The following is a 72,089-nucleotide window of genomic DNA, read 5'->3' as shown; positions in this document are numbered from 1 at the left end:
TAACCTAATGGAGGGATGTCCAGAGTGAATTGTTCGACAAGAGATTAAGATTTGTGATCGCAAGAAGGATTGTAAGACCAGTGGAAGTGGACTGTCCCCCTTTACATTAGGATCCATGCCCAGCAGAGGGAGATCCAGGGGGTGGAAAGTCATCACCCCAACGTTCATTCGGAAAGGAACTTTTTTGTTTGTTTGGCTTACTGAATACATCAGGCCCTCGAAGGCAAGAGACTTTTATTGAAAATAGACTTAAGCATCAAAGAACCTGATAGTTGGTACTGAATTCCCGACTTGTGGTGGGAAGGCTCGAGTTTGTGCTGTGCTCAGGTGATCACCTTGTCCTGTGCTCAAAACGTGGGGAAGGGAGGCCCCTGGCAATCACATCCTGACTTATTATTTGTGAATACTTTTTCCTTTATTGAAAACCCTATCCCACACTCTTTCTGTAATTAGTTGTAAGGATTTTGCAATAGTTTTTATTTGTATATGCCTTTTTACTTTGACAAGACGCCCTAAGGACTGCCTTATTTTTCATTTAATGGTCAAAGCTTGCTCCCATCTTAGATTTAGGTTTAGATTAGGCGTTTTTTCACCATAGAAACTCGGTCTGGGACCTTAGAATATGGAATACCTTCAAGGGGGTCAGGGATCCGAAAGAATTGAATTATCCGAAATGGGTCTGGGTTCCCGAGGGAATTACTATTGAGAAACCATTGCAGAAGGGTCTTGGACCCACAAGAAAGAATTCCCTGTGTCATTACAAACTGGGTAGGACATTTGAAAAATGGTGTAACGCATTTGCTCAATGCCCGAGGAAGAGTTATACCCATTGGCATTGTGAAAGGTATAAGCCCACGAGTCTGGGGCTCACATGCGCATATGAGGATTACTTGCCCTTCATATTCACAGTACATGGCAGGTTGGTGCACATATATTGTGAACAGTACGAACACTGCAATCTCAAGAAGGCAAGTCTGGGACTCGTACCCACATGAAGATTACCAACGAAGCCATGTTCATGGTCGCATCACCTGGCAGGATCGTAAACCAGGCATACAGTGAATAGTATGAATACTGTGAGAAGAGCTGAGAGAAGAGAGGCGTCTTCTTGGCTTGTGCTAAACTTGACCAAGGGAAGGGAGTAATTCCCATTGGTGTTGAACATTGTGAGAAGAGCTGAGAGGAGAGAGGCGTCCTCTTGGCTTGTCTTGAAGCTTGACACTGGAAGGGAGTCATTTCCCCTCGTGTTGCACACTGTGAGAGAGGAGGGGGGCACCCTCTTTGCCTATGTTAAAGCTTGACGAGGGGAAGGGAGTCATTCCGCCTGGTATTCAACCTTGTGAAAGGAGCTAAGAAGTGGAAGGGATCCTCTTGACCTATGTGGTTCTTTGGCTAGGAGAAGGGAGTCAGCCCAGGTTTTGAACATTGTTGAAAAGAGCCCATAGCCAGGAGAAAACCATCAATTCACCTGGTGTTTCTGACCACAGGGAGAAACCGGAACGAATTCAAGAGATGGGAGTCACTCTCTTGACAAGTACGTTTCTATTGGTGTAAGTTTGTTTTCTTCACAACCACAAAGTTGAGGAACATTACTTGCAGATCCTTTGGAACTGCATAATGGTACACTTGGGTACTTTGCTTTCCCTAATCCAGGACTTTACCTTGGAAACGGAACTGAAACCTTGGGAAGGGTCATTCTTATGGGCAAAGTCCCCCTCTACGGTTGAGGCTAAGGTCCAATCTCTCAACCAGGAAGACTAGTTGTTTATTTAGTTTAATTTAGAATGTAAGGGAAGGAAATAGGTTTTGACACAGGACAGTGAACTTTTTTTATTTTTGACTTGACATCCTGACAGAATCCTTAGTTTAGTTGAGGCAGGGAAACCCCTCTTAGTGTTAGGGATAGATAGGTTTACTTTTCATTTGTTGAGTCAATAAAAGTTTGTAGCCAACAAAACTACACCTGTGTGTCGATGCTATACTTCTAGCAGTGCTGGCCTGATAGCACAGCGAGTAGAGCGCTCGCTTTGACATTCTGCAGAGCCTGCAGATGCGGGGTGGGTAATAAGCAGTGCTTAGGTGCCTGAGGGTTAGTAGCACTATATAAAGGCAACATTATTATTATTATTCTACGCCCTTATAGTACACAAGTACCAGCATTGGAAGCAGTAGAGAGTACATATTAGATTACTTGAGGTAATAACTGCAAGCATTAGAAGGTGGGGTGTGGGTGTAGTAGCATGAAGCAGGAGGTATTGTTTGGAGCTGTTGTGGTCTAGAATATAGTACTTTGGGATTTGGTGCTTTAGTTGGAAGCAGAGAAAGTTGTTGAATTAATTGGAAGTTTTTATTTTCTTGACTGAAATAGTTGAGTGTGAGACTTGAGAAAATGAATAAGGAAGTTAATTCAGAATGTTGGCTCAATAGCAGGAGAGAGCGTATTTTCCTACCCTTTGTTTTGAGACTCTGGATTTCCAAATGTGTGATTGAGTGGCTGTGTGTGGTTCATTGGCCATATAAGGTGCTGCAATTCCTACCCAAGTGGTCTGGCTTGCCAATGAATGCAGATTTATCAATAAAGCAGTGGGTTTTGAACATGATGCGGGCATAGAGGTAACATGGTCAGTTTTTCTGTGATCAGCGATTAGGTGCGCAAGACAGTCAAGGACAGGTTGCATGCATTTTATAGTAGCATCTGGTAGGCCATTGATCAGGGCATTCCTTCCATGAATGTAAGAGTGAATACAGGCATGTTTAGTTGAGCACGAGAGAGAAACCTTTTTATCTTCTCAAGGAGGCTACGCTGATATCAAGGTGTTTGTCCTTTCATCATGAGGCTGAAATATGTCTGGGGTTGCTTGCGATCCCATTTAGAAGGGATGTGACCTGGCTTCTCGGGCTGGACTGCCCCTTTTGGAGGAGACCAAACCTGTTTTGCATATGGCTTTCCCTTTCTGTAATTGCTTGGTAGGCTAAAAACGATGGTCTGGAGCAGGTGTCTATAACATGTAACTCTCCAAATGCTTTGGACTACACATCACATGATACCTTGCCACTGACTATGCTGGCTTGTGCTGATGGGAATCAATATTTTTAGTGCAAACTGTAGGGATGCCAGAAATTGACGAATTACAAGCTTCTGTGGCATCCCTACAGTTTGCACTAAAAATATTATTGCAGATGTCTGGGCGCATATTGGCAAATACAAACACATTGATTAGTGTCAATGAGCGAAGACGGAATTTGGCTGAGGAGGCGGAAGGTAATTTATCTGAAGCCATCTTAATAGCAAATGAGATGCATGAACAACAACTCCCTGATTCTAACATCGCTACAACAGTACATCCAAATAAACCACCTGCTCGCAAGCAGCGCAGGATGGCTAAGCAAGTATCTGGTGGGGCTAGATCTAGTAGTCATGGGCCTTCCCCATCAGCGATGGGGAAGCCCACCCATCGCTTTAAAAAAGCAAAAAAAAGAGCTGCTCGAGCAAAGAAACAAAGGGCTTTAGGAAATGGCCGTTTAACGAGTTGGCTGATTGCAGAGAACGTAGAAGTCCCTGATGGGGCAGAGGAACTTGAAAATTCAACGATTAAGTCCATACCTGAAGATGACATTATCTGAGAGAAGGCGTCTAAGATAGCGAGTGAACATGGTAGTACCCATAACTTAGTTCTCACTGCATCATATACTATAAAAGAGAATGATGCAGTTTGGGGAAATCGTACTTGCATTATCAAAAATGTATATCAAACTGATAAAATCGCTTTGCTCTCTCGTTCTGAATTTTTGAAGAGACTGTTTTCTGTTCCTCAATTGAGAGTTTTGCAATCCGAAGATTTTCAATTTCTTGAGCCCTTGTCAGGATCACATCCTAAGGTGTCAGCTCTGCATTGTAAATTCATATCTACTGCTCAATTATTAAGGACATACAAAAAAGAGTTGAAACGGTAGATATTGAGATAGATGCTTAATTGAAATATAATGAGCCCTGCTGTTTAGAGTCGGAAATTGCAACAGATAGTCTTGTAGACGCTTGTCCTAATTTGCAAACTGGAAAGAAGATGGATAAGACTGAGGTACCATTTGTATTGAAATGGCTGACGGAGGCTTTATCCAAGGTTGAAGCCAGCCATTGAAAATTATCGTTGGCATCATGGAATTGCAGGGGCTTTGCCCATCTCTTAAATAAAGCGGGACCAATTGCTCAATTATCTCGCTATAACTGTATCTGTTTACAAGAAACTTTAGCAATGAACTCCCTATTTTTGGACGGTTATAAGGGACATCAGGTATTTGCCAAACGAGGTGAAAGGGGACGGCCCTTTGGGGGGCTATGGATTGGGGTATCCAATAGGTTTTGGCCGATGAGGATTGATGGGAGTCAAGACGATCAAATGGTGGCTGTTGAGTAAGTATATAAAGATAAGAAGCCTATTGAGAAATTCTTGGTTGTGTGCTTATATAATCCACCGGGGGCTGCGTTCAGAGAGTCCCTACAGGAAGCGCTACATGAGCTATTGGCCAGTTGGTTAACTATTGAAGGGAATGCTGATGTCTGTTTAGTTGGAGATTTTAACACCCACATGTTAGGGGGAGAATGGAGAACGGCTAATCCATAGCTGCACTCAAAATGTGTAATGGAGCATCATAAAGTAGAGGTTGAAGGTTTAGACTGGGTGCACTTTTTTCGTAATTGGGAATTTGAGATGGTAAATGGACGTACCAAAAGTGATCATCCTGGCAGACAAACATGGAAAAATGGATCTGCGAGCAGTACCCTGGATTATATTTTTGTATCACCTAGTATGATGCTTCTGGTGGATGATATGATAGTAATGTCAAACAATTGGAGCGACCATGCTATTCTGGCATGTTTGTTTAATATCTCTGAAGCCCATACTCAATTGTGTACTATAGGGGACTTAAAAGTCAATCATGCAGAGACGTGTATTCGATGGTCTGATAAGAATGTGTTACGTGCTGATGAAGCCCTATATAAAAACTGTTACCCCAATCTGCAAGAATTTAAGAAGATGTCCATTGATGGAGTTGAGAATTGGATTCACCTGTTCTCTGACAAATATGCTTCCACTTTGGTTAGAGCTATGTTCAGTGAACAGGAGAAATTTCCCATATATGATAGATTCATCCGAGATGCTAAAAGAACATTGAGGGCGGAATTAAGAAGAGCTAAGAAAACTAGCACAACCTGGGATAAATATAATACTATTTCTAAGAAATTAAAGAATAGATACAGGGCAGTTATTAAGGCAAAAACAAGCTCTGACAGAAATAAATCCTGGCAAAGGTTAGTGCAGACTATCTGCTCTCGTAAAACTCGTAGCATATGGGCACTTCTTAATGAAGCCAAAGGGAACAAGACACGGAAAATAGCCAACCCTATTTCCAGTGATGAATGGACTAGGTTTCTGGAGAACCGTAATGTAGTGTTTAGAAACGAGGAGATAATTCCAATGGGTAACATACCAACCGATCCCACTATGGACATCTTCTACGATTCCATTCTTTCCACGATTAAATTATTGAAATCCTCCAGGGCACCTGGACCAAATGGGCTGGCCAACATCGTAATAAAGAGCAATCCGGACTTTTGGACCACCCTAATGAACATATTGTTCTTGAAGATTCTGAGGGTAGGGAAAGTCCCGAGCTCTTGGCAATCGGCCATTTTAATGCCTATATTCAAAAAAGGCAATCAAATGGATCCCAACAATTATAGATTACTCTCCATGTTGGATAGTACAAGTAAAATATTTGCTTCACTCTTATTGAAAAAACTTCAGCAATGGGTTGATCGGGCTAACATCTTATGTAAATTCCAATGTGGCTTTAGGCAAGACTAGTCTACTACCCATAACCTTTTGGCTATGGATTATATGCACACTAGAGCTCTACAAAGTGGACAACCTCCCCTTTATGCACTGTATATAGATTTCAAAGCAGCATTTGACTCTATTCCTCGAGAAAAACTTTGGTTGAAGTTACAAAAACTCGGCTGCCCAGATGATTTGCTATTCTATCTTAGGCTATTACATCAGAACACCAAGGTGAAACTAAAATTAGATCAGGGAGGCCATATGTCGGAAGAAGTTACACAGAATAGAGGGGTTAAACAGGGATGCGTGACTGCCCCCTTAGTATATAACTTATATGTACATGACATCCCTTCGACAATAGTCTTGGCAAAAAACTGCCCTCCCAGTATTCGTAAAACCCCCTGTTTGGTACTTGCATATGCTGACGATTTGGTGATTTTTGATCACACAATTAGTGGCTTACGTCGATCAGCTATAGCCCTCTGGGAATATTCTGAACAAAATGGGCTCACTATCAATGTTGAGAAAACACACGTGATGAGGTATTCAAGTAAAAGATCTGCACATGTCTTGCTTCGCATGGATAGTGTTGAAATTTCCTATGTCCCGGAATATAAATATCTCGGGATAGAATTTGAACCCAGAGATGATTACTCTATATGTAAACGTAATCGAAAAATAAGAGCAGCACAAATTACTGCCCTATTTAAAAGCTTTACAACTAAACAGGGAGGCTTTACCTTATGGGGATCCCGTCACCTCTATATACAAGTTCTAGCACCCATGATGGTATATGGCCTGGAATCCCTGATTAAGATGGATTTAAACTGGTTACAAATTATAGAGGGGAAAATTCTGGAGGAAGATATTGGGACTTCCGGCATGTATCCCTATGTCTCTGCTTAGACTTGAGCTGGGATTAATATCGTTAAAAGCACAGATACTGAAGAAGAGAGCTGGGTTTTATTCAAAAATGGTGAATGGTACGGGCAATGCCTTACTAATGACATTTGCCCTGAATAATAATAAAGAAAGCACCATTGGTGAATTCAAAAAACAAATGGAACAGTTGCTTAAGGATATTTGCTGGAAACATCGAGAAGGGACTTATACGGAGGCTATGCAGTCTTGTATGGGGAGACGGGTAGAGTTATGGGACTGGCTTGAGAACTATGAACATCTTCGTAAACTAAAAAGGTTAACTTTGTGCAAAACAGGTTATACACATTCAAGAAACCACAGAAATATCTGATGATATGCCCGTCCCATAGACCCAGGAGGTTCATATTTTACTGAGAATAGAATACCTTCCCATAAAGATGACTACGGGTGTGATAGATAAGATAATCAGAGAACAAAGCTATTGTCGTCTTTGTAAGAACCAGGAATTTCCCGAGACAGCTAAGCATGTTCTTACAGAATGCCAGGTATGATTGACAATGACGATATAAAACTACATTTGGGAAAGCATGTGCATAATTGGGAGACCATAGGGAACATGTTGTTTTGGAACTATTGTGTTAATACCAATAGCATGCGCTTGTTAACTGCACTTTACACTATTTGGTTAAGAGTGGAAGACAAGCTGGACATATCTATATGAGGAAAGCTATTTGTTGGCTAGGCCCTGGTTATATATGGAAATGGAGTCATTGTCAAGGAGGCTAGACCCTGCAATATAATTTGCTATGATCATGGGATAAGGGAGAATAGTATGTGTACCTTAAATTGATAATAATATAAGAGACAATGAATGATTTATATTTGAGTGTAATTATATTGTATTGTTTTATATGAAGATTTTTAATTCTTTTATATTGTTTTGGAAAACTTTTTCTTTTCTTATATTGCATTGTATTGTATTTTTTATTTTAGGTTGTATATTATTATGATGTATATGTGTAAAGTTTATTATTTAAACTAAATCACATTAAAGATATTATTATTATGTATTCTATAGTCCACTATATAGTTTATAACTTGTGTTATGCGTTTTCAACAGTATCCCATGTGTCTGTTAAAGCTAAGTGTAATTGTGGCATTGTTATCCTTCTTAACACATTATTTTGAATTCAACCACACATCCAGACTCTAAGGTTCTGGCATTCCACACAAAAAAACTATACACAAGATGTTCACAGTTAAAATATTATTCTATGTAATCTTTATTATTTCGTTTTAAGTTCTCAAATATGGACAGCGTGTACCATAAATTGATATTCTGCCCTGCACGGTGTGTTAGGATGGTGCCATTATTCCTTAAGCACCGTGCCCATGTAATTACCTCTGACCCATTAGCGGTACATCTCACGCTCCACCACTCACAGGCTAATCATATTCAGCACAATTGATATTTCAAGGTCGTACGACATAGAAGATACCGTGTGCGTGCTGCTTGCAGCATGGAGGGCATCCACTGTATTTTCTCTGCTAAGTGAGATGAGGGACATAACTCTCCTGGGCCATAGATTTAAGTGCTACAGTATGAAGTCCCTCAGTTATCATTGAGGATAAATGCATTAAAATGGCAGAATCGTGTATGTCAAGATCCAATGTTGGGATTGCAGAGTACTTTGTGTGGGCTGGTACAAGGTCACAGGTAGTGCATTGCAGCAGTCCCCAAGGCAGGATCTTTTTTTCATTTGAGATTCAATAAGAAAGAAAGATGCTTTACACGCTCACGGCATGTAGATGTTCACATGAATATTTAGCATGAACATGCCAACAGCTCTCTGTGCCTATTCATAGTCAGATCATGCTTTTGCCATCAGGATTTTCACTGGGGCACACACACCAGGAGGTCCCTGTGAGCATCTCAGGGGTGCACCTGCTTCCTTTTGACCTGATTCACAAATCCTAAACCTGGAGAATGTTCGAGATAGCCCTGAGCATGGCTTCCTAAGTCACATGCACACAGGAGCATCTTAGGGATGGGCCGGGCATCTCCAGTGTTGCCCCAGTTGCAGGAATTCGGAGTCAGGAGCAGGGAATGCATGTACATCTGAGATGCGCCCAGACACCTTCAGGTTTGCTCCAGTGCAAATCTCTGTGCATCAGACACCATGTATTTGCATTCTTGTTTCTTCACAAAGTATTAGTCCAGTTAGAGGTAACTGAACCCACTTGGCATTTGATAGTTTTCTTTTAAAATTGTGACGAGGTCTGGAGGCTGTTTCACAAGTTAAAAGAAACTACAAAAGAGATGGTCGCCAAAGGACCTCACAGAACGAAAATGCACTTCCTCCCTTCTCCTTTCTATGACGACTATCAGTGATGGGTGGGAAGGGTTCTGGGAACAGCGAGGAGATGGGGATATTGATATTCTGATCTATCAATTATTATCATATGTGTGTTAGGATGGGTTAATAACAATGCCATTATTCCTTAAGCGCCGATCCCGTGTAATTACTGCATTACGTCCTTACGCAAACGGCAAGTGACATGGGGGAACAGGAAGAGTGGAGGGGTGAGTGTTAGTGATGCCTGGGGGGGGGCAGATGGGGCGAATGCAGGCAGAATCCTTGGAGGGTAGATGGTGGCGTCCCGTCAGGGAGGCAATGCATGTCACCTTCCGAATGAACATTTCCCAGAATACCAATTTGAAGCATCTTTAGGGTCTATACTCTTGATGAATCAACAAGTAACATAAAAACATAACATGGCGGCTAAGACACGTCAACGCTCTAGGATGTGACTGTACTTGTAAATACTCACATGGATGTCATTCTAAGACCTTATTCTTCTACCCACTTATAGGCAAACAGTGAGACACACCATCATGTAACACACTGAGAACAGAAGACTACGCATACAAATGCTGATTTTTTTCATTAAATCCTGGCCTTCGTAGAACACACCATCAGCACATTCGCCAATTTATAACACCATAATCGTCTGTACACAATGCTTTCTAGCTATGTAAGCTATCTCAAACAACAAAAGAGATGGCTTCGCTCATCTAACCAGTTTCTGCTGTCTGTATCCCACTGCCAACGTGCTCGTGCGGGGGGGGGGGCAGATCTTTCTCTGTGCTGGCCCCTTCTTTGAGGAATGCCCTCACTCTTCACATACGCAGCATCCATGTTTAGCCATCTTTCGTAAACAGCTTAAAACACTGTTGTTTTAATGTCTGCTGCTGCCTTATCCTCTCAGGACTTAGCGCCTTGATGCCACCAGGTCTTTGGTGTGCTTTATTAATTCATATACACTACAATGTGCTACAATGTGTTCTACCACAGCACACTGTATAAAGGCGCCTGTATCGGAAGCAATACACCACTAATTATGCATTAGTTACCTGCACATCTACTGCTTCTCCTCCAATGGCTGCATTGGAAGCACATGTTATCATCTCACAAAGCATTCACATGGAGAAGACAGCAACCTCTTAAATGTAGCTCCTCCTGCCCCCTCCCCCCATAACAGGAAGCCCATGTTTTATGAAACCACACTGCAGCCTCAGCAAAGCTTCATGGCGAGCCTGCACTGCTCCAAGGTTGAGATTCGCAGCACTGACTGCAAATGCAACACCCATCTTCTCTTATTTTACATGGACAGATGGAAGCGTTAGCGACAGAGGATGGATGGGTCCCCAAGATGTAGTTGCCAATGAGCAAGATTTGAGTATCAAATGAAATGGGGAGCAACCTCCATACTTTGACGGAACATATTGGCTTTTCGGTGGTGTCAGAAGTATTGCAGCACAAATTATATCTGTGACAAACTTAATATTACCAACAGAACACATTAATGGACATCAATGAACAGAAATCCAGTCCAGATGCAACTCTAGAACAGGCGAATTTACAATGCATGTTTACTTAATTTGAGATTAAGTTGGTGTTTTCAAAGAATGCTTAGGAATATGACAAGCAGGACATGTTTAAGCACGTAAAACCATTAGCAATGGTGAAATTGTGTAGGATTTAAATAATTTACTGGGCGTTGGGTTCCGCTCCTAAGTAATATTTGGGAAAGGAAGTGACAAATGGAGAACATGAGCAAAGTAAGATTGGCTTTACACTGAAGCATTCTAAGGCCACTGTAAAGATATTGTGATTTATGTGTTGGCATACTAATTAAATAGTATTAACAGTAGTTCATTTGATTTACATGAAAGGTTATGCCTACAATTAATTCACCGACAAATTGGCATGTATTTTGCTTACTTGATCATTAACCAAATGGCAGATGGACAAAGTATCAGCTGGCAGCTGCTTTTGACTGTGTCACTTCAATGAGTAGGGCATATTTCTGACCAAATGTGTGCATGATTGCATCTAACAGATACTGTGCATGTACAAAATATCCCCATGCAAATAATGTAAACCTATCCGTCATCATCCCCTTGCCGGCTATGCAGAGGAACAGAAGATGACAATTTCTCATCAGGACACAAACATGTGAACATAGGCGACTTACTTTACCCATTAATGAGTATGGAACATATCTAGCAAATAATGTGAATGGTGGATACAATCATAAATCTTTCATGTATGAAAAAATAATGTGAACTTATTTAATTTCAGACGCTTGTATTGTATTGTACATGTCATTCATATAGCACCTTTTACCATTATTATAATCTCAATGTGCTGGTGGTGGGAACGCCCTTAGGGACCGAAGTCCAGAGTGTTGGAGGTCACGGAGTAAGATTAGAATGCGTGTGTGCAAAACAAGGCTTAGCAGGGCTTGCCAGGCTCCGGTAGAAAGCAACCCATGAGTTTGGGCATGTGGAAGGGTGCTGAGAAGAGTCAGGAGATGGCGTGAGTGCTAGAGAATTGCAATGTGTTCGACGTGCCTGAATTTGTCATAGGTCTACGCTGCATACTGGTGTTAGAGGTGTTGAGGCGTAGCCTGGAATAAGAAGGTGGAAAATGACGTGGCCAGCACGACCACATTCTGTCATAGCTCTTTCTGCATTCTGATGTGTGTGGGTAGCTATGCCTGTGGCCAGTGTCGACCTGAGTGCTGCGTTATACGTACCTAGCAGATTCAGTGGTGATTTACTGTATGTGGAAATTGTGCTCAAAATGAGGCATTCATGTTAATTATTTGTCCTTTATGCACTTGCCAGCCTACTGCTAAAAGCCCTAATTCACCACACCAGGGAATAGAAGGGGAAGAACTAGTTGATTACAGTGGTTGCTGCACAGATCAAGTACCTGCTTTGGCCATGGCTGCTGCCCCTGGTGTAAGAGCGAGTGAGTGCTGCTGGTTTGGGTTGGCCCAGTAAATGAGGGTTCATAGATACATGTTTTACTACTAATTCCCTGGGCTTGCCAAGCTAACTTTGGTTTTGCCCCCCCTGGTTCACTTTGCTACGTCAATGCGCACTGCACACCCACATGTCACAGCCAGTGTGGGTGAAGCAAGAGTCGTTTATTTCCTTTAATTGTAACCGTGGTTGTTTAGTCTTCATGCGGCCCGCCTAACCTGCAGCTTCAAAATTGAAATCAGAAGCCTCCTACCAAGCCTTTCATTCTGTGGAGGGTAGACTCATGAGACCACTCAGTGAGACATTCTATGACTTAGTCTATTAGACGCGTCAACACCGCCCCCCCCCCCCTTCAACCCACTGTGATGAGACATGTACACCAAGTAAAACTGCGTGTCTAGCTGCCAGGGCAGGATCATTGGCTAGCTTTGCCACACTTTCATGGCTCAGCCTACACTGCCATTGCTGTCTCATTACTGTAACACCTCTTCCTTCTTGGCCTCCACACAGTGGCCCAGAGGAACTGTCGAGCAAAATGTTATGATGCTGCAAGCAAATCTTGCTTGCAAGCTACAGGTTGGGGATCACTGCTACAGAGCAAATAGGCATTTATAGGCTACCGCCGGGAGCAAATGGAATAAAAACCTAAACCTCCCCCATCAATTGGGCAGCCTTGCGCACACTGAGTTATAGAGGTGGCTCCTAAATTCCTCCCAATGGGAAATGATGATGACTGGGGGCCCCAGCAAACTGGAAGCTGCCCATTATGAATAACAGTGTATTGTCAATGGGTAAATATGCAACACAAAAAAGCTCCAGAAAGAGAGCACATCTTTCTTCCTCTTCTTGTTCAAGGTCAGATTGTCCCGTAAGGTCAAGGTGCAGACATTGGCATCAAAGGCAACAGAGGCATGCGTGAAAGAGGCACACATTGAAAAGGTTGGTGTCAGAAATTGCTCTGATTCCTCAGAGTCCGTGGCCTGATGATAAAGCTCCTGAAGATGCCCAAGCGGCGACCTGGGGTGTAAGGGATGCAGAAGATATTAACCCAATGAATGCCACAATGATAAGGAAGGTGGTAAATAAGGGAAATATATAATGAAGCAAGGGAGGATCTGGTTTAGGAGCATATCCACATGAAATAAGAATTCCAGGATGCTGCGCCCTAGCCAGGGAAAAAACTTTACTGGGAATTCAAGGATTTGCTCATTGACGCCTTATGCCTTAGGACACCTAAATCATGGCTCCATAAGAAGATGTGCATCATATGCTGCTGAAAGAGTGTAAAAGGTATAACAAAGATACCACTTCCAATTTGGTCCTTTGGCTGAATTTGATATGAAATACCTAGGCTGCGTGACATTTGATGACCAGGTACGACACCTGAGCTGGCAAATCGGCTTTAATTCTGGCAAACACATCCTGGTGGATCCCGTAGATACAAAGATTAATAACACCCTGAAGTCAACCTGTTGGTCCACAAATCTAATAATGTGTGCAGGGGCAGATTTGGGATACGCAGCCCAAACCTCCTGTTTCATTTCCAGGCTTTGTTAGCCTCCGACCAAGAGGGGTCTGATGTTGCCTCTACCTTCCGTAGATAATAGAACATTAAGTCCAATACAGCACAGATATAAACTCTGATATATTGCAGGGTGCAGCCTCGGGGGTCACTTCATTCATGGTAGCCCTGAGACAACCTATGGCTATGTAACTGGAAGCCAGAAGCAGCTTGACATGTGGCCAGGATAAGTTGCGGTTCCTGGGAGCTGCATTGTTTGACCCTCAAATGGATGTCTCCTTGGAGAAAATCTTAAATAATCATAAATATGCACTGTCATGCGAACAAAGAGCAACGTCATTTCCTTCCATTCAACAATAGGTAGTTCTATTTTGGAAACACCCTCCGCTTGAACTAGGAGCTCTGCCGCAGCCGGCAGTGAGTGAACAAAATGTACCTGCACTATTCAAAGAATGATGTGGACTGCACAGAGCATTGCATGGCGGGCACATGCTCAGTGAGAACAGCATGAACTAACACTTTTGGCACAGACTAGAGGCCAAGTGGACGCTCAAACCATATGCTCTTTCCCCCATTACGAATGTCCCTCCCATCTCTCACATTACTTTTCCTGCTAATTATATAATGATAAATGAAGTAAGAGTCTATCACCATAATCACTCCTGCATTTTAATTTGTAGAGGATTGCGTACCACATTGGCAACGAGTTGACTGGAAAGCCAGCAGTTCGGGCTGGACTGCCCCTTTTGGGGTGTGACCAAGTCTGATCTGCATATGGTCTTTCTCCTTCTGTAATGGCTTGGCAGGCTGAACAACGATGGTCTGGAGGGTTGCCCAGAGCTCTGTCCCTGGTGATGACTTATACAAATCCTTCCAGGCATCAACTTTTGGTTTTGCTTTTGTGACCCAGAGTCGACGGGTATTTCCAGACGTGGGTCCTGAGCCACTGGGCATAGAAACACAAGCTCCTCCTCACTGATGACGCTCAACAAGACTGAAACATGTCTGGCGATGCTTGTGGTCTGGTGCAGAAGGGATGCCTTATATTATCTCTCTCAACTGTTTAACTATGGCATCACATTAATAGTGTATAGTCGTGGTTAGTCCTGGTAGCTTCTGCAAAGCTTTTTTTTTTTAAACAGCCTTTTAGCCGGCTTTTTAGCCTTCAAAGTTACACAAACAATTGTGTTCTGTGAATTGTGTTTGTCTTTTGAATACGAGCCCCTGATGAATGTCCCTTTACTGTGTATGATGTGGTTGTATGAGGAATGAAATATGTTGGGTTGACTGGGTATGATGCAGTGTGAGTACTTTGGTGTAATTGAGTTTTGAGCACATCGTGGGTGAATTAGTTGACCCCTCCGGCGTTTTTTTGAATAGTGAACATGTTTTTGTGAATAGTGATTTTTTCTTTATTCCTAAAATGGAACCTGATTGATTATTGTCACTGTTTCCCGTGTAGTATTTTTTGGAGTTTGTTTTGTGCACTTTCCACAATTGTATTATATTGTGTTGTTAATTATGAATTCTCGCTTTGAAGGATCTCTTTTTAACCATTGTTAACCAATTTAATAAAATACATATGTTCGGATACATTTTAGCTTTGAATGTATATTGTGTAGCACTAAGCCGGGCGGGTGGTGAGCTACATGCTATCCCTTTTTAGTTTAGAAAATCTGATCTAGCTAAAGGTTGATGCCTGACCTGGTTAACACACTGTCCACCAAAACTTTTGTATTTTTGTGAAGGTTTTTTTGTTTTTTTTTTCCCTAGTTTGGAGGCTTGTTTGGTGAAGCAGTATAAATATCTCGTCCTCCTACCTCTCTTAGTGTCTGTTGGCAGAAGGGATTTGACCTGGCAGTTCGGGCTAGACTGCCCCTTTTGGGATGGCACCAAGCCTGATTTGCATATGGTCTTCCCCCTTCTATAATGGCTTGGCAGGCTGAACAACAATGGTCTGGAGGGTTATCCAGAGCTGTGCCCGTGGTTATGATTCATGAAAAACATTCCAGCCATCGTTTGGTTTTGGTTTTGCTTTCGTCACCGGCATAGCCAAGTAGGGATCCACGCCACCACCATCCTTTCTGCCTGACCGTTGAGGGCTTCTGGATACAGTGTGTGCCTCTATTTGAGACGTACTGAAAAGATAATGGGGGCTTCACGGATGCTTCTAATAGGGGGATATTTACTCAATGCCACTGTAGGGGAAGGCCAAGGTATCTTCACAGGCATGAAGGGAGAGAAAGTGCTACGGATGGCGATAATGTGCTCCAAGCGGCAGTGAGGAGAATAGAAATATTTTTCAAAAAACAAGAAAATGTAGTGCTAAAGAAAAAGCGTACACGAGGGTGCAAAAGGCTAACACACCTGCTGACGATCATTTGTGAAATTGTGTGTTCTCTCAAATGTTTTCAGCTCCAAAGAACAATCAAACTCAATGATCATAGATATGCGGGTTGTCCACACCAAACAAATCGCAAAATCCAGTACATGTTTATTCAAGGGAAAGATGTTTTTGCTCGACAGACGACTCCAAATGTGAAACCTATCATAGAAAAAATAGACAGATATTCTCCCTATGGCACTGGCACAGCAAGTCTGCCTTACAAATTGATGCTGGGATCATTCCTCGCAGCACAAAGTCAAATCGTGCAAGCAGGGAAAAAGACCTAATTTGAAAATGCTTCTATTTTGCTAACCTACATGTGGAACACCAGTGGGTCATAATTATCCACCCCCAAACTCGTTACATGAAAATAACGGTCATAAGGAGCCCGGGGTTGAACAGGGGAGGGTACAACAAACAGAAGATAGCAGACCAGCCTTTAAAAGCTTGGTCAAACCCCAATGACCCGAAACACATGCAGATGAAATAATTTGGTACAATCATAGCCCCTTACTCATTAAAATCCACATTTGCAGACCCTCACAGGAAGCTAGTAGCAAGGGGCTGGATCACATGGCAATATTAGCTCAGAGATTTGGGGGTAGATCTCTATCCTCTGCAAGTGCCTCTCTCCGGAACAGCCTCCCTGCCTCTCTCCGTCTTGAGCCGCAGCATCTTAAATTCCGGAAACTCCTCAAGACCTTCCTCTTCTCTTCCTCCTTCTCTCTCCCACTACCCTGCTAACCTCTGTTCTTTTCCCCCCACCCTCCTTCCTCTTTCTCCTAACACCGCTCAGCTTTGCTGACTGGTTGCCAGGTTCACCTCCAGAGCCTTACAGGTCCCAGGCCAACCCCGCCCTGCCAGTCTTTGCACTTGCCTCCGGGCCACAGCACTATGTCTCAGCACTACTGCACTTTCTGCTTATGCTCTATGAGCGAGGCAACCTCGCTGCACTTAAACCAAGGCCCTGTTAGACTGGACGCGCTTGTTCCCCCCAACCACCTCTTCCTCGACCTACATCTGTAGGCATGCATTAACTAAATGTGCTATGACTAGAACGTACGTCTGTCCCGTCCCGACCCCCAGTCCTTTTTTCTGTCCCCCCCTCCCTAACTGGTCGAAACTGTAACACTTCGTGCACTTCTACTAGGAGAAATGCCTTCAGCCTAGTATGCTAGTTTCTCTGTTTAGATAATTCGGAAACTTCAAGGCCTAAAAATTATCACTATATTCCCTTGTTCCCTTCCCGCCTTGAAGCGCTTTGAAGCACTCCACCTGTGTAAAAGCGCTGTATAAATAAACAATTACAATTACAATTACAAGAAGCCCAGTCAGGCAGTGTGGATATTTTGAGTTGGAAGTAGTGACAGGAGATAGGTGCAAGTTGGAGAGCAAGCAAGGTGTTTGGAGCGAGAGTGGACAGCAGAGAGGTTAGAGATGAGAGGAGTGAGATAAAGCAGGAGGAGTGTGGTTGGAGATATCAGTAGATGGATTTCAGAGTTTAGGAGAGGTTAATGGGAAACAATTGGAGGATGTTTGTTTAACACATCAGGAGGTGGTTAAATGTAAACATCCAAAAGAGTTTGGTTTGAGACATCAGGAGGAACAGTGAAAACATCAGGATGAAGTGTAGGACACTATCAAGGTCCTAGTTATCAAGATGAGGAAAGCAGTACATGGCATGCTTAGCCGCGGCACGGGGGAGGGGTGGGAGTCCGATCAGAAAGGGTCAAGCCCATGGTGAGAGGAGGGATGAGCATGTAGAGCGACATTGAGGAGGAGAGGGACCAGAGCAGGAGTGGAGAGATGGTGAAGATGGAGGAGAACACCCTTGGAGAGAAAGGTGACGGACTCCCCTTAAGCCCTCTTAAATCAGCCTGTGGAAAATGAGGAGGGAAATCCAGTTTGCTTTGTCTCAACATTAAAGAGAAAGTCTACTACTACCTACGGTTTTTGGCGGCGACCCAGAGACATCTACACATACAAAAAGATGCATCCTATGTGGCTGTATCCTATCTATGGGCCTCATTACGAGTCGGGCGGTAGGGGATACCAGACACCGGTAAGGAGACTGGTGCTGGAAATCCCCTACCGCCCGATTCTGAGGTCCCCTAAAGTGAACCGCTAGGGACGTGTGGTCGGACCACACCTCCCTTACGGGTCCCGTTAGGGGACCAGGCCGCTAATTATGGGCCTGCCATTAGCAGGCCCGTAAATAGAACCTTCCCCATTCCCATTGAGCCCTATTGGGGCTCAATGGGAATGGGGAATGGTTGGTGCAATGGGGACTTACCGGTCCCGCCAGGGTCGGACTAGACCCCATTGCATCACACCGGACTCGGTCCCGTTATTGATGGCAAATAGCGCCATGACTACCACCAATCTCGGAACCCTATAACCTGAGACAAGCCAGAAGAATTGAAGAGAGAGTACCCTTGAGACGGTGAATGAATGATGGGGAAGTACCACAAACTGTCTGAACTAGAAAATCCTGACCTTGTTGGAACTATCGAAAACAGACCCTTTTTGACCCAAGTGAGAACCTTTGTTTGATAAATAAAATCTGTTTTTACCTAAGATTTTGTGCTCTGTCTCTTTGTAGTGCCCACTCTGCTTTATGACATATCCTTACCTAGACAATTGTGTAATCCAGGCCTCATCAGAAGATGCACGCCATAGCAATTTAAAAGGGTATACACAGTATCCAGAGCCAATGATTCAAAAACAGCTTTAGAGATCATATACTGCAAAGCTTCGACTGGTTCAGGCTCACCTGAAACTTCTCCAGTTGCTATCATCCCAATGGTTGTCAGCCCTCAAGAACCCATTTCCAGTTTAGTGCAACATCCAGAAACCACTGGCTTGGTGGGAAGATCCACAGACCTTGTTCAATGGCATTGCTTCAGCACCAGGGACACCAGTGTTTTTACAACAGATGCCAGTCTCAAAGGCTGAGGTGCCACCCTACAGATAGTTATGACACTAGCCTTATGAACTCCATAGGAGGCAAATAACTCCTCCAACCATTGGGATCTAGCAGCCATCTACCATGTCTGACAGTTTTTAAAAATGAAAGTAGAGAACCGTTGGGTGTTTGTCCACATGAACAACCAAGTAGTCATGGTCTACATAAAAAGAGATGGAGGACATGAGATGTTATCATCTGGATATTCTATAAACTCAAATATTTATGTGGGCAGAAAAACCTTGGGAATATTCACTAAACTACCACAAATGAAAAAAGTGGAGATACAGTTTTATTATTTGCACTAATTTTAGAAATGCCCAAGCCACCATTTTCTTGATGGTGGCCTGCACATTTTAGGGGCTGGGGGTGCAGAAAACAGCGCAAAGAATGAGCTGTCCAGCTCCTTGAATACATTAGTGTATACATTAGCACGCTCCAGACACTAATGTATTACATGCTCCCAGCAGCAACGTGGATGCAGAGAGTGCATTCCACCTGCCACTTTGAAATGTTAAAAAAGATAAAGGCATTTCTATACCTCTTTGAGGGATAGACATGCAAGTGGGTCAGCAGAGTCCATCCACTACAGTTCCACGTAAAACAAATGCATGATGACCCTGTCATGCAATGCGCACAGCGGTCGAAGTGCTCGAAAAGAAGTAGTGGCACTATGTTCCCTGCTGGGCTGCCCCATTCCCCAAAAACCACATGGCCACGCCCCCTCCCCCTTGCAATCCGAAACCCAAACAAACACACCTGCTGTTTAAGGGAATGTTCTGTGCAGTGCACTGAAGTTCAAGTTTAAACTTCTTCATACACTTTTATTTTAAAAGTAAAGCATCCCGGATCAGTTTCTTTTTTAAATAAAAGTATGAGAACAGTAAAAAAAATGTTTTTAAAGTTGAGGAGCACTGCTCCCAACCGCCCCGCCCACTTCGACCACTGAATGCACATCCGCCTGCTCCTGTTACAAACAGGCCATGGGTGAGTATGGCATGTACTATGAAATGCTCCTGATTTCTCCATAGGGGGTAAAAGAAGGCATTTGAATGTACACGTCGATCATGCATACGCACATTTAAATGTCCTTTGAGGATGGGATCCTCTGCTTTATGCAAAAGTTGAGAGGCACTAGAGCATCTAACCATTTGAGTCAAACAATGTTATGAGAATGTGTTCCCATTTAGATAGCCTGAAAGCCGCATAACTACTGGCTTCACAACACCAAGTCACAGGGCCTCAATATGAGTCTGGCGGTAGCCGTCCCGCACGGCTGCCGCCGGAGTCATGAATTTACCAGCACCCGGCAATGGGGATTTACCGGGGCATTCATCGGACTCAATGGGAATGGGGAGGCCGGATGCACCATTCATGAATGGTGCCGGTGCATCCGTCAAGGTCTGCTCGTGGGTGTAGGTCCGCCCGCCAGGTCAGACCTGACGGGCAGAAAGGCACCTGCGATCAGAACTCGTAATTTGCCAGTCCGGTAGTTTACCGGCATCATTGTTACTGGACCGGAAAACTTGTACTTAGGCTCACAGACCACTTGTGCAGCGTATTTTCATTGCTGGTGAATCTTTGTCTTTAGCAGTCAGTGTTTCAGAACCTAGTGAACTTTTCCTTGGATGGATCTTTTTTCTATGAAGATCAAATCTTTCTGCCTTAGTGGACACCCAGATATGATTCCTCCTAGTGCAAAACCATTATTATGAGGATGATGATGATTATTATTATTATTGTTATTATTATTATTATTTATATTACTACTAATATTAGGGTATTTATTGAGACCTAGCTTCGTGAAGCAACGGAGCACTTTACAATCATAGAGTGAAGAACACAGTGTGGAGAGCTAAGAGGGGAGAGTGGACAATGGGCAGCATCCCCAAGTGTGTCAAGTGTGCTGTTGGGCTAGCATGCTGAAGGAATCTACTCGCATGCTGTAAGGGAGAAGAGGAAGAGCAACATTCATACTTCAAGCGAAACACTTGCCTGGACTGATTATATATATCAGACTCCATTACCCAAAAGGCTGTGTGCACCAAACTCCACCCCCTGCCTTCCCAGCAGCCCTTCTTTAACTGAGGTGCACGCGCATGGCGCAAGGTGCGTCTCCAAGTGTGTCAAGTGTGCTGTTGCGCTAGCATGCTGAAGGAATCTACTGGCATGCTGTAAGGAGAAGAGGAAGAGCGACATTCATATTTCAAGCGAAACGCTTGCCTGGACTGATTCAACATATCGGACTCCATTACCCAAAGTAATTGTTTACCTTTATTCATATGTGCTCAATCACTTACGAGCAACTTAGACTAATTAGTCAGGGCGGTGCGAGGGACCGTATGGGCTGGGCTGGGTCTACGACCAGTATGGGCATGGCTAAATATTCAACTTCCTGTATGCCTGCAACCTGTGTTTAACTCACGGCCACCCGCCCCTCACGTCATTTTTGTTTCTTTCCTCTTGCAGAGGCTGTGTGCACCAAACTCTGCCCCCTGCCTTCCCAGCAGCCTTTCTTTAACTGAGGTGCACACGCATCCCGCGCGCATCCCCAAGTTTGTCAAGTGTGCTGTTGGGCTGTTAGGGTGGAAGGCTGGAGGCTGGAGGCTGGAGACATAGCGCTGCATTCACTCACTTCTCTTCTGTACCTGAGCAGTGAGCATACATAGTTGCTATTTTGTAAAAGATTTAACATAAGCACATTCACAAGCAGGTACCCGTAGTGGGAAATGTGTAGAGACACCAGCGCTCTCTCGCTCTCTGATTTATCCAACAAGCACAAAGTTGATGCAATTGTGTGCGCAGGGAGAAGTACATACACTGAAATAAGTGCATAAGAAATGATTGCAATAGACCCTGGTATTGAAACTGTCAACCAGGAAATCGAGCCGCATGACGTGCACGTCTCTCCCTTGATTTCGCTCGTACTCACTGATGACAGTGAGGACGGGCGAAATCAACGAAAAGGAGACTGCTCACTCGGCGCAAGTACATTACTCTGAACCATTGGTGGGTTGTCACGATCCATGGATTGTTCTAAGGTGAGTGCGCACTACCTGTTGTTGGTAGATTGATCTTCTTGATCATCAACTTACTTTTTCTAAATTCAGGGTGCAAACCCGCTGTGAGGAGTGCCTCCGTGGAATGGCACTATGGGAGACTGTGTTCAATTACCTTGGCCGTGAAGCCAGCGGTGCGGGCTGCACTCCTATAGCCACTAGTAAGTGGAGTCTTTAAACTTCAGATACGTAATCTTTCAAAAAAACAAACAAAAAGAATCTCTTTTCAAGTGTGGCTGTATTTTATTCTTAACTCTCACGAGATCTTAGGTCTCTTATTCCTGCAGGTGCCTATACGGGTGGCCAATGCGTTTCGGAATACATTCCTTCATCAGGGCCTGGTAAAAATCAATGCAACACCCATTTAAGTTGAAAAATCACCAAAGAGTTAAAGAGAACCCCCATTTTAAACCCAATGTTGTGTATCCATTATGCACCAGATTGCAAAGAACCCCATACATTTCACATATAAGAGCACAATTCAGACATGCGCGTGTGTATATGTATCATTAGATAAAGAATTCCATAGAAATTACATTTATATCAGCATGTAAGTACAAAAGAAAAGTACATACGGTTACCGATGGAAGTGTGTAAAGTCAGCCCAGCGGTTTGGAAACAATAAGCAAGATCAGAAAAAACAAAACGAAAGGAAATCAAGAGTTAGCTATCGCTCTTTACATAAAACGCTATCTATGTTTATCTTCCGTTCTAGCACAAGGAAAATGGAATCTGACCTGGTTTCCCTGTAAACTTGTATGTCAGCGTTTGTTACGCTAGTCGTGTAATCACTCAGCTTAATCTGGTCTGTGCATGCGTGGTAGACTCGTGCTCGTCACAAATCCTATAGAAGACATAAGAACGAGTATCTTTAGCCTGTCTAATGGCTCAGCGTTACAGAACAACGCGGAGCGTTGTACTTCGCTTACCTTGTGTCAAATCACAGTGCCACGAAACTTACAGAGAATCGCGGCTGCGCGCGTTCCTCTGCATGCTCTGTTGTTAAAAGTTACCATGGTAACTTGATCATGTTGAACAAGGAGGAACCGCCGGTACACCCAGCGGCCATGTTGGAATGGACTCGATCACTTAAACGGTCAATAAAACAATTGAGCACAGCAGCCTAGTGATTACCTTTCCACTATTGCAGGTCGCTCTAAATTTAAATGCAAGTATGCAACATGTCGTTACCATGAATATAGTGACCGGTACTGTGATTAATTTCTCTAAACAACTTCTGTTAACAATGTCTATGTCTACACTTTTTACGTTAATTTATGTCACAAATCCTGCTTCAAACATTTAGTTTATCTGATAAATTCGGTTCAAGCATATTCCGAATCAAAATACCCTATATTTGACACGTGGTCTACTCCATTATTGTGTAGAATGCGGTTCTGCATAATCTGTCATGTGAATGTACATAATGGAAGAAAAATGAGTCATGGATACAATTACAAAAAACAACTCAAATCAAACTCTTCATTAATTCCATCCGGTGCTAGGGAATCCAGTTTGTCAATCCAAAAAGCTTCTTGTTGAGCCCTCCATTTCTTCATTTCCTTGTCACACTTCTTGGTGGATTGTAGCTCTAATACTGCAAATTTCAATTGCGTCACAGAGTGCCCTTTTTCTTTAAAATGTCTTGCTACTGCTGAAGTCAAGTTGTTGTTTCGAATGCAGGACTTGTGTTCGTTTATCCTCACTCTTATTTTCCGTGATGTCTCTCCCACATAATATATGCCGCATATCCATGCCCATGACCCCCTCAGGTATAAAAGCCCCCAGGCAGCAGTGGGGCTAAAGCCCTTCACACTGGCCCCAAGGACCTTAAAACTCCATCAGAAACATAAATCGAGTCAGGCCTGGCACCTTTGCTCATTGTCAGGAATAAAGTAATACGAGTTTTGGACCTTAATCATACATGGAGGCATATTACACAGCTCAGTTCTTTAGAACTAAGCCATGGGGTCTAGTGTTTTGGGTGTGGCTGGTCCTGCAACTACTTGGCCTGGAACTACTTTACCTGGGCTATTTAAACCACACCCATACAGCAGAACACGCTTCGCGTTATTCTGCACTCCTGCAGCGTAATGCTCACCGTGTCCAGCTCCTGCTCATCTGCTTCTCCGACGGCCCGATCCTGAAGCCCTAGATCCTGATTCCATTTATAACCTGGAAAAACAAGAACAGTATTAGCGAGCAAGAACACTTACCTGTGAAGTAACCTGCCTTGAATCCATCCAGTGCTTCGCTCCGAAGTTCGCCGCAACCTGCAAAGGTAAAGGAACAAGGTCAGCATTAACAAAGCACTTACCTGGGCAAGCAGCGCTTCGATCACTCATCACTCCGGAACATCACCGCAACCTATACAAAGAAGAGAAGAGAACACAGGTTAGTAATTAAAACCAATAAACAGCGCAGCGCTCCACGCATCAATAACTCACTGTGGTCTTTGCCATCGGCGCGGCAACTCTGAGATCGTAACCATCCCTGTGAAAACAAAAGAGACATTGTTAGGGAACAGCGTAGTGGAGCAAGACTCCGAGAAGGCAGAGAAAACGGAGGGAAAGGAAGAGACAGAATAAAGACGGAAAAGACATTATAACTCACCTGGAAGACAGCAAGCAGAGTCGGAGTCTCAGCCGGTCTGGACCTGACATAAGGGCACACGGACCAGTGAAGCAACTAGGTCTACGGAACGCCCGCACCCACCATGCGCCCCTGCACCGAGACGCAGGATGGAGAGCTCAATGCACAAAAACCTAAGGTGAGCAATAACCCCAAGGGAGGGGATTTGGACCAGAGGGAGATGGGAGTCCACCCATCACAGAACCAGTATCTTAACCCTCCATTCTCCTGTTATAGGTGCTACCCACACAAACCAAGCAGAGAGGGGCCCGGGACAGCGCTTAGAGCTCTATCCAGCATTGTGTGGCGTCCCTGTGGATACCAGATGAGTGTAACAGAACGCAAAGCCTCAATTAAAACATCCACCTGGGCGTCGTGGAAACATCAGAGACTGACCAGCTAGCCCAGTTACTGGGAGAATTACGGGCCGAGGTGCACTCCGCCCGGCAAGAAACCAACACCCTTAGGAGAGAGTTGATTGTCACCAAGGACCACACCGATGAATTAGCCAGACAATTGCTCCAAACACAGGCTGGGCAGGCTCCGTTGCCAGGAAGTATTAGGTCGGTTCCGGCCACATCCGTCAATCCAGTGCAGGTGGTCCTCCCTGGGGCAGTTCCTTTGGCCCCAATGGAACGTTTTATGGGGGAACCAAGAAAATATGCAGTATTCATGAACCAGTGCCATCTCCATTTTCTTTGTAAACCCGGAGCTTTTACTAATGATCAGTCGTGGATTGCCTTCATTCTGTCATATCTGAGTGGCAGTGCCGCGGATTGGTCCATACCGTTAGTAAGCCAGGATGACGCACTCGTGCGGGATTTCAGGGAGTTTCAAAAGGAGATGGAGAAGCTATTCGCCCGACATACCCAGGGCCAAGCTCTGGATAACAAACTTCTGTCCCTCCGCCAAGGCAGCCGAGATTTGTTAACATATATCGGCACTTTTAACAGACTTGTCATTGAAACTGGGTGGCCTGAGGAGAAACGAACAACGTTATTCTATCGAGGATTACGGGGGAATTGAAAGATGTCCTAGCTCAGGTGGTAAACCCGCCAAAAGACTGTGCAGAGTTCATCAACCTAGTGGTGCAGCTAGACCACAGGCTGCAAGATCGAATCACAGATGGAGCCAGAACGGAGAATCAGACTGTGTATGTACACTCAAAGGCAAACAGTCCACGTTCATCAGAAAACACTTCGGAACCCATGCAAATTGGGGGGGTACGTAGCTCATTAACCAAGGCCGAAAGAGACAAAAGGAGACAACAACAATTATGCCTGTACTTTGGGAAATCAGGTCACTTCCTCAGAGAATGTCCCGTACATCCCCTTAGGAGAACAGTTGGAGCTATAGAGAAAGAATGAGGAGAACAAGAGCCAGAAAACTTCCAGGCCCGTCAAGCGTAGAGGTCCGTTTGTCGAGCGAAGGAAAAGAGCCACAGACCTCACACCTTACCCTGCCTGTGATTTTGATCAGTCACCAACAACCATCTTGGATGCATGCTGTGGAGGCATACATAGACAGCGGAGCCGTTGGTAACTACATAGACCAAGGCATGGCAACAAGGATGGGGCTTCCCCTCTGTCAGAAAACGACAACTGAGAAGGTCACCACTGTCGGCGGCACAGCGATAGCTTCTGGTCCTGTAACTCAATGCACAACAGAATTGACCCTTCTGTGCCAAGACGGACATCGGGAAGCCATTGCCTTTGACCTTATCAAGGCCCCAAGTTCTGGTGATTCTAGGGATGCTGTGGTTGGTGGCTCACAATTCTAACATCGACTGGCGAGCCAAGAAATGAGCCTTCTCCAATGAGTGTGCTCATGCATGCTACCAAGTGGAAATGCCATGTCAAAAATAAAGAGGTGTTGGCACTCGGTGTAACAAGTACACTACCAAGCGAATACCACGATTTCCAAGATGTTTTCCAAAAAGAACAGGCTAATACCTTACCCCCTCACAGGCCATATGACTGTCAGATCAACCTCATACCTAGTGCACAAATCCCGTGTAGTTGAATTTATGCACTCACCGAACCTGAAAATCTCCACTTGAAATCATATCTGGACCAATACCTGGCAACCGGTTTTATCCGCCCATCAAATCCCCAGCAGCCTTGCCCCTATTCTTCATACCCAAGAAGGAGGGGGACTTGAGAACGTGCATTGACTAGCGCGCACTAAACCAGGTAACAGTTAAAAACCGTTATCCTCCACCCCTTATCCCAGAACTGCTGGACCAAGTCAAGGATGCCAAAATTTACACCAAATTGGACCTCAGGGGGGCATACCATCTTGTGCGTGTAAAGAAAGGAGACAAATGGAAGACTGCCTTTCGTACTAAGTACGGGCTGTATGAATATCAGGTAATGCCCTTTGGGCTTTACAACGCTCCCGCCGCATTCCAGTACTTCATGAACAATGTACTACGGGAATTGATTAACGTATGTGCCCTAGTTTACATCGACGACATCTTGGTGTACTCCTCTTCTAAACAGGACCATGTCAGGCACGTTTGCTCCATCCTTGCAAAACTCTGACAGCACCAGCTCTACGCCAAACTTGAAAAATGCTCCTTCTGTGTCACCGAAGTCGAGTTCCTTGGTTTTGTCCTCACTCCCAGAGGCATCCAGATGGATATGCACAAAGTAGACACCATCCTTAGCTGGCCATCAACGTCTTCAGTCAAAGGTGTCCAAAGTATGCTCGGCTTTGTGAACTTTTATTGCCGATTCATCCCAGGTTTCTCCCAGATTGTACACCGTCTCACTTCAGGAACTCAAGAAAAGATTTACCTCAGCCCCGGTGCTACGACACCCCCACCTAGATCTCCCATATTTAGTGGAAACAGATGCCTCCAGCATGGCAATGAGACTGTTCTTTCCCAAAGGAATCCCAAAACAGGCCAGTTACATCCCGTGGCCTTTTGGTCATGAAAATTTACCACACCTGAACTTAACTATGCAATAACAGACAAGGAACTCCTAGCAATCAAGGCAGCCTTTAAGGCTTGGCAGCATTACCTCCTAGGCGCCAGACGTACCATCATAGTAATCACCGACCATCACAACCTACAATACCTCAAGACGGCAAAGGCTCAATAATCCCATCGACTCCGATGGGCTTTATTCTTCACAGAATATGATTACATAATCACGTACCGACATGGAGTCCAGAACGGAAAATCCGATGCCCTATCCTACATGGGTATTGATGAGAATGCATATTCAACCCCAGGCCCCGTGGCCATTATTCCAGGTGACAAACTACTAGGATTTACAACAACGTTATCTCTGGACGAACTCCAAAAGGAAATTCGGCTCCTAATGGACACCGAGGCTCTTCAAGACTGGACCACTCAAGGTGAACATTACACAATAAAGAACCAACTCCCGTATTTCAGAGGGCGTTTATATCTACCGAATAAGGCACTACAAGAACAAGTCATTTCTGGTTATCACGACCCCCTGATAGAAGGACATCCAGGAATTGCCAAGACCCTAGCCAAGGTGAAAAGAAATTATCAGTGGCCGACCTGGCGAAAGGACATTACACAGTTTATTCTGTCATGTGGCATTTGTACACAGAATAAATCCCAAAAACAAAGACCTGCGGGCCTTCTTCAACCCCTGGAAATTCCACCTGCACCTTGGCACACACTCTCCCTCGATTTCATCACAGATCTGCCTCCCTGTCAAGGGTTCACCACTATCCTAGTGGTTGTTGACCTACCACCAAATCCGGTACTGGTTAACGGAGAACCCGAATTTGAAGTCAAGGACATCCTAGATTCTAAACTCACCAGGTCCAAGTTATATTACTTAGTGGACTGGAAGGGATATGGCCCTCAGGACAGGACATGGGAGCCTAGCGGCCTAGCAAGCACGTCCCTGCGCCACGCCTGGTAAGACGATTTCATTGGAACCATCCAACCAAACCAAGGCCAGATGGAGGAAATACCTTGAGAGGGGCCTTAGGGGGGAGTGCTGTCACGATCCATGCCCCTGAGCCCCTCAGGTATAACAGCCCCCTAGCAGCAGTGGGGCTAAAGCCCTTCACACTGGCCCCAAGGGCCTTAACACTCCATTAGAAACATACCAGTTTTGGACCTTAATCCAACATGGAGGCCTATTACACAGCTCAGTTCTTTAGAACCAAGCCATGCGGTCTAGTGTTTTGGGTGTGGCTGGGCCTGGAACTACTTGGCCTGGAACTACTTTACCTGGGCTATTTAAACCACACCCAAACAGCAGAACACGCTTTGCATTATTCTGCACTCCTGCAGCGTAACGCTCACTGTTTCCAGATCCTGCTCATTTGCTTCTCCGGTGGCCCGATCCTGAAGCCCTAGATCTGGATTCCATTTATAACCAGGAAGAACAAGAACAACATTGGCACATAACCAAGCAGAGAGTGGTCCTGGATAGCGCTTAGACCTCTATCCAGTATTGTGTGGCGCTTCCGTGGATACCAGGTGAGCATAACAGGGTAGCCCCTGTGATCTACCAAACGAGCTGAGTGGCGATCTCGAAGCAAAACCGAATGCGTGTTCAACGCAGGGAGGTGTTACGATGGATCTAGAGGCTGCCCACTGCTGTGAACCTACCCAAGATGTTACATTTAGTACAAATAACACATCTGGTGGACTTAATGACTCCACTAAAGACATATCATTGATTGTTGTTGAGAAAATGATCGAACTCAATGAACGTGTTAGGCTGTCAATAGGTATTCTTACACCTCTAATACCACGCACCTATTTCAGTGACTCACACGAAAAATGCAAAAGCAACACTCTCCCAACTCATGGAAGAAGGGATGGGCGCTTTGGTTTAGATTGTATCCTCCACCTGATAAGTTTGAAAGGGAACGTCAGCTACCAACTGAGGAGAGGGCCTATGGCCTGGGAAGTTCTAACTTGAATTTGCTGCATCCATCGGTACGCACTGTAAATCAAAGAGATAACTCACTCGAAGGTGTTGATATAAACACAAATATGTCCTCGCCAGTTACCTCTGAGGTGCCTCACATGTTTTTGGTCATTATACGTATTCTTGACCTACTAGATAAAGGTCACCACTACACTCATTACAAGATTAGAATGATTAAAGCATCTATGACTGAGATCCTAGCAGAAATAAATAAGCTTGAGGGATTCGTCATGTTATAGAAAAAGAGCTATCTACATTGGCATTAAAGCAAAATTCTACCACTGTACATAAAAGCACGCAGTATTCGGGGCCCATTGATTGCACCATTTCCACGATGGCTAATGACATAGTGGAAATGAAAAACATGTTGCATGATATGGCGATCAGTGTAAATCAGAACCAGAACCATCAAACACCTAAGTCTCAACATGATGCAAACAGGCCTCAGGACAGTCCAACTGTTATTACCAATATGATAGAGCAAATGGAGGCTGTTGAACAAGTGGAAAACGTTAATCCTGAGAAGGCGGTATTCATGTCATGTCACACAAAGAAACTTCAGAGTTGTGCGGTGTAAAGAGGCAGAAAAAAAGCAGAATTGCCACTGAGTTAATAAAAAAAGCAAAAAAGAATACCAAAAAAATCCTGAAATTAACATTGAACAACAACCTAGTAATGAAACTAATAACCATACCAAATCAACTGATGACGATATAATAAATATTGAACAACTTTTTGAGGAGACCCAAGATGTCTTAAGGCACAAATTGGATGGTCATAGTGAAAGTGTCCACTTAACAAACCAGATCTCTCCGAACAAAGTTGTGAAATATGCTAAATGTAATAAAAAAACATGCTCTGACTCCTGAAAAGAAACCCCAGGTTGAAAGTGGAAAAAAGCAGATGCACCTTAATAATTATTTTGTGAAGGAAGAAAAGAAGCGTACGTCTACCATGCCCTTATCCAGTACCTGGGCAATACTCCGCAATCAGGTATGATGGACCAAATTAAAGATAATGAAGGCCCATCTACATTGATTAATATGGGGTCAAGTTACGCGCAAATATGCCTGGGAGATGTGTTCATTAATTCTGCTAGCAAATTAAAAGCTCAAAAGAACTACATAATTGTAAGTGGATCAGGAAAAGCTTCAGAACTTAGTTCTGAAACTATGCCACCATATGTGGCTCAAACACCTCGAGGGGATACTTTGCAGCAGCTCCCCCCTACTTTACCTGTATTGAGAAAAGCATCCCCCACAAGTGGATTAAAAATCACAGGCATAGACAAGGGTAACGTTATCGATGGTCCAAATGTTTATACCAAAGGGACTACTACAATGGCTGGCTCTGGGAAATTGAGGAAATTCGAAGGAGGTAATCAGCATGTACTAAATCCTATTGGTGGAATATGTAAGGATCTGCAGACAAGTAGATCTTGCATAACCACGTCTAATATGACAATACATGGTCTATCTTTCCCAAAAAAAGTTTCCCAAGATCAAGTTATTGTTGATTCAATCGAACAAAGGAGCCTTACTCATGGCAATCAAGGAACTTGTCAGCACTATGAAGCACAGTAATCGCAGACAGGAGGACCTGCCATGAGCATTCACCTGTTGGACCAAACACGATACTTGATAGAGTCATTTTAAAAAGGTTTGATTACCAGAGAACTATTGATTAAGGTACTTGACCTTGAAAGGAATGTAACAAACAAAGAGAATTGTTAACTATATCCTACTAGCTCAAAACCTAGCCATGGGCAACAAATAGAGACTACTATATCCCAAGTAGAATCGGGTTCTGTTTCTTTGAAGGTGAATTCCACTCGTGGCAATCTGAATGGTGACAGTGGAACTCATTTAGTTGACCAAGAAGATAGCTCAGTTGGTTCAGTCAATATGATTGGGTTGGAGGGTAATGCAGAAACTTTGATGGGTGCTCGCATCAACAGAAGTTACTTGCAAGGACTAATAGCTCGGATTCCTCCTTTGAGAATGTTGACTACGGCTGACTTTGAAAGTACTTCTCTAAACAGTGAAAAACAATTATAGAATGACCTGTCATGTGCCATCACTGAGTATCTTAAAATGTATCTGGACACACAATCAGAATTGCTTGAATTTGGATTCAAACTACATACATTTAATGACACAGCCGATGCACTAGGGTTTCTGCATTACACTCTCCCAAGAACTGACATTGATGTACTTAAGACCAGGGGAGCGCAGGGGGATATGTCGGATGAGAAGTTGTGTATAACTCAATTGATGTCTATTGCAATGAAAAACAAGGAGTTCACCTGGATTGAACCAATGTTGAAAGCAATATTCAACAATAAGAGTGACCAATCTTCTAACTAGCAGCAATTGAATTATGAGTTATCTATATACTCATGGAATTCCTGTGGTTTCAATAATATTCCGAAATGGCTTGCACAGTTTACTCCTACACAAAAGCCAAAAATGTTATTACTACAGGAAACCATGAAGACTGAAGAGCTTCTGATTTATGGTTTTCGTACACACTCTTCATACGCACTTAAAGGTAAAGATGGGAGCCCTACTGGAGGAATCGCAATTGCAATTAATAATAGTATTGAATGTGTATCAAAACTTGTTTACGTATCAAACAGTGTAATGGCAGTTGGTATTACTCTTGAAGCTAGCAAACAGAAACCATTCTTAATGGTTAATCTTTATTGGAATCCCCAAAAGATAGAAATAGGTGAAATGTTCAAAGAAGTCGATCATTGTCTTGGAATTGCACTTGAAAGTATTATGTTGACATTATTTTAGGCGGGGATTTTAACTCGTATTGTTTTGATTCTACAACAAGACGTAATAAAGATCTAACAAACCTACCTTGCAAGAGAGGGTATGAATGGATACAATTCATGGAAGACTGGGGATTGTGTTTTGTTAGATGTGACGAAAATAATGCAAAATACACTTGGTCTAGAGGTTTATTAACGTCACTGATTGATAATTTTTCTGTGCCACATTCGCTAGCTCAAACAGTTAAACCAGTGATAATACACATAATATCACTCAGTGACCATGCACCCATAGAATTGTGTATCGACATTCAGTATTCACTACACAAGGTTGACGAATTGATGCAACGAACTGAAAGCGATCGTCCCAATATATCCCTTAGGTGAAGCAATGTTGTGACCAATACGTTAGCCAATCTTGTTGAGCATAAGTCTGTGAAAGTTTATGATCTAATATCTGGCATAGGTTTAAGTCTTAGCAACAAAGAATCTATTATGTCTTCTATTGTAAAGAACTCACTAAAAGAACTTGTGGTTAAAAAGAATAAAAATCACGTATTGTCGACCAATCAATTTGATTACAAAATAATGCTTGCAAAGCGAATAAGGAACCGTGTATTGTGACTATTGAAAAATTAGACTTTAACAACCTCTCTATATTTAATTAAAAAACGTGCTATTATTCTAGAATTTAAGAACAAAACGAGAGGTATTAAGATCGCTGCCTATAATCAAGAGAACCATGATCTTGTAAGAGCACTATGTAGACATGATTCGCAACACATATGGGCAACCCTTAGACAATCTAAACACACTCTGAATAAGTTGACTTTTAACATAATTCCCGCTGAAGAGTGGGAATTGTACATAACCAAAAAATATTGCATACTGTTGCGCTTTGAGAATTGTACCTTTGAAATTATCTTAGGTAGGGACGACAATAGAATTAATTGGTCACTACAAGATATTGAATTGGCAATTGGACAGCTAAATCATTCAAAAGCTGCATGGCCCGATGGTATCCCTCCATGTGCCTATAAGGCGAACCCTCCTCTATGGGCGAATATACTAAAACTAAAATTTGACAACATTATTGATACGTCAAAAATACTACACTCCTGGTTAAACTCTATTTTAGTGCCCATCTTTAGGAAGGGTGATCCAAGTAAGCCTGAAAATTATCATCCAATCTCCCTCATGGACACCGCTGCCAAAATGTTCACAATTTTACTTCTATTTGAGTAAGAGAAATATATATCATCTCATGATATATCTACTCTAAATACCAAATCGGATTCTGAAAAGGGATTAGTACAGCATTGAATGCCACCATTGTTGCACATTGACTAGCAGGTTCAAAAATCAAGGTACAGGATCATCTTACATTGCTAGTACCAATATGACAAATGCATTTGGCTCTGTCATTCATTATACCCTTTGGAGGAAAATGTCTAATCTTGATATTCCTCGATGGATGACATACTGGGTGATCCAACTGCACATCGAAACCTCATACACAGTAAAACTGACAACTGAAGGTGCTCTAACTAAATCTGTGCCAACATTCCTCGGGGTAAAGCAAGGATGCAATCTAGCGGCGTTGCTTTTTAATTTGTACCTATCTGGTGTAGATGCACTGTGGCTGGACCCAAGGGCGTTTGCAGCAAGATGTGGTCAGCTGAGGCTACATTGGTTGGCCTTCACTGACAACATCATTTTGTTAAACTCAAACTGTTCGAAAAGTTTGCGGATGAGCATAATTTGAGACCCAATCCTATAAAAACTGTTATGATGGCTTTTGGTACCTCGAACAAAATTAAGCGATATAGTTGGAAACTAAATGAAATTCGCATACATCTTTTAGATGAGATGACATATCTTGGGTACACTGTTTCAATATTTGCATCAATAGTTATGTTTCAAAATACTAAAGTTAAAAACTAGGCCCCTTTTGAGCCAAATGAAATTTAGTTTTGCTAAGTATTGCAAATTTTCTCTGCAACTGCTGCTTTTCTTGCCAAATCTAAAGGTTGAGCCGGTAATATTGTATGTGCTTGATATTTTCCTGTATGATTTGGATATAGATCTTGATGTGATGCAGGGTTGTTTGTTGAAATCTGAATTACGACTTTCCCTTGCTATTCCAAATTGCATAATAAGACATTAATTCGCTTTAATATCACTTTCATGTAGAAATAAATGGCGAGATCTAACCAATTATGCAAAGATGTTAGACCCCATGAAGAATTCCCTATGTCAGGATTTCAATGTGATTATAAATGGGGAACCAAAAGGCTCTATGAGGCAGTTTAATAAAAGAAAGGAATTGGGAATACACAAGAAAGAAAAGTGTATTTACGCTGATGCTTGTTCATAGTATTTGGATGAAATAACGATTTTAATGTTAAGAGTTTTTAACGATGTTTTAGGACTAAATGTATATTTTAATTGTAAATGATCGATGTGAAATTTTTTGTAAAGGTTTTTTTAAACCAAATACTATAAAAAAAAAAATGGGCAGTATAGGGGGAAGACAGTGGGGAGCAGATCACAGAGTTTCAAGTGGGGTGGGAAATGCAGGGTTTGTGGACCTCAGTGTTAAGGAGGAGCCATTCCTTAAAGAGGACGGTCTTGAGCTCTTCCCTGAACTGTGGAAGTGATGGGGCAAGTTTGATGTTGACAGGGAGGAGGAGCGAAGAGAGAGAAAGCCAGTTTTCTGGTTCTTTCCTTACTGCACTGTCGTAATTCAGGTCTGCACATTTCCTTACATTTGGTGGATCGCAGGCCACCGGAGATGCTGAGTTCCCCAGTGAAGTAGCTTGGGGCTTCAGGATGACAGCCTTGTAGATGTTGCAACAGGATTTCAAGATGATACAGGCTGGCAGTGAGAGCTAGTGCAATTTAATCATTTTCGGGGTAATGTGTGGTCGAATTTGTACTTTAATGAGTCTTGCTGCTGCAAATACCAAAAGCTAGGAGGTTGAAAGTTGAAAGATAAATTGTGATGAAATCTGGGGTCTGGTGGTAAGTCAGGTATGTGCGGGCAGTGAGTCCAGGAGTGGCTCTGCATTATTTACACCTCAGACCTAATTTCTGGACATAGAAATTGGATCACCCTGGGCAGATTAAACCAGCTACCCTTACAAATCAACATAGCCTGACACCATTTAAGCTGAGAAATAATATGATATTATTGTAGGATGTATCATTTACCCTTCCTTAAGATGATTCATTCAGTCATTTTAGGTAATTTATTATTAACCAAACTCAACGTTCTATTATATTTGAATGTGCACTTCATAAAACACATTGCACTTTTTTACATTTTACTGGTGACTACTGTGAAACATATGTTGTACCTTGCGGTGTATTTTATTTTTCAGCAGCTCCATGAATATTGGATGTCATGTGTGTCATGGAACTTATTTGTAATAATCACACTGCAATGAATGCACCTTTTGTACATCTGGTTCTTATGACTAGGAGCTAATGATGTCATGCAACTCTAGTTTTCTACCATTATTTTTGTTTAATTCTTTGGTATGTTTTGAGCAAATTAGAGGAGCGTATTTTATGTCTTTTAAGTATTTTAATTGTATCGGTTGCTTTTTGGGATATGCCATGGGTGAAATGGTAAATGCAGTTTTGGCGTTTTAATGGAATGTGCATACTTTGAATAAACTATTTCACTGATTACTCACACTGGACCTTAGATAGCTTAATGACTTTTTTGTTTCATAGTGCTTAATTTCATAGATGTTCTTATTATGCCACTCAGTGCCACTCATTTAATAAACCTTTTAAGAAGGAAAGGCTGATGGGGGCGCTGCTGAGCAGCAATGCGGATGGCGCATAATCTGAGTGCTCCGATCACCGTGTAATATCCTTTCTGCAATCATTCTGATCAGAGCCCAACTGATTGGCCCCCCTGATGGCTACAAGTGGCGGAAGGTCAGCGGAAGAAGGAGTCCTGAGCTGTGGACGATCGGAGCCGGGGGCGAGTGATGAAGCCCGTTGTAGCATCCTGCTTGCCCCAACGCGGCAGTGTGGCCTGCTGCGCCTGAAGGGAGCTGTTGGTGCTGCCCTCACCCACCAGCAGAGCGGTGAAGGTAACCCCAAGGTGAGGCCTAGTATTCTCACTGTGCCCGGGGCCGAGGCTAACAGGCTGACTGGCAGTGAAGTCCCTGAGTAGTGTGAGGGACAGAGGGCACATTGAAAGGCACCTTGTCGGTACAATTGCATTCCCCCCTGGATGCAGTTGAGCGTGCGTGAGTGGGCCCGAGACTGACAAGAGTACTGCGGCGCAGTGTGCAGCCGGGGGTTTGCAGCAGCATCTGGTTTACAGTGCAAGGTGGGGAGATCCTCCACAGCAGCAGAGGAGTGTCCCTGATGGTGCCCCAGTTGCTGCTCATGCACCACATGGAAGGGGAGGAGAGGCTGGGCTGAGTGAAGTGGGGCTGGAGGGGTGTGCATCCTGACTTATAGGAGTGCCAATAGTGAATACCAGTCCCAAGCTATTGGAGAGAAATACTAAGATCCAGGCTGCTGGGACACTCTGGGTGCAGGACTGCAACATACTCTGACATTGGTCCATAACTGCAGAGCGCGAATACTGTTGTCAGGTTCACAGTGAGTCATACATGGTGGTGCAGGAACAGAGGCACTACGATTGCCCGCAGTCATGACAAGAGGCCTTGATAAGAAGCGCAGGCCTACAGACTACTTCACAAGCACTCCTAGTAGGGAAATGGCAATGGAGACTGTCTCGGATAATGCCCCATTGGACAGCCCAGTAGCTCCTGCACCTATGGAGCCCTTCATGGCGGCCATGCAGAGTGGGTTTCAAGCTGGATGAGATTGTGGTGAATGTAAGCTCCTTGATAAGGAGAGCGGCCGCATCGCGGTGGTTAGCAATCTAGATGACAAGGTGCAACATCACGATCAAGAGATAGCTACGGTAAAGAGGGACCTGGCAGCTGTGTGTAGTATGAAGAATTGGTGTCCCGTTTGCGACACAGTAACATATGAATCTTCAGTGTACCTGAGAACACAGCAAAGGGTCCTATGGAGCAGTGTGTTGGGGATCTTTTGAAGCGCCTACTCTATCAGCTAGCTATCAGCCAAGTTTCTTGTGGAAAGGGAACACCACGCAATTGCCCCTGCTCCAAAGCCTTGTGCACCACCACGCACGATTATCATGAGGCTGCTAAATGATATTGACAGAGATTGAATATTGAAACTGGGCCAAGACCGTGACGCATTACACTGCGAATCAAGCAAGGACTTCATCTATACAGACTTTTCTGTTAGTGTGCAAGCAGCCAGAAGTTCTTATGATCATGTCAAGCACATGCTTAGTGAGCGTCAAGTCCCCTATGAAATGTTATTCCCATTGAAGCTTTGCATACAACACAGGGGACGTGCTCATTTTTTTTAAAGTCTGGGAGAGGCAAGGGAATATACTGAAGTGTCGATCCCGCTCCCGGTGGGGAGAACCCCTGGAAATGGAAGGCTCAATCGTGGCCCAACAAAGGGTTCCTCGGATTCAGGAGAGTGACTATGAGGACTCCTGGTGGGGAACTCTCTTTGATCGATGGTACATTTGGGCTTGGTGTTCATATGTTTGAGCTATGCCTGGGGAACCGTAGGAACTATTTACTGTGTTGCTGCTGACATTGCGCCCATTCAAGTTTCAAATGAAGATGCTGGGTTTTAAAGTTGGTGAGGATAGTGAGGAGGATGGTTGCGAGTTGAGGCAAGTTTAAAAGTTGTGATGCCCATACTGGTTTTTGACATGCAAGGGTGATTGCGACATAGTGGGGAATTGATTCACAGGTTTTGGGTGATGGCTGATGGTGTTGCTAGGAGTTCATGGGAGGCAATTACACCCGACCAAAGCCTGAAAATTGTTGGCCTATCTGGAGCAGCATGGTCCCAAGGTTCTTATGCTGCAGGAGATGCATGCGGTGGGTAGGGTGCATGAGACCTTTGCCAGAAAGTGGGGTCATCAGAGATATTATTCAGACTACTCAACATATGCACAAGGGGTAATTACCCTCATACATCCATCAGTTGCACTTCAAGCCACCAGAACTTGTAGTAATCCCAGCAGGCGGCATGTTATAGTGTTGTGGATACTGGCTGGCAAACAGATTGTGTTTTTCAATACATATGGGCCAAATGTTGATGACCCCAACTTTTATAGGCATGTCTCTGGCATCCTGATTAGGGCGACGGATAGTCCCATTATCTTGGATGTTGGTGTGGACCATTCAGCTGATACACCCCATTCCCTCGCTGCTGTAGCCCAGGCCCTCTTACAGATAATGTCACACTTGCAGTTGACGTATGTCTGGAGAGGCTGTCAACCCTTGGGAAGGGAATAGACTTACTATTCGACACTCCATGACACAATGTCTAGAATAGACTTTTGGCTACTCACGGCTGGCTTAATGTCAAATATGCGACAGTGCAAAATCTTCCCACAAACATTTTTGGACCACTCTCCAGTATGATTGTCCCTTGTAATAGGCTTGCAGCCCAAATCCCATTCAATGTGGAGGATGTCTTCCTCTATGCTGTTGTACCCGACTCTGACATTAGCCCTTAATGACAAAACTGAGGAATGTTTCATCAATAATGTGGGTTCTGTATCTCAGCACTCTACGATCTGGCAGGCATTCAAAGTATATATATGAGGGGAATTATTGTCATGGGTGGTTGGTGTCCTTAAATCACTCCGAGTGGAACTATGGGATGTTGAGGAACAGATAAGGTGATTGTAGAATGAGTACAGGGTGATGAAGAACAGGGCGCTGTAGGGTATTATTAAGGGCAATTTGTTAAAACTCTGAAAGGGAAGCACAATATATATCCAGGCCAGTGCTTACTTGCAGAAATGGGGAGGCTGATAGACCTAGGAGGTCCCAAGCCCGAAATGTAAGGGCGAATAGTATTGCACATACAAAAGTTGGGCTATTGGAACCAGATGGGACTTCCCACACCACTGATGAGGATATTAGTACATCATTTTGGAATTACTATAAGACAATGTTTGCTAATACTAATGTGTGCCCTGAAGAAGGGCTGATGGCATACTTGAGTGATATTGACCTCCAGCAGAACCCAGACATGGAACAACTGGCTCTCGACCTGCCAGTGACAGTTGATGAGGTCATCACTGCTATTTCAGCATTGGCATTAGGCAAGGCTTCTGGTTCTGATGGCTTGGGGGTGGAATTTTATAAAGAGTTGAAACTCAACCTGGCACCACATTTACTCAGACTATGGGAGGAATTGCTGGGGCAGCATCTTTCATCCCTGAGCTATTGAAACCTAACAAGCCACCAGAGGATATAGCCGCATATTGGTCATTGTCCTTATTAAATGTAGGAGCAAATATTTTTGCTAAAATTCTGGCTACTAGACTCTTGCCATCCATGTCACTGCTGGTTCATCCGGATCAGTTGAGATTCATTCCGACTCAGTCCACGGCCCTAACTTCAGACGGCTTTTCTGCATCCTATCACAAATAAATCCACAGGACAGTGGCGGCCTCCTTGGATGCTGAAAAGTCTTTCAATTCTGGGTCATGGAAATACCTATTTAGGGTTGTTGGGTGCCTCCGGTTTGGCCCATACTTTATTAGCTGTGTACAACTCCTGTATACACATCCAACGGTGAGAATTTGCACCAATACTATGATATTGCAGTGCATTCAATTAGATAGGCGGATGCGACCAGGGTGTCCCCTATCACCTCTCCATTTCGTACTAGCAATAGAACTACTTGTGGCACTCATACGGTTGAGGCACGGGCATAGGGGCATTTCAAATAGCTTGGCCACCTTAGGTGATTACACTGAATGCGGACAATACATTCCTATATGTCTGCAATCCAGAAATTAACCCCAACCCCATAATGGATGATGTCCATGAATTTGTTGGATATTCCGGATACAGAGTCAACTGGACTAAGTCAGAATTATTCCCTTTAACTGATGCTACAACCCCTGCCCCTAAAAACGATGTGATTCAGATGGGTTGCTTTGCATCTTTAAGCCCTTTGCATTAAGGTTTCCAGAGTTCAGCAATCCTTATATGCAGATAAGTATGCAGAATACCTAACACAGCTCATGGAGAATGTGAAAACATGGGCAGGACTCCTAATTGAAGATGATAGTACTGCCTAAATTACTATATTTGTTTGTGGTAGTCCCATTTTACCTGGCAGGACCTTATTCATGATGTTGAGAGCTCGGTCGGTAGAACTTCCCTGGGAGACGGGGGTGCCCAGGATAAATTGGGGAAAAATTGGTGGAGCCCTATGATCGTGGAGGCTTAGCTGCACCAGATTTCCAACTATATTATTTAGTAGCCCAAGCACAATTTGCGAGATTATGGTACTCAACTTCTTAAGAGGTGGTGCACTTGTCATTGGAACGTTACGGAGTGGCACCTATTAGTCTGAAGGCGGTTCTATGTAGGTACATGTACCTTCGAACTTATGCGTACTAGAGTAAATGCGTGGAGCAGGCTATTTCACGGGCTCGTCCTAACAGTCTGGTATAATAGAGGTATACCATTGTATATACTGCAGAGCCCACCGGAGCGAGGCCCCTCGGATGTCTGCAGCACTAGGTAGGAGCCTGTGCTCACCCGTGGCCATGCTCATCCTATGAAGGTAAGCCCATGAGGGCACTGAAGTATCACTAGGAAACGTGCATTTCTTAGGCACGCAAATTACATCTGCCCGGATCACTGTGCACTGTGCTGCATGAAGCTGCACAATCTTCTTAACCTCTATCCGGCACGCAACGTTGTGTAAACGTTATATGTTCCGTCTTCCTGCCGCACCTACGGGCCTTGTGATTGCCCAGATTTCGTTCTCCCTACATGTTCATGGCCATTCCGAAATGGCCACCCCATGCGCACTGGAGTGCCCCCTAACCTGCTAACCAGGCTGCAGTGGCTGCCGCATCCCCATTGGCCAGCTACAGCCCTCACGAGGCTAATCGCAAGCCGGCAGGCACAGCCGGCCCTAACTCAAAAGGCCCGCACCTAAGGCCCTGTTGGCACCCCTGTTAGCACACCGGAGCGCACAGACACTCACACTCAGAATTTTCGTCCTACACCTATCTTCTAGCGTCTGGACATCTTGATTCCAGCTTACTCTGACGCCAAACCTCTGCCTGACTCCTAACGTCTTTTACGGACTAGTGACCACTTACAACTTGCCAAGCCTAGCTCAGGATCATGAGTAAAATTTTAAGGAGCCAGATAATCCAATTTATATCAATCCTCCTAGCCATTATGGCCACTGCCTCTCTAGTCTCATGTCCACCTAAAGACAGAAACATGAGATTGAGATCAAGACTGCCATGTCTCTATGAACCCAAAATAAACTACATCAGGAGAGGCCTAACATGTAAGACTGCCCAACCTAGTAAACTACCCAATAAACTTACACAGCAGCATAACAATAATAATCTAACTTCTTTACCCCTGACCATAATGCCAACAAACCCCCAAAGAACTAACCGAGCCTCAGCTAAACATCTTCCCACTACTAAACCTACAAGTACCCTATCTCTATCTTGGTCGCTTATCAACGCCAGATCTATGGTAGCTCACGCTACAGACATCGCTGACATCCTAACTAATGAGAACCTGGACTTACTGGCCATAACTGAAACATGGCTTCATGAGGCTGCAGGCCTGGCCCTCATGTTTGCTGTACCGGATGGCTACTAGATACTTAGTGCCAACAGACCAAATGCCAGAGGCGGTGGTCTAGCCATTATCCATAAAACTAACCTACCTATCAGACTGGCTCCCATCCCATCGTACCAATCCTGTGAGCTACTCACAGCTAAACTTCACCTTTCCAATAAACGTACCCTCACTATCCATGTGGTCTACAGACTGCCCGGACCATTAGGCTCCTTCGAGGACGACCTAAACTGTATCCTAGCCAAAAACACCAAAGACCAATACGCAAACCTTCCTGCTAGGGGACTTTAATCTCGACTTCAACGACAATGATGACAAACATGCCTAATCAGTAGCTGTATTACTGAAGAACTATGGGCTGACACAAAAAGTCACTAGCCCTACACATGTGAAAGGGAGGACCTTAGATTGGGTTGCACACATGAACTGTAACACCATCATTACCAATATTACATCCTGGACTGACCATTACTTAATCACCTTTTCGGCATCGCTTGACCTCATCCGCCCTAACACAATAGTCATGGTACCACCACTCCCCACCAGAAGTAAAAAGGACATTACTGAAGAAAAGCTACTACCACATCTCCTCCCTGTTCTCAACAATATTGCTAACTTTACAGACCCCACTTTCCTAGTGGAAGTCTTCAATAGCGCCATGACCCAGGCACTAGACAATATTGCACCTATCAAAACCCGCAAAGATAGACAGAAATCTCACCTCAATGCATGGTTCACACCCCAATTGATAGAAATAAGGACCCAAAAAGAAAGCTGCAAGCTATCTGGAGCCACTCGCCCACTGAGGAGAATAAAGTTAAGTTAACTAACCTGTCCAAACTGTACAAGAAGGAAATAATTAATACTGAAAAGAACACATTTAACGACAGAATATCTAAGGCAAAATCGGACACAAAGGAACTATTCTCTATCCTCCGCGAAATGAAGTCACCAATACCTCAGGTTGGTAAGACTCCCAAGGACAAGCCTTGGTGTACCGACATACAAAATGCCATAGCGAATAAAATCACCTCCCTCCAACTCAAATTAGCTAAAAAGAAAGCCTCCCTGCTCTTACTTGTGGAGCCCTTACCTCACCAGCAACTACCTCTCATTACTAATGATGGTACCACCCTCCCCTTCAGTTTCAAGAAAATATCTATCACTGAAACAGAAAAAAATATACTTTCATTCGGACCTTCTAATTGCAAAGGAGACAATTGCCCAGCCCAAATTATAAAGGATGCAGCTAGAGACCTAGCCCCTTTCATCACAAAGCTCATCAACTCCTCCTTCAAGACAAACTTAGTGCCTAATAACCTTAAACAATCCTGGGTGCTCCCACTGCTCAAAAAACAAACTTTAGACCTGTCTATCCCAACTAATTACCCACCCATCACTACCGTCCCTTTTCTACTAAAAATTATCGACAGAATAGCCTACCTACAAATACAAGACTACCTAGAAGCTAACAACCTACTAGGATCACGTCAATCTGGCTTCCGCCCCCTCCATGGCACTGAAACAGCCTTGATTGATCTTAAGACCCAAATTGACAAGTTGAAGGATAATGGTAAATCTGCTATGCTACTCCTCCTTGACCTATCGGCAGCCTTTGACCTTGGTGGACCATGCAGTCTTATCCAACCACCTTAGGTCAGCTGCCCATTTCTCAAGTGATGCAATAACATGGATTCAATCCTTCCTAGCAAACGGTACAATGAGAGTGTTCTCCCCTCTAGCAGTTGCCGACCCCATACAAGTCTCCTGCGGCGTACCTCAGGGATCATGTCTATCTCTCACCATGTAGAACATCTTTACTAAGCCCTTGTTTGACAAGTTGGATAGACTTGGTGTCGCCTACACAAATTACGCCGATGACACCCAGATCCTTATACCCCTCTCTGGCAACTTTTTGGAAGACTCGGCCTTAGTAAACCAGATATATCTCCTCATGCAGGCATGGATGGCATCTCATGGCCTATGCCTGAATGACGAAAAAATTGAGCTACTGATCCTAGGCTCAGAGACTGCCATTAAAAAACTCAACCCTAGCTATACCTCATTCGACATTGACAATAATATCATCAAAGTGATGCCTGTAGTTAAAACCCTTGGCTTCTATCTTGATTCTGCACTCACCCTTAAGAAGCAAGTTAACTCATTAGCATCATCAACAGCCTATACTTGCAAATACTCTATCCACTGTCTCCCTGTCTTGGAGATTTTTGCCCATTTTGATGAGTTCTTCATATCTTGAGTTGCTATACACAGACTATTTAAGTCACCTCCCAAGATCACACTGGCGTCTCCATGAAACAATGCGATCTTCTCCAAGACCATCGACAGCGACCGATGAAACTGCTCAATACTGCATTGTGCTGGGTTCCAGTAGATGTTCACTACTACAAAGGAACTAAGTCCCTGAGAGGACTGTAGCTTGGCTTCACATGCCAAGATACCTTCCCTTCCATTATGCAAAAGTGTGACGTTATTACTGAAAGAGTTGTTAATCCCAAGCAACAGACCACCCGACGGTCGTCCTTTAGATTTCTGACTTGCCGAAATTGTAAATATCGTGTGGCCTTCTATTTCTATTGGATGTGTATACCAAGTCTCCTGGAGTAGAATAGCATCAGAATTTAAAAAAAGGTTTCTCTTTCTGCTGCTGGCAGTTAAGGTCTTTGGTCCACGGGTATTCCAGCTTTTGATACTAATTTCACTTTGCCTAAAGGCTCTGCTGACTTAGCCCCAGCTTCAGTAGGACTTGTGTGAGAATCTCTGGGAGTGCCACTAAGGTATTGGCCTTAGTGTCTCCAGAGTTTCCCCGAAGGGATACTTTTGGGTGCTGATTTTGGCTTTCCATAGCTCTTAAGCTTGCTCCTTCAGGAGCAAGACTCTCACTGTTTTTGTCGCTTTGCACTTCACCCGGAGGCTTCTCAAAAATCAACAAGCTGATTTTTTCCAATTCTTTTTTGTTTCTTTTAATAACTTTCCATGCTCTTTGTGATGAAAAGCCCACCTCTACTATATTCCTCACATTTCTGCTTGGAAACTTTACAAATTCCAGGTCTCCAGAGCTGAACAGGTAGAGGTTAGGAACTCTTTTAACGTAGTCCAAAATAGCACTTCTGCATAATGATGTATATTTTGGTATTTTATTTAATGCTTTTAGCCAGAGCCTTGGGACAGCATATTCTTGTATTTCTAGGACTTCCTCCAAAGATTGTTCATATGAGTCCACTTCCAATTCAGCTAACTCTATCTGATCTTTAACTTTTTCTTTCAATGCTTCAGTCAATTCCTTCATCTTTCCCTGTCCATTTTTGACTTCACCCAACAGTGGTATATTTATGTTTTTCTTGATGTCTCGTTTTAGAAAGATTGGTGCGATGTTTAACGTTACTTCTGTTGTTGCCTGTGGTATTTTGGAAAGACATCCATTCTTGTTTCCCAAAAATATTGGAGCCCAGGGTGGGCCTTTCTGTGATGGACAACTTAAGATTGATTTCATCCCACCTTTCACTTCCCTTCTCCCAGTTGGACTTGTGATACTCGTAGCTCCTGCAGATGAAGTTTTAATGGAGCTACTTGATGATCTACAGGATCTGTCTGTAGTCCGACACTTGGACTCATAATCTTTACTTTTGCTGGACATTGCATATCGGGTACCCCAGTGGCTTTCTGGATCCCTTCTGTACTTTTTTTTATCACAACCAAGTTGGGGTTTCCCACTTTTTGCCTGGGGACCTTTCGTGTTTCCTTTTGTTGTGTCCAAGATATTTGGGTCATTTCCTTGAGAATCTTTCCGAGAGGATGTTTTCATTTCTTTAACTACTGGTGATTCCTCATTCATCTCGCTGACCTTTTTTTTTCTTTTTTCAAAGGGTAACGGGGAATGCCATTGTGCTGTTTTCTTTTCTCATTTCTTTTTTCTTTGCTTTTCTTCTTCCTTTTGACAGTTGTTTACCAGGTATCAGCCATTCAGCAGAGCATACTTCCTGCCCGCTTGGCAAGGCCTCCTGGTTGTTTACGTGGGACTCAGTTTCTACCACTTTGCCCTCTTCTAGAACATGAGCAAGCCTTCTGAATTCTTCCAAGACTGACTCCGAAAGGGGGGTGACATCAAACTGGATACTTGCCTTCTCCCCCTCTCTAAGGGTTTCCAAGGACCCAGTCGCTGTTATCTTCTCGGGCTTGATTAGGTGTAGAATTTCTTCAAGCAGACACTTATGTTTATCTTCCTCCTCTTTATTTTAAGCCAACGACCTTTCTAAAGCTGGAAGGTCGAGGCCTTGTCTTGCAAGCTCCACTCTCAGCTCTCCTAGTGATGGTATTATAACTGTGTTAATTGATGAAGTCAGCCCCACTACTGTGGAATCCAAGCTGGTTAAATCTTTGGTCATTTCCATCAGGTTGCCTGCTTGTAGTTGGACTTCCAGTTTCAGTTGCTCAAAGACAGACACCAGTGAATTTAATACAAAATTCAAAGTTCCAAGAGCAGCAGTGCTTGGCTCTTTTGGGGTTTCTTCTTCTATTACATTATTTACCTTTTGGGCTACCTCTAGCATGGAGCCATTTTTTTCCTCTCATGGCTATGTGCTTGTAAGAGAGATTCCTCTCCTAGTACCTCCTCTCCATTTACTACCTCCCTTTCAGGTACAGCGATTGCTTGTAAGGGAGATTGTAAGGGAGGATCTAATATGGATGAGCATTCAATTACATAATTATCTAGAAGTTCTATGCTGCTACTGCGGATAACGTTTTCGCTTTGGCTTTGTTTTTTCTTGCCAAAGTGTTCATCAATTTTCCTTTGAATCTTATTTGTAGTAATAGTATATTCCAGCCCTTTTTTCCATGACTGTACCGTGTCAGACGGGGTGCTACTAGCTGGCAAATAGCCCGGAGGACCAGAATGAACCTGTGCAGTAATTATATTAGCTGGGAGATGACTTATAATAGGTGCATTGTTTATTGGCAGCGCTTGATTTTGGTTTTGTAGCTCCTCGGAGTAAGAGCCATCCCACTCAAAGCACCTAGTGTCATCCTGCAATGCATTACTTCGTAGTTTCATTTTTCCTCTTTTATTATGTCGCTAGTATCAAGATTGAAGTTTTTGTGATCAAGTAAACAGCCACTGGCTTTACTTCTCTTTTGTTCCTTTCCACCAAGCACCTGTAACGTGTACTCTTTTCCCGTTGTGAAGTCTTCCACGTTACTGTGCACACTGACTTCCCGATGGGATCACAGAGGACTTACCCAAACAGTCTCCCACCTTGTAGCCCATGCGGTGCTTGTAGTCTCTTACCCAGAACCCTTTGTGGCGAGGTTATGTGGAAGTCCTTTGTTTGCTGTGATCGACTAATTCCGTTGCTCCAATCACTCTCTGCCAAGTGGGGTAGGGAGGGCAACGTGCAGCGCGTAGCGCGCAGCAAACAGCACCAGCCCTTCTGCCACCAGGGCTTACGCCGCAAGGGTGGTTGGACCGACAGTAAATGCAGAAGGAGAGTCACGTGAACCGTTGCAAACCCCGCCCCCTCCAGGAAGCGAGTTTAAATGCAGCAAGAGCTCGGCACAGCTCGTGGTGCTGTAAGGAGTAAAAGTACTGTGGGCAGAGTTTGAGCGTGAAGTTTCTAAAAACGATTTCTATCCAGTTTTCTATCTGGTTTTATCTGGTAGATGCTGCAAGTGCCAGCCACTCACCCACACTCCACAAAGCGGCTGTAAGCTATAGACTATGGGCTTCGTAGCAGCGTTAGCAGCATTACCAGCTGGTGGGAAACAGCAAGCATCAAAACAACAGTGTTTACCTTGACACACTGTAAACGGCCCTCCGAGCTCCAAGTGCTACACCAAGGCACAGTGTGCACCGAGCTACGGAGCCACGATGCCGCCAAATTTTGCGGATGTTCCACCAGCAGAGCGGAGCGATTCCACCAGGCCACCAGTCCACCAGTCCCGCTCTCCGCTCTCTGCTCTCTCCGCTCTCTCCGCTCTCTTCTCGGAGCCGGGTGCCGGGTGCTGGATGCTGCAGTAGCCGGAGATCTGGAGAAAAGCCGCGCCGTAAGACCTCCGAGTTCCTCCAAGTTCCTTGTCAGGCTAGAGAAAGGGACCTCGCCTCTCCTCGTGATACGTGAACACGTAACTCGTAACGTAACTCTCAAACAGTGAAGAAATGTCCAAATTCACACCTGATGCCAGTGCTGATTAGCTGAAATGTGGGATATCACCAGCAAATTTCATGCACACTTCTGGCAACACGTGGCTGGGAAGTTAATGGATATTATTGGGTTCCCGCCTTTGTTGTCCCCATGAAATACCTGTTGGAAGACATTGGCAAGGTTTCCATAATCTCTCAGAGACTGGAAAGGTAGATGGCCCTCCCCCTGAGCACTGTCTCACACTGCCAGGGCTCCCTGGTGGGGAAAAGGTGTAACACAGGCCAGCCAGAGCTCCAAGATGGTTGGGGGTGATGTCCCCGGCCTTGGACAGCTGTCTCCCATGTGGGTCCACCATCCCCAAGTACAGCGGCAGCCGCAGGGAGCCCCGGCAGGGTACACATCCCTTCCCAGGGGGAAATTCTATAATGCAGGCCAACCAGAGCTCCAGGATGGGCGGGATGCTGTCACTGGCCTTGGGCGACTGTCCCTCATGTGGGTTGACCGCCCACAAACCCAGCAGCGGTTCCAGGGAGGCTCGGCAATGTCTGCATCCTTTCCCAGAGGGAGAAGCTGCAACGCAACCCAGCCAGAGCTCCAGGGTGGTAGGGTGTTATGTCCCTGGCCTTGGGTGGCTATCTGCCATGTGGGTTGAATGTCCCCAAGCCCTGCGGTGGTTCCAGGGAGGCCCGGCAGGGTGCCCAATCCTTCCCAGAGGGAAATTCTGTAATGCAGCCCAGCCAGAGCTCCAAGATGGTTGGGGCCATGTCCCTGGTGGTCTAGTGACCCCGACGCCCCAGTAAATCTACATTTGCCTCTTCCTAGGGGCAGATGGCCAGTTTGCACTAGCAATCTTCCCCCAAGGAGGGCTACATGAGATGCCCCCATCCAGTTGGGTTGGGGTGGGGGAGGACCACCCCCCTTTCCATTCTAAACGAATTCCAGGTGGATTAGTACCTCCCACCCCCCCACAACAACCCCACAAAGAAAGTGTTATTTATTTATTGATTTACCCCTTCCCTAGGGTCAGATGGGCACATTACTGTGCTCATCTGCAGCCAGGAGGTTTGGGGGGAGGACCACCCCCCTTTCCATTGCAAAGTTCCCTGGTGGTCTAGTGTGAACCCCCACACCCTACAATGTCTTTTTTTTTGCATTCCCATTCCACAGGGTCAGATGGGCACATTACTGTGCTCATCTGCAGCCAGGAGGTTTGGGGGGAGGACCACCCCCCCTTTCCATTGCAAAGTTCCCTGGTGGTCTAGTGTGAACCCCCACCCCCTACAATTTCTTTTTTTTGTATTCCCATTCCATAGGGGCAGATGGGCACATTTCTGTGCCCATGTGCCCGCAGGGGGTAGGCCATCCACCTTTCCATTACAAACAAATCGCTGGTTGTCTAGTGTCCCCATCCCCCAAAACAACCCCACAAAAAAGTTTTTTTAGAAAATGGGCACATAAGTTTGCCCATCTGCCCCCAGGGGGGCAACATGTACTGCCCCATGCTTTGGTGGCTGGGCCCCCCTTTCACCCCCTGCTTTAAAAACATATCCCTGGTTGTTTAGTGACATTTCTGGGCGTGGATCGAGCGATCCACGCTCAGCAATGCTTCAAAGAAGGTGTTGTTGGAAAGGGGAGAGTCTCCCCTTTCCAACGACACCGCCCTCAATCAAAACGGCATAGAAATGCCAGAGATCGAGGGAGGAACTCACCTTCCATTTCACCGCCACAGCCAGAAATGGCTGCAGCAGTGAAATTTACATGCAGTGTCACGTCAGCAGCATTACGCACACTGACATGACACTGAAGGAAATCCAGCCCCTGGGCCATGAGGAAGAACCTCCTCCTTACATATCCCGGGGGTTGGATTTTAGGTTTGTGTGATCGACAAACAGTAGTGCCAAAAAGGTCGAGATATCTCGTCCTTAGTACTGCAAATGTAGTGCTAAGGGCAAGATACCTCGTCCTTGGCACTTAAGTGGTTAAGGGTGCCTGGCGTTGAAAGGGGACTGTGGGGATTAGCCAATAAGGTATTTTGGTTATGGTTTACAGGAAGAGAGGGTAGCAGGTGTTTTGATTGTTGTGTTTAGGGAAGATGGATGTGGCTAGTGCTCAAGAGAAGCTCACTGTGTGGATGCTGGGAGATTGTTGGGTGAATACTTTGAAAAGGTACACTGTGTTGTGTGGGATCTCTGGTACTATTGGTTTGGAGTGGAGGTTTGCTGGTATGCAGTATCTGGGTTAAACTGGGTAAGTCAGCTATCATTTTGTAAGACTATGGCTCACTTTCAGTGCCCAGCTATTATTGTTCCTCATTGTGGAGGAAATAGTTTGGGGTACATTACTCCACTATATTTGCAGGTTGCATTAAAAGATTTGTTCCGAGGCATAATGGAACTTTTTCCATGTGCAAAGGTTATTTTCTCAGAAATACATCCAAGGGAAGTGTGGAAATGTGTTTTGTGCACAAGTAGAACAAGGTAGGCACCTTTTAAATAAAGGTGTATGTGCTGTTTTGAATGGTGTGGGCATGGCATTTGTTTAATGGAAAACATCAAGGTGGATGCTGCAAACAATTTTCTGATTATGGGAATCATATCTTCCTTGTTAATTTTCAGAATGCACTGAGAAAGTTTGTGTGAAAAAGATGTACAGTGCATTTGAATACATTTGTAAGTAGTTTTGGCAAATAAAAATCAGAAAAGCAAAAAAATATCAAAACTGAAAAAAGACACTTTTAAGAGCCGCCAGTGTATAATACATTGTTTAAATTAGGTGTGAACCTCCCCACCCCCTTCAATGTGATCTGTCCACAGACAGCATCGTATTCCATGGACGGCACATGCCACATCTGGTTCTTTTGAGGTTGTCTTGCATGGAAAGGATACTGCGGAGGCCGCAGACAGTCAATATGTCTACGGACATCAGAGGAACAGCCAATCAGGTTTCCTGGGTGTGGTGTACAGGAAGAGAGGGTAGCAGGAGTTTTGTTAGTAGGAGTTGTGAGAGGATTGAAAATGGCCATGGCAATGTCTTTCAGCAGGCAGAGTGTTTGGATTTTGGGGGACTCATGGGTCCACTGGGTAAAGGTGTATGCTGAGCATTGTGGAATAGCCACAAATCTCAGATTCCCTGAATTGGAAGTGTTCTAGTATGGAGTGTGTAAGGAAGGCATGGTATCAAAGTAAGACAGACACAAGTGATCACAGTTCAAGGGTGTTTATTAAACTGTAAAATGGGTGAGATAAACGCCTATTATAAACATAAATCTAAGATAGGAGAAAGCTATGACCATCAAATAATAATAATCCAGTTCTAGTGGAGTCTAGTCAAATAAAAAGGGCCTATGCTAAATAACCTATTGCCATTCCTAATGTTCACAAGAAAATAAGGAAGTGTTAACAAAATGATAAGTCAGGATGTTAAGGTCAGGGTCTCCCTTCCCCACGTTTTTAACACGGGACAAGGTGGGACTCTTGAACACAGAACACTCCTGGGCTTCTCTGGCATGAGCTTACAGTTCTTTTTCTCTATATCAGGGCATTCTGTGCCAAGTTCCTTCCGTTAATCTTCACGTCGGGTGATTACCCTTTACCCTTGGATCACCCTCAGTCGGGCTCCAATCCTTCTCTCAATCGTCAGCCTCCCTCAGTCGGGCTCAGATCACTCACTCACTGTGGGCATCCCTCAGTCGGGTTCATACTTGCTGTCACAATGTAGTTCACTTAGCTTCTTTACAATGTGAGATTCACTTCCCTTAGCTTTTCGCTTGACGTCCCTCAGTCGGGTTCACTACGGTCTTTCAATCACAATCTTCTAATTTGCAGTATTTAGAAGTCGCAATGTCTTTTTAAACAACCATCTAGTTTTAGTTAGGTCCCCCTCATCCGGGCCCAGACCTTCCAAAGTGCTTGCTAGTTTTAAACAGAGACATCCGAAGGGCGATCACGCCTCGCCAGGTCACTCTGTTAGCCCATGGCAAGTGCTGGCTTCACAAAATCACAGTTTGTACGGCGTTCCCCTCAGCTGGGCACAAAAGCCTGTTTCACAATTTGTTTAGTCGGGTTCACAATTTCACAATCGTCAAAACATCTGCAATGTGTCAAGGACTTTCGATTGTACAAGGGGTTTGGCTTGACCCTTCTCTTTGTTCAGGAGAGGGGTACCAACTCAAGACCTTTGAATGAGCACCCACGTGGAGCTGGACCACTCTACCTCTGGTACCAAGTTCATTCACAAAAATATCTCTGTCTATTAATCTTCTTAATGGTGCCACTGCATCCTAACACAGTCATGTCCACTATGTGGGATATATTGACCCACTCAGATGTGCCTTATCACATCACCTGCTGCATTGGTGCAAGAAACAGCAAAACGCCGCTCTAACTCCTGTGCGCGCCAGGATCTCTAAACTGCATTTTTGCACCAACCAGAAAATGACTGCACCACCCTGCCAGACACATTTCAGGTGGGGTTGAACAAAGTACTCACTGCAGGAATGTGCCAGTGTGCTCTGCAGCATTTAACATGAAGTGGAGTGAAAGAGGCAGCATTACTTTGCTGAAAACCCAAAACGTCTCTTCAAAAGAAAACCTTTGTCACCCTTTAAAAATGCTGTTTGACGCTAAATCTATCCATTTACCATGAAACTACTGTGATTAAAAAGGTCCCGCAATGTCCAGGATCATTCATTATGCCTCAGTGGAGCAGGGCCTCATTTGAATGACAGCTCCTGTCAAACGCATCTTTGAAAAATCAACCAGGGGCTTTGTTTTCATTTTAAACGGGAAACGCATCTATTTGCTTTCAAAAGTATCTCAAAATCAGCTGTCAGAGAAAGACTCTAAATAGATGCCTGTTAAATGTATCCATGCTGCAAAACAACTCCAGCACTCAAGAAGAGAAACATAGCTGCATAAAGTGTGTATTTGCTGGAGAGGAAAACCGAACATAAAGAAATAGTAAAATGTACTTTTTTCTGACTGAAGAGAGAAAATCGCCTATTTAAAAGTAAATTGTTGTGTGAAAACCTGCATTTCCAGTTGCTAGCCCCATTTCCTTCAGGAAGGGTGACACATCATAAACTTCTGGGACAAGAAAGCGCTAATTGCTAGCTTGAAAGTCTTTGAATGCACCAGGACAAAGGAACTTCACAAGCTCATCAGACATTCGTATTTGCTCCAGGCTGGGACAATAGCAGGCTGAGACTCTCACCTGTCAAGTGTGAGGGGCAATAAAACCTTCAATCAAGAGAGAGGCCCCTCATACTGCTTCAAAGGAAGTGACAATTGACTGCAGTTGGGGCAAAGAAAAATATATGGTTCAAGCGACAATGGACCTTTTGGTTTTAAAGGCTATTTTGTAACTGAAATTTAAAGCCATTTAACTTTGCAACAAGAATTAGGAAAAATATGAAAGGTTCGTAGTTCTAAATCTAATTTTATGCTCTTTCTTTGAAAACTTGGTAGAACTCATTACTGCATAAGGAACAGAAGTTATAAAAAAGGACTGATTCCCAGGAAAGTATTGATGTTGCGAACATAGCATTTTGTACATACATCCCTTGTCACAGGTTTCCCCCCTTCTCACCTGTCTATGTTGTTTACTGGAGTTCTTTGAAGGAGTCTTCTTGCGCACGGTTTCGGGTCTTGTATAACCCTGTGCGAACGTCCTCGGGTTCCAGCGTGCGTTCAGCGTTCCGACTGCTGGAACGTTCAGAATGTCCGGGAAGTCCTGGAAGTGATGCAGAGTGTACTCGGAGATGGGTACACGGAGGTCCAGGATACAAGAGGTAATAAGAGGAAGAGAATGAATGAGGAAGGGAAAATAGGGGCCAGGAACCAGGAATCAATGAATTCAGGGAGAGCGAACTACGGCAGCACACGTCTAGCCACTGCAAGCGGTAGCGTTGAGACGCGTCGGGCCGCAGGACGTGGCTTCTTTATAGAACGTGCTACGTCCGACGCGGAAGCTGGTAAGCAACATTCCGTGTTTGACGGCCATGTTGGGAGTACTTCTGAGTACAAGCCCCGATGTGTCAGGGACCAGGAAGCCCAAAAGGGACGCGTCTGGCGGTTCATGACAGCATGCCTCCTCTGAAGGCCTGTCCCTCTGGGTTTGCCCAGCTGTATGCAATGATACCTTCTGAGTAGTCTGGGGGCATTTAGGTTTGAGATTGGTTCCCAGGTGCGTTCACTAGGAGGGTACCCTTTCCACTCAACCAGGTACTGTAGCTGACCATGTTTGTACCTGGAGTCACATATTCTGGACACTTCGTATTCTAGCTCATCATTGATAATTACAGGGTTAGGCCTAAGGGCAGTCCGGGAGGAATGAATGTATGGTTTCATTAGAGACGTGTGAAACACTGGATGGATCCTCTTCCAAGAGTCTGGTAGTTTGAGTCGGAAGGCCACTGGGTTTATGATTTCCTTTATGGAAAAGGGACCAGAGTACCAGAGAGCCAACTTATTCAGCCGTAAATGTCGAGGTAGTAGTTTTGAGGATAGCCTGACCTTATCACCCACTGCATAGGAAGGTCCTGGTCTTCTTTTGGAGTCTGCATAATTCTTGGTGTGAGTTCGGCCCCTTTCTAAGTGTTCTTTGGCTTCCTTGTGTACATTGATGAGAGTTTCGATCCAGGAGTCGACTGTAGGTACTGGTATAGGATGTGGGAGAATGGAAGGCAGAACCGAAGGGTGAAATCCTTGGCTGCAAAAAAAAGGGCTGGTCTTGACAGCCGAATGATCCGAATTGTTGTAGGCGAATTCAGCCACAGGTATTAAGAGTAACCAATCGTCCTGTACCTTTTTAATGAAGCAAGGAAGATATTGCTCTAGGGTTTGGTTCACACGTTCAGTAGCTCCGTTAGTCTGTGGATGAAAACCTGAGGAAGGGCGCGTTGGATCCCTATGTATACGGCATAAGTGTTTCCAAAACTGAGAAATGTAATGAGGTCCTCTGTCTGATATGATCATGGAAGGGAGTCCATGTAGTCGGAATATGTGTTCCAGGAAGATTCCAGCGAGTTCTGATGAAGATGGTAGTTTATACAATGGTGTAAAATGAGCCATATGAGTGAATAAATCAATGGTCACCATGATAGTCGTGTATCCCCTGGAAGGTGGAAATTCCACAATGAAGTCCGTAGTGATGAATTCCCAGGGTCTTGTTGGTAGCGTAGGCTGAAGCTGAAGTAGGAGACCCGCGGTCTCTTGTTATCTTGTTTGTTTTGATTGCAGACTGCACAGGCTTGGATGTACAGTTGAACATCAGTTTTCATTCTTGGCCACCAAAATTGTCTTTGTATTAGATAGAGGGTGTTGGTGATGCCACGATGTCCTGAGTGAAGGGTATCGTGACAAAGGTTTATAATCATTTGTTGTAGTCTCTGTGTGGGAATGACCAGGCCATTATCCTTGAACAGATACCCATCCTTTGTTCTTAGATTCCATCGATTCTTCCCTGAAAATTCCTTCCAGAGCTCAGAGGACTGGGTTTGCATCCGAATGTCTTCCAGCAGGCTGATTGCTTGGGCTACAAAAATTGTGTGGGGAAACATCTTTGGGAAGGACCGATCTTCAAGAGTTTCGTAGCCGGGACGTCGGGATAAGGCGTCAGCAATTATGTTCTGTGTTCCAGGGACATGATGGATCTGGAACTGGTACTGTGCAAAGAATAAGGCCCAACTGCCTTGACGGCTGTTTCTACATTCTGAGACTGTAAAACTTGAAGATTCCGATGGTCCTTGCGGACCTGAACAGGATGTTTTGCTCCCAGAAGTAGATGACGCCACTCTGTGAAGGCTTGACGGATGGCTAAAAGTTCATTTTCCAAAACAGAATAATGGGTTTCGGTGGGAGTTAGAGTTCATGAAAGGTAAGCAATGGGATGTTCTAGATTATCCTCAAATTCCTGCTTTAGTACTGCTCCAATGGCATAGTTAGAGGCATCCGTTTCCACTAGGAAAGGTTGATTGATGTCAGGTTGAGCCAGGATGGGGGCTTGTGTAAACTCTGTCTTTAACTGCTGGAATGCTTCATCTTGGGCTGCTGTCCAGAGAAAGGGAGTATCTTTTTTCAACAATGTAATGATCGGTTGAACTATCTCTGAACTGGAAGGTATGAATTTCCGGTAAAAGTTGGCAAGTCCCAGGAAGGATTGAATCTGTTTCACGGTAGTTGGAACAGGCCAAGATAGTATGGCTTTTACTTTTGAGTGGTCCATTCCGATTCCTTCTGGGCTAAGGACAAACCCTAGATAATGAACAGTAGAGACATGGAAAAGGGATTTCTCGGGTTTAGTCAGGAGCTTGTGTTCACGTAGCCTCTGTAACACTGCCTTAACATGCTCTTCATGCTTAAGATGGTCCTTAGAGAATATTAGGATATCGTCCAGGTAAACTATGATGAAGAGGAACAGCATATCAGAAAACACCCGATCATGAAACGTTGGAAGACCCCTGGGGCATTGGCGAGTCCGAAGGGCATCACCAGGCATTCAAAGTGACCAAAGGGTGTTCTAAAGGCTGTTTTCCAATCGTCACCCTCCCTAATACGGATCAGATGGTAGGCACCTCTGAGATCCAATTTCGTGAAGACTACAGCTCCTCTCACCGCTTCCAGGATATCTGAAATTAAGGGCAATGGGTAGCGGTCCTTGAGGGTGCACTGATTTAAACCACGATAATCAAGACAAGGCCTAAGCTCCATAGTATCTTTCTTATGAACAAAAAACAACAAAGCTCCTGCTGGTGATTTGGATAATCGTATGGTGCAATTTTCAAGGTTGGTATCCAAGTATTCACGGAGGACCCTTTTCTCTGGTTCAGATAAAATGAATATTCTTCCAAAGGGAATCACGGCTGAGGGCTCAGTATCAATAGCACAGTCTTCAGGTCTGTGAGGGGGTAGGGCCTGAACTATGGCAGTTGTGAACACATCAGTGTAATCCTGATAGGCCTTAGGAACCTGGATGATATTTGAGACCATGAATGGGCCCTGCTGGTCTGTCAGAGTACCTCCAGAAGATGTCGACGAGGAATCCAGAGATAGACAATGAGACATACAATGCTCGGAACCAAGGAACAAGGATCCTGCTGCCCAGTTGATGTATGGGTTGTGCTTTTGTAACCAGGGCATACCGAGTACCATTGGGTAATGAGCAGACTTTATGATGTCAAATTTGATCACCTCTCGATGATGGTTTATCAAGAGCTGGATCTCTTTGATTTGTAGGGTTATGGTTCCTGAAGAGAAAGGTCTTCCATCAATAGCCTCTACAGGTTGTGTGATGCCTCGAGTTTCATATGGAATGTGGTGGGTAGTGACCCAATCTTGATCTATAAATATCCCCATGGCTCCACAATCCACCAATGCCAAAATGGGATAGGTTTCATTCTTGGATGGCGATAGAAAGGCCTGTAAAATCACAAGATTGTTCTGTCCAGGAGAGTTCAAGGATGGAATAGATGTGGAGCAAAAATCTCTCTCCCGAAGCTGTGCTCCATCTAGGATCAGGAGCTGGCGTTTCCCGAACGCTGTGGAGGAGCTAAGGAACATTCTCTCACTAGATATTTTTCTGAGGCACAATACATACATAGCCCAGTGTGAATCCGTCGCAACCTTTCTTGCAGGGATATGGGTCCATGGAAGGCCTCAGTTGCATGGGTTCTGGATCGTTAGTGGAGGCAGGAGTGGGCTCAGCCTTCGAGGAAGATTCTATGGAGGTCTTTTGGAAAGGCATTCTAGTCTTCTTCTTTTCTGCCTTCCTTTCCTGGAGACGGAGGTCTATCTGTAGAGAGAGGTCCATGAGAGCCTGGAATGAACCTGGGTGGGCCACTCTGGCTAGCTCATATTTTATTTCTTCATTTAGTCCTCTTCGAAAAAGGGTAAAGCAGGCTTCTGGGGACCAATCTGCTTCTTTAGCCAGTTGCTTAAAGCGTGTCACATATCTAAGCATATCCTGGGAACCTTGTTGGAAATCAAGTAGGCGTTTCTGGGTACTATAGGCCTGTTCTGGGTGGTCAAACATAGTCTTTAGAGCCTGTATGAATCCATCGTAGTCATCCAGGAGGGTATCTCCAGAATTAACTAAAGGCGTAGCCCAAGTTGATACATTCCCGGAAAGATGCAAAATCATAAAGCCCACCTTTGCCCTGGGGGGTAGAGAAGTGGTAGGGCTTAAAGGTAAAGTGGACTAAACACGAGTCAAGGAATCCGCGAAGGGTTTTTGAAGAACCATCGTATTTATCACCTACTCCGCCCAATAATACGCTTTCCTTGGTCACGGAATCACGGGACAAGACTAATTGTTTTAATGCGGCATTCTCGGCTTTAAGATTCTGCACTTCAGTTGTTAACTCCTGCATGCCGCGCATGAGATCTTGAACTGTCGCCTCCATGTCCGTATCAATTTCAGTTTGTTGGCATCTCAATCTGTCACAGGTTTCCCCCCTTCTCACCTGTCTATGTTGTTTACTGGAGTTCTTTGAATGAGTCTTCTTGCGCACGGTTCGGGTCTTGGATAACCCTGTGCGAATGTCCTTGAGTTCCAGGGTGCGTTCATTGTTCCGACTGCTGGAACGTTCAGAATGTCCGGGAATTCCTGGAAGTGATGCAGAGTGTACTCGGAGATGGGTAAACGGAGGTCCGGGATACAAGAGGTAATAAGAGGAAGGGAATGAATGAGGAAGGAAAAATAGGGGCCAGGTACCAGGAATCAATGAATTCAGCAAGAGCAAATTACGGCAGCACACGTCTAGCCACTGCAAGCGGTAGCGTTGAGACACGCGGGGTAGCGGGGGCGTGGTTTCTTTATAGAACGTGCTACGTCCGATGCAGAAGCTGGTAAGCATCGTTCCGTGTTTGACGGCCATGTTGGGAGTACTGCTGAGTGCAAGCCCCTATGTGTCAGGGACCAGGAAGTCCAAAAGGGACGCGTCTGATGGTTCATGACATCCCTGGGGTAAATGCGCATCTGTGTACAAAATTGGGGAATTTAAGGCCAAATCTTTCATGTTTAAAATTACCAAAATGTGTCTGCAAAGCGAAACCAGGTCCCACAGACTTGGGGTTTGGATTGAAATGTGCAGCGCAAAATATGTAACTTGTGTACCTGACTTACTAAGAGGTGACATATGCATAAATATCTGTTTGTGGCAAAATTTGATTTTAGTTCCAGTAGCTAGGGGAGGTTTCTAGGCATTGTAAAAAATCACCCCATAAACATGACATTCTTTTTCTGTGATCCAATCAGCTGTGGGCAAGGTGGAAACTATACTCTTGCCCAAACCATGGTTAGTAAGCCTGTCCCTGCCATATACTGTAGTGATATCATCTGGCATATTAAATAAGGGCCCTTGACAGCACACACACACACTGATTCATGACTTTCTTCCTGAATTCCTGTGTGGTGTCCGGTTCCTTATTTCTTCATCCTGTTTGATCCTGATTCCAGATTTTCATTGTAAAGCCAAGGCCTATGCTTTGCTGGCCCCATTTTCCGCTAGGCCTCAAATTCTAAAAAAATCCCAACAACCGAAGGGAAGCATCCTGATCCAGCCTGGCTTGCTGCTACTAGATGCATGCCTGCTGCAAATTTAGTATTGAGTACCAGAAGTGTCAGTCCAGTACAGTCCGGTGACCAGAACCGCCCAGCTGATCCTGTCCCGCCAGATTTGCCCAGCCGTCCTGCGTTAGATCCTTTCCTTGTGGTGACCAGAACCCTTGACGGTCCAAAATCCTAAATTAAAGTGTACTGTAAGTATTAATGGGAATCATAGAAAACCATAGCATACCTTGCCTTGCTTGTCCTATCCCAATCTCTAAACCATCCTATCCTTATCTTAATAACTTGTAACATTGGCAGAATCCTTATTGCAATCCTGTCCTTGATTTATCTTGCTAAGCACCATTTCTTTAGTCATTTTTATCTTGTGTAAATCCTAAACTATCAATCCTATTTCGAGTGACCCAACTGGTTCCGCCAGGGCGGGCGCTGGGGATCTGGGGTTGAAGTCATGAATCAAATCTAGAGCTTAATGTGTCCCACTTTGGTATTCTAGCCGGAATGCTCTAGTATAGAGTAAAACCATAGTAAATATTTTCTTGTCCAAACTGAATTTCTTTTCTGTTTTCACTACCCGATTTTTCTAAAAACGCCTCTTATTCTACATTGCATATCTCCCTCAGTTTAATAACTAGAGACCTCATTTCAATTCTGAAATGCCCCGCTCCAGGCTGCTCTGTCGGTATGTGCAAGGAGGTGCAGGAGCTCGCCCTCATCTATAGCTACACCCCAACCCAAAAACCACACTCAAAATCAGTGAATTTCACCCATTTTATTTAAAACTGTTGGTTAAATTTAGGCGGGAATCAACATTTTTGCAAAGTTTTACACATGTTATTTTTATTCTAAATTGTTTTAAACTTTCCATTCAAATTCAAATTGTTTACTTTTGCTCAAACTATTGCTTATGACTGCTAGTATCTTTCCAATGTTGCTCCCATAGAAATGTGTACGGATTTAGGGATTTTTGCACACTTTCAGTGTTTTATGCAGCAATTTCCGAGTGTCACTTTAACATTGCAAAGTTTCAAATCCGTTTTCTATCTTGTTTGGGGAGGCAGGTTTGGATTCAAATTTTGTTTATTGTTCCTCATTCCTGATTACCTGCTGCTTCCTTATATCTATTTAAAATTGATTATTTGTGGGTTGATGAATATTGCAGGGGGAAATCCTAACTTAAGTGCTATCTTTCCAAAAATTCAAAGTGTTCATATTTATCTAGTGTTTTCTATTGTGTGTTGCTAAAGAGTGAATTTAAGTGCATTACATATCTTCCTATTTGTTATTGTCACCACATTGGTGATTGCTGCCCCATATATTAAAAAGTATATGTTTGATATGAATTTTAAATAAATAAATAAATATCACCTTTACCAACCAGCCTGATTCCTGGTCCATTGTGACCTGGGGTATTTGAAAAGGGGAGTGATATGAGTATTGTATCTCTCAAATATTGAACCTACATATATAACAAAATAAGCATTTCGGTAGTGCGCTGCATACTAGGCTGAGACCAGGGTGTATCGCCTAATTGAAATCCTTAACAGATATGGGGGCTCATGCTGTGATTTTGAGTTTGATTACTACTCGTGACAGTCTAGCACAGCGAACTAACCTGCAGAGTAGTAATACTTTGTGTGGTTGGAATACTGTGCTACACTGTACAAGCGCCTCCCAAAACAAATACTCCAAAACCAGGCCTGTCTGTAAAAGTAAAATTAAAAGGAACCCCAAAATAATTAATAAAGAAATTGATATTTCCAAAATGGCAATCCCAGTGGAAATCAAAATGGCTAGGGAGCACTACCTGCACAAGCTTTTTGTCAGGGGTGAGTGGCCAAAACAGAATGATTATGTCTGGCTACAGGAAATCACAGAACAGGTCACTGCCATGAACCTGGATACATGGCAGGACAATGGCCCATTACACCAAGCTCTCAGAGAATTGTGCATGGCCCCAAAAGTTAAAGAGAAGCAAAGCAAAATTGCCAGAATTGCGGCCTACCTATAACTCCACATTGGAGTGATACAGGAAAAGAACGCTGAAAACATAGTTCTGGCAAAGAATCAAATTGAATTACTAGAGAAAATCCAGAATGATCTAGACTCAGTAGAACAAAGATTACGGGAGAGCCAAGAATTAATTTAAGGAGGTCAAATCTAGGGATTATCGCACAAGATTAAAAGAGGATCTGGCTCTCCTACAGCAAGAGAAGTCAGAGCAAGACACCCAGTTACGGGCACTAAAAGAGGAGTGTCAGGAAAGGGTTAACTCTCACCAAGAGAGTCAACACAAGCTGGCGCAACAATTACAGTTTAATAGAGCCTGCGCAGAGCAAACGGTTACCCTACAGGACCAGATAAACAAATAAAAGAGGAAAATAATGAATTAATTGTTAAAGACCTCCACTCACCCTAATTCAAGAGAAAGACACCCTAGGCCAGGAACTAAGCAAGTTAAGGACCGAGTTGCAGGAAAGTAAGTTGCCCCTTCATGAGCTAAAGGAACTAAGAACTGAGCATGGGAAGATAATAGAGCACACCAGACAGGTAGAAGGTGCTCTGAAAGAGAACACCCCAGCCAAAGACACACAAACCCAGGAGATGAATCATTTGCAACAGAGAATGTCCCAGTACTCCCAAAACATGCAGGAAGCGCAGAGGGACATTGAGGCCCTCTGTGAAAAGATTGATGGACCCCACCAACAAGTAGCAGGGCAAGAGCGAATCATTGAGACCAGTAAGGCCTTGATAGATGAACAAAAGGCCCAGATTTTTGCTTATCAGCAGGAAATAGGGGCTGAAAAAGAAAAAGGTAGAAATATTAGAGAAAGAGGATACTAGACTAAATTCTAACTGGAGGGACAGGGCAACCCCTCATCATAGCATCAGGACCTCTGTACTCAGGGACTCAAATCCATTGAACACCATGAACACTGCCAGCTTCATGTCAACTGGCTCATATGAACCAAGGGCCATGGGGATGGCAGAATTCAATAGGGTTGGTAAGATGGGACTGACAGATCAGCACCCTCCAGAAATTGATGGACGGGTGTCCCTGTACAGATCCCCAAATATTAGGGCTGATATATCTGACCAGAAAGACTGCTATGAAGGGAGAGTCAGGGAATTGGATCCACAAAAATACCACCTTCCAAAAGATCACTTTGTGAAATTTGGTGGGGAACTCCAGGAAATAAATCCCAAAAAGAGTATCCTGAAGACTTCTACATAGTTAGTGCAGTGGGGGTTGGGGGTACTCTACCAATCCTGGGAGCAGGGGAGAGTCAGAAGACTCTTCTGAGCACCACAGGAATAGGGAAACTAGGCTCCAACATTCCGCAAGCCCTTCTCAAGCTCGCAGAGTCAGTGAATGCCTAGAGAATCAAGAAGCCACCTCCATTAGCAGTGCCTCTGAGTCGGAGGATAAGTGGACTCGGGTGACTAAAACCAAGAAGGCAAACAAAATCAAGAGAGCTATGCAAAAAGATCCCCTTCAGCAGATCAAGGCCATTAGGAGTGTTATAACTCCATGTCATAAAAATGCCAAGTGTTCTGTCTGGGAACACCTAGAATTATATGAACAAATGATGGACACTTTTCATATGAAGGACAGCCAGAATTGCATATAGTATGTGAAATGGACATTCTCCCCTAAATACTCCAGTTTCTTTGCGGGACTGGAGGATCAGAACAACTCAAGATGGTCCACCTACAGGGCGATCATCTTAAAACATTTCTCTGCATACAGAAACCCCCAAGAGTCCCGCAAGGCAGCCTACAATTTGCAGTGCTGGGAAGATCAGGCCCCACAAGCATTTGTGCAGGAGCTCAAACGTGCCTTTGCGCAGACCACCAGGAGGGTGCACACAGATAGTCGAGAATTCATCACCACCTTCTTTCATGCACTCCTCAAATATATAATGTCCCAGCTGGTGAGGGACTTTCATGAGAAGAGATCACTGGACTGGGTCATAGAACAGGTGACCCGCATTTATGAGGTACAAAAACTGGCAGATATCAAAAACACAAACAAAAACCCCAAACCAGCCAACACCCCTGCTGCTGCTAAGGTGGCGGAGGTGAAGGTTGCCCCCATTTTCGATCTGGAGATGGGGGGCCTAAAAATATACCTGTACAAAATCCATCCAACCAGAGGACCAGAAGGCCCTCGGGCCAATCCCAGACAGGCAGTAGTCAAGGAGGTAATCCCACAAATGGGACCCCTAACTCCCCTGATTACATTAGCCCCTGATACAAGGGTAACAGACCCATCCTGGGGTATGTGTGGACTCCCCCAGCCCAAGGGGGGGGATCCAACCAGGTAGGTACCACCCCAGGAAACTTCCCTCCTAACTTTCCCCAGGAGGGCAGTAATCCCCCAAATGCCGGGCTGAGTTTTTTTCCCCGGTACCATCGAAACCCCAACCTGCAGGACAACCCTCCTTTCTTTCCCCGCTTTCAGGAGCCCAGACAGCCCAATCCAGGAGAGGGGAGGCCAAGGGTGGAGGGTTACCCAAATTCTCAATACCCAAGGTACTATGGGAGAAGGGATAGTTACCCTTCCCGCAACTCACCTAGGGTTGACCAGAGACCCCATACCAGCTGGAACGGGTGTCCCAACTGGAGCACCAGGTCCAGAACCTGTCCCAGGATCTGAGTCGCATGTTGAGGACTCAGCAGAACCCTCAGATGAACATGACGGCTCAGAACCCCACAAACCAAGGATCTGGTACTCCAGAAGAATGACGGGGAGAGCACCCCGACAATGCACCAGTTCCAGAGGAGGGGACACGGGAGGAAGGGAGATGTAAAGCCTTAGATGAAGCTTCCTTCCTCACCTGTGGAAAGCCCCTGGACACCCAGGAACGAACTGGAGCAAAAATCTCCTGCCCCCGAAAGTCTGCAACCCAGGGATCAGAGGGTGGGTAGGAGAAATAAAGAACCCAAAAAGGCCCATTTGTGGAGGAGATTAGTGTCCTCCAATTTGAACGGGAAGGATCCTTAGAGGATTCTGGGAAAAAAGATCTTCTCCTTCAGGGACGGGGGAACTCCTCCCAAAGAAAAATGGGTCCCAAGAGATCCAAATGAAGACTGGGGGGGATGTGGGGACGGAGTCAGAATTGCCCATTATTGAACCCCAGAATTATAATCAACAAAACCACACTGTCCAAACCTATTCTGGTGACTGCCTCCAAAAAGGGGGGATGGGCCCAGAATCAGAAAGAGGGGAGCCAAAAACTCCCCAAATATCCAACTGTCACATTTTTCTTGCAGATCCCCAAGCTCCCACACAGAATCATGCCCAAACTACCCCTGTGACGGAGTCAAGAATCAAGAAATTGACCAACCAACTTGCCCAAAATGCACATTATCTTTGCCCCCTTGAGGAGAAGGAGGGAAAATGTTATGCCCCGGCTCAAGTATAAGGGTAGTGTGCATTTCCGGCACTGGTGGACACTGGATCCAAAGCAACTCTTCTGTCAAAGAGAGCCTTTGATCAGCTGAATTCAGGAAGGGGGGAGACATACTAGATCCCTCTCACCCCTCTTCCTGGACAACTTCAGAACGTCGATGGGAATTAAATTCCTGTTGAGAGGACTGCAGATCTGGAAATTTAAATTGGGCGACACAAGGTGAAACACCCGGTCATAGTCGTGACTCCGGAGGACACACCATGTCTACTGGGGAATGACATCCTGCATAGGTTGTCCCCCCCTCATAGACTGTGTAAACAAAGTCCTCTGGACCCAGACTAACAGACCGATAAAATTAAAACATAGCGTCAACCATGTTAGTTTAAATGGCACATGCCACATGGTCGAACAAAAACATGATCATATTGAGTTCCATTTCCATAATAACCAAGTACCTGACGTGACAGTAATTGCTGTAGGACAACAAACTGGTGATGGGAACTCCTCTCCATTTCTGAAAATCAACCTTCCTTCCAGTTTCAAGTGGCAATCCACACTGGAAGGAAATACTCTGAAATGCTATACTGATTCACAATCTGAAAATCTCAATTCCATAGTCAAGAGTGGTGAGGAACCAGCTCAAAGTTTAGCTGACATTCAGAAAATTAGAGAACAGTTATTCATCCCTATTCAGTTAAATGAGGGGAAGGAATCTGTTCTCACCCAAGTGTGCGTGAACAAGGATAAGAGCTTCATCAGTGAAGCCATGTTCCGAAAACTCCTAAAAGATCCAGCCATTCCCACATTTAAATTGATGGATAAATGGGAAATGGACCTGGAAACTCCCAATTCCAAACATCTCCTGCCTAGCCGGTGTATGCTCAACATTTCTATAGGCAACAAAAGCATAGTACACAATTGTTCGGTCATGCGAGATGTCCCTGCTGCATTCTCTTTAGGCAGTGACATTCCTAATTGTTTTGCTATTAATTTGAACCTGATAAACTACAAAGCCTGTTCCTGACTAGGGGGTAATCCCATGGACTTTGATGATCCAGAAGAAGCATTTCGGTCAGCCCAATTGCTACCGTATGCAGTTGAAATTCAAATTGGAAAGGAAGTCACCATCCCAGGACGGACACGACTATTCCCACTTGAATTAAAAATTAAAAGAGGACAGAAACTGCAAAATCCTGACGCATATGTGAACCTCAACGCCCATCTCCAACAGCAAGTGTTGGGGTTAAACCCAACACCATTAGGCAATGTAGAACACAACACTATTCCAATATTGATGGATAACAGCGATCTTAGGAGTATCACTCTGGGCGCAGGCACCATTATTAGAATGGCGGTTGATGGCCAACATTTTTCCATGGATTTAGGTAATGAACTGATAGGACCAATCCCCAATGACTGTTTTGACATTGATGGCGACAATGACATAACACCGGACAGGATCTTCTCCCAGCAAGGGGGGAATTTCCTGGTGTACTCTTCCTGCCCTTATGGTGAGGAAGAGGTGACCTGTGACATCAGGTGGGATAAGGTGATCTTCCAGGTCCACAAGGACTGCCTCCCTTGCCTGAAACCCTCTGTCCAGGTGAATACTTTAACCAGGGACCTCTCCACCCAGCTGGAGGAGGCCGATGAGATAGCCAAACCAGAAGTCTTTCCGGGCTTCAGGCAAAAGGTTGAAGAGAGAGTCAACCTAGCTGATGTCTGTGAGACTCTGGAGCACAATCAAAAGCAAAGATTGAAGCAGGTATTCGTAGATTTTCAAGATCTCTTTGTGGTGGACTCATCTGACTGTGGTTGCACTGAAATCCACACAATTACCACGGACCCTGGTATGACTCCAGTGTTTGTGAAGCAATACCGCTTGCCTCTCGCATCCATGGAGTCCCTCACAGAAAAAATCAAAAACCTTGTGTCCCGTGGGATAATTTGTCCAGTCCGCAGCACCTTTAATAATCTGGTGCTGGGGATTCTAAAACCCAACAGCCAGTGGAGACTCTGTGCTGACCTGAGGGAGCTGAACAAACGGATCCACATGTCCCGATAGCCTCTCCCCTACATTGACCAGGGACTGGCCCAGATCCAGGGGTCAAAGTTGTATAATACCATTGACCTGACCAATGGGTACTGGACCGTGTCTGTCAGTAGGGAGGACCAATACAAGCTGGCCTTTACATTCGCGGGTAGCAATACAAGTGGACCCGGACTCCGTTCAGATACATCAACTCCGGCAACAAATTTAACATCTTCTTGCACAAGTCCATGTCCGACTTGGGTGAAAGGGGTAACCTGGCCTATTTAGATGATGTCCTGATCTAAAGCTCAACTGTGGAGGAACACATAGTGTAAATGCGTTATGTGCTGACACAGTTGAGGGTTGCCAGAGTAAAACACTCCTTTCAAAAGGCACAGTAGTGCAGAACCTGTGTCAATTTCCTGGGACATGAGATAACTCCTGAGGGTCTCTTTCCTCAGGAAAAGAAAGTGGAAATGGAAGCACTCCTGAAAATAAAAGACCCCACAACACTGTGTGGGCTAAGGAGCCTCCTTGGACTGACTAATTACAGTAGGAAGTTCATTGAGGATTACAAATAAATCACAAGACCCCTGATCCATCTGTTGAAGCGGAGGTCAAGTGGGAGTGGGGTCCAGAGCAATCTGAGGCAGTAAAGCAATTCAAAAGAAGCCTCTCACAAGCACCTTGTCTAGCTTATCCAGTCAAAAACAAGGAGTTCTTCCTGGAGACAGGGTTCTCGAATACATGTTTGACCGCAGTATTATATCAAAAGCGAGACAAGGTCAATAAAGTCATCTCCTATGCAAGCAAGACTTCAACGATTGTGAGAAGGCACTCCTGGCAACGGTGTGGGCATTGAAAAAATACCACCCATTCATCCAGGGGGAACACATCATAGTGAAGACTGCACACCAGCCTTTGCAATATCTCCAAAGTGACAGAATCCGGGCCGGAAATGTGAGTAATTCCAGAATTACTTCCTGGATTCTGTCAATGCAAGGCTTTCCTGTGGAGGTCAGATATGGCCAAAACAAGAAGGGTACCCTCGCGCAAGGTCTGACTGGCTTGCATGATTGTGCCACAGACAACTGTCTCGAGGACAAGAGTCTTAAAACTCAGGAAAAACATGAGGCATACCTGAATTCCCCGCACAAAGTCTATGAAGAAGACAAGTGTGAGGGAATGCCCACTGTCTATGTGGATGGGTGCTCCTACCATGTTGACAACAACGGGGAAAAGGAACTGGTGGCCGGCGTTAGGAATGAATGGGTGAATGATGCCCTGGAACCCTCCGCTGGGTACAAAATAGGTCCCCGTAATAGTCAGGTGTCAGAACTGATGGCAGTTCATCAAGTTCATTGCCGTCCAACACCAACTCCATGAACTGGTCATAATCACTGATTCAGATTATGTCCGGAACGGGTTCGTGGAGCACCTGGTTAATTGGAAAACCAGAGGCATGCTATGTGCCAACAACAAACCACTCAAGCGTGGCAAGCTAATACAAAATATTGATGATCTGTTCACCTCTAGTGGGATGACCCTCTACTGGAAAAAGATCAAGGGTCATTCCAGAATAGAGGGACCAGACAAAACTGGAAATGACCTAGCTGATCAGCTGGGCAAAACCAGAGCATTCCAAGGGCATCTCTTTGAGATCAAGTCCCTGTTGGGGGAAATCCAGGTCACTGCTATCACTAGGTCCCAGACAAATGCTCAAAATTAACTCTCAAATGCCCAGTGGAGTAAGGAGACCCCAGATGCTGATTTAATCATGGCACAAAAAGAGGATCCAATTATTGGTAAGTTTTATCAACACATTGAGGACCCTGAGAACGTTCCCCTGACGGATACCGATTACATTGGCAAAGAGGACCTCAGGGTGTTGATGAAATGTCCAAAATGTTCTGAATCCAAGACAGTTTGTTGGTAAGGAGATCCATATCTGGCTGTGACCAGTGGGTGGTCCCTACCTCATTCTGAAGCCTGATGCTAAGTCACGCCCATGATGCGGCCACAGCCGGTCATCGGGGGTTTCACACTACTTTAAAAATCTTGTGAGAGGTTGCATACTGGCCACACATGGGGCAGGACCTTGACTAATACTTGAAGGGGTGTCGTGTGTGTGCACAAGGTCAGCCAACTTCCCTCACACACTGAGCTCCCCTGCAAAAGAGGGGGATGACACTGCCTTGGTCAGATTTACAAGTAGATTTCATCGGGCCCTTGATTAGCTCCTCTAGGGGGAACAAGTACATGTTAACTGTAACATGTTCATTTACTAAATGGGTGGAATGTGTCCCAGACCCAAATTGCAAGGCAGAAACAGCAGCTGCCCTGATGATCAATCACATCTTCTCGCGTTTTGGACTACCCCAAAGGATTGAGTCAGACCGAGGTAGACACTTCACCAGCGAAGTGATGACAAAGATGTGGGAGATACTTGGGGTAAAAAGGAAACTACACATTGCATAACAGCTGTCCTTTAGTGGTGGAGTTGAGAGGTACAAAAAAACCATTGTGAGCATACTAAAAAAGTGTGTGGCAGACTCTGGGCTAAGTTGGGACATCTGATTACTACTTGTCCTCATGGCCATCAGATCTACCCCTTCTTCTGCAACTAAGATGTCTCCATTTGAGCTGATGACTGGACGAAGGATGGTGCTACCCCAGAATCTGCTCTATAGAACACAAGAGCAGACATTGATAAAAGCCTCCACAACTCATGAGTATGTTGAGAATCTGAGAAAACACCTTCAACATGCTTTTGGTATGCTCGGCGGAATCTAGAAAGATCTGCAGACAGCATGAAGACCCACTATGATCTAAAGACAACCAAAAAGGAATACCAAGTAGGAGACAGGGTCTACTTGTACAATTTCCAAAGGTACCAGACCAAAGAGTGCATATTTGTGCCTGCCTGAAGGGGACCTTTTCAAATTGTGGACAAAATCTCACCAGTCGCCTACAGAATCCACATCCCCAAGGGTGACTTGACAGAAGAGAAATGGGTCCACATTAATCAGCTAAAGAGTTACCACCCCAGGCACACTTTGCAGCAAATAGAGATAGAGGAGTCTACAGAAAACCCAGTGGGGGATACAGCTGAAGCATAGGAATATTTCAATTGTCATTGAACGCATGCATATACCACTGCTGTCATCCCGATTGGAGGACAGTTAGTGGGAAATTGTCGTAACCGGTTTGTGTTTTCTTTTATAGATTCATACTGGTTGCACCATCATTACCAAGGAGGACCTCCTCAGGGACCCGGAAGGAGAAACCCAAAGAAACCCACGGTGTAGCTCCACACCAGAAAAAAAAACCTGAGAGAAGGCTGGGGGTATCGTTCCACATTCTAACCAAAGGCAGCGGGGGAGCGTGTTGCATCATTCGCTGTTAGAAGATGGACTCATACCCGACTGAACCTGCTTTTTCAAGAAAAAAAATCCCACTTGCCCGACACCCCCACGATGAAAGTCCAGACGAAGTCGGGGGGGAATCTGTGGGATATATTGACCCACTCAGATGTGCCTTACACACATCACTTGCTGCATTGGTGCAAGAAACAGCAAAATGTACGCGTTGACTCCTGTGCGTGCCAGGATCTCTAAACTGCATTTTTGCAAATACCAAAAAATGTCTGCACCACCCTGCCACATACATTTCAAGTGGGGTGGAAAAGAGTACTCACTTCAGGAATCTTCCATTGTGCTCTGCAACATTTAACATGGAGTGGCGTGAAAGAGGCAGTATTACTTTGCTGAAAACCCAAAATTCCTCTTCAAAAGAAAACCTTGTTCACCCTTTAAAAATGCTGTTTGATGCTAAATGTGTCCATTTACCATGAAACTACTGTGATTAAAAAGGCCCTGCAATGTCCAGGATCATTCATTATGCCCCAGAGGAACCGGGCCTCATTTGAATGATAGCCTCAAAAAAGTATCTTTGAAAAATCAACCAGGGGCTTTGTTTTCATTTTACACGGGAAACACGTCTATTTGCTTTCAAAAGTATCGAAAAATCAGCTGTCAGAGAAAGACTCTAAATAGATGCCTGTTAAATGTATCCATGCTGCAAAACAATTCCAGCACTAAAGAAAAGAACCATAGCTGCATAAAGTGTGTATTTGCTGGAGAGGAAAACTGAATTTAAAGAAATAGTAAAATGTACTTTTTCTGACTGAAGAGAGAAAATCGCCTATTTAAAAGTAAATTGTGGTAAACCTGCTTTTCCAGTTGCTAGCCCTGTAACTTCCTTCAGAAAGGGTGACACATCATAAACTTCTGGGACAAGAAAGCACTAATTGCTAGCTTGAAAGACTTTGAATGCACCAGGACAAAGGAACTTCACAAGCTCATCAGACATTCGTCTTTGCTCTAGGCTGGGACAATAGCAGGCTGAGGCTCTCACCTGTCAAGTGTGAGGGGCAATAAAGCCTTCAATCAAGAGAGAGGCCCCTCATCCTGCTTCAAAGGAAGTGACAATTGACAGTAATTGGGGGAAAGAAAGAAAAACTGATCAAGTGCCAATGGAATTCCTTTTGGTTTTAAAAGCTATTTTGTAAATGAACTTTAAAGACATTTAACTTTGCAGCAAGAATTAGGAACAATATGAAAAGGTTGTAGTTCTAAATCTAATGTTATGCTCTTTCTTTAAAAACTTGGTAGAACTCATTACTGCATTAGGAACAGAAGTTATAATAAAGGCCAGATTCCCAGGAAAGTATTGATGTTGCCAACATAGCATTTTGTATATACATCCCTGGTGTAAATGTGCATCTGTGTACGAAATTGGGGCATTTTAGGCCAAATCTTGCATGTTTAAAATTACCAAAATGTGTCAGC

This window comes from Ambystoma mexicanum, chromosome 10 (assembly GCF_040938575.1).
Source record: "Ambystoma mexicanum isolate Mex_15411 chromosome 10, UKY_AmexF1_1, whole genome shotgun sequence".
In the NCBI taxonomy this organism is placed as follows: domain Eukaryota; kingdom Metazoa; phylum Chordata; class Amphibia; order Caudata; family Ambystomatidae; genus Ambystoma; species Ambystoma mexicanum.
Note: the sequence above shows the minus strand (reverse complement) of the source record.